This window comes from Amblyraja radiata, chromosome 6, assembly GCF_010909765.2.
Source record: "Amblyraja radiata isolate CabotCenter1 chromosome 6, sAmbRad1.1.pri, whole genome shotgun sequence".
NCBI lineage: Eukaryota > Metazoa > Chordata > Chondrichthyes > Rajiformes > Rajidae > Amblyraja > Amblyraja radiata.
Window position 1 is genome coordinate 40,601,466 of NC_045961.1, and position 69,703 is coordinate 40,671,168.

General features: G+C 43.1%; 1 protein-coding gene across 1 annotated transcript; it reads left to right on the plus strand.

Annotated features, from left to right (window-relative positions):
- The first annotated feature begins 12,184 nt into the window (after positions 1 to 12,184).
- On the plus strand, positions 12,185 to 48,496 carry LOC116974284 (transmembrane protein 182-like). The gene is made up of 6 exons (XM_033022602.1): positions 12,185 to 12,486; positions 27,110 to 27,295; positions 31,635 to 31,728; positions 35,252 to 35,347; positions 41,941 to 42,078; positions 47,616 to 48,496. Exons 1-6 carry the CDS (start codon positions 12,334 to 12,336, stop codon positions 47,885 to 47,887), a joined length of 939 nt encoding a protein of 312 aa, XP_032878493.1. The 5' UTR covers positions 12,185 to 12,333; the 3' UTR covers positions 47,888 to 48,496.
- The last annotated feature ends 21,207 nt before the right edge of the window (positions 48,497 to 69,703 follow it).

Here is a 69,703-nt window from a genome sequence, read left to right on the forward strand (position 1 = left end):
AAAAAATGTTGAGAATCTCTCTCCTGTCAATCACGCTCTGAAAGCCACACCTTTTCCGGTGGGAGTGGGAGGGGTTATAAAACCCGGAAGTGTGGGTGTGGCTCAGTCTCTGCATGATGGTGGAGGGAGAGGTCACGACTCTGTCTGAGCTGTGAATCAACTGAACACACTGAATGTCTACTGAACTGTGAGTTTGGTGTTTTGTGTCGTTTTATGGTGGTTTCACCCTGCATGAAATGGTATGAAGCTGCATTTGAATTTGGTGGCCTTGCACCCTGCTTGAAGTGGAATGAAACTGCACTTGAATTTGGCGGCCTTACACCCTGCTTGAAGTGGTATGAAACTGCACTGAATTTGGTGGCCTTGCACCCTGCTGTAAGTGGTATGAAACTGCACTTGAATTTGGTGGCCTTGGATCCAGCTTGAAGTGGTATGAAACTCCACTTGAATTTGGTGGCCTTGCACCCTGCTTGAAGTGGTAAGAAACTGCACTTGAATTTGGTGCCCTTGCACCCTGCTCATAGTGGTAAGAAACTGCACTTGAATTTGGTGGCCTTGCACTCTGCTTGAAATGGTAGGAACATGGATTTGAATTTGGTGGCCTTGCACCCTGCTTGAAATGGAATTTCTAGGAATAGTCATGAGTCAACTGCCAGCTCACCTGCCGTGAGTAAGCTGCCAGCTGATCAGGCTTGAGGGACTGAGCTGCCACCCCAAGAACCCATACCAGCACTCCAGAAACCCCCTGTCACTGGCCACCAATATTGGAATTGGTGGAGAGGTGGAATATTGCGTCGGGGGACCTGCCCTCCCGTGTGAACATGGGACCCAACGGGTCCCACTTAGTCTAGTATATTACTAAAAGTCTGATCTTGACCGCTTTTGGCCCACTGTGCTCCGATTTCCGAGAGAACGCCGCCACCTACAGCCGTCATCTTTGGCCTCCTCACTCAGAGCCCCCCTCCACCTTCCGGGACCGGAGGATTTTTCCCATCGATGAAAAATCATAGAGATATTAATGTTTAAAAAAAAATTGCCATTCTCTCTGCTGCCCCCGCTGGCGGCTGGGGGGAGGGACTATAAAACCTGGAAGTGTAGTCCCTCACTCAGTCTCTGCCAGACCCAGGAAGCGAAAGGGTGACGGCTCTCTGAACTGCAAATAACACTCCACGGTGAGTCCCCTCGATGCGGCTGTAAAGTGCCTGCTGCCCAATTGTCTGCCTCACCTTTTTTAAAGGTTTGTGTTCACAAAATGAATTTTGGTTGTCAGGTGGCTGCAGCCCAATTGTTTGCCTCGCCTTTTTAAAAGGTTTGTGTTAACAAAATGAATTTTGGTTGTCAGGTGGCTGCAGCCCAATTATTTGCCTTGCCTTTTTAACAAGTTTGTGTTCACAAAATGAATTTTCGTTGTCAGGTGGCTGCAGCCCGATTGTTTGCCTCGCCTTTTTAACAAGTTTGTGTTCACAAAATGAATTTTGGTTGTCAGGTGGCTGCAGCCCAATTGTTTGCCTTGGCTTGGCTTTTAAAATCGTTGCAACAGTTGGATGTCAGCCCAATAATCCATTCGGCCCACAATGTCTATACTTGCCCCCTGGAAACCAGTACCTTCGGCCCGCAACACCCATACTAGCGCAACAGACAGCCCCCCCCCACTGGCGAGCAATATTGGAATTGGTGGAGAGGTGGAATATTGTGTTGGTGACCAGCCCTCCCGTGTGATGCTGGGACCCAACGGGTCCCACTTAGTCTAGTATCTTTATAGAAGTTCAGTTAGACTTTATTTTGGATATTGTATATAGTTCTGATCACCCAGGAAGTGTGTGGAGGCTGTGGATGCAGAGAGGTTTACCAGAATGCTGCCTGGATTAGGAGGTATTAGCAATAAGAGGAGGTTGGAAAAACGTAGATTCTTTACCCAGGAGCATCGAAGGTTGAGGGGAGACCTGATAGAAGTATTTAAAATTAAATGAGGCATAGATAGGGTAGACAGTCAGAACATCTTTCCCAGGGTGGAAATGTTAAAGACTTGAGGGCATAGATTTAAGATTAGCGAGGGAAAGTTTAAAGGAATGAGCTGGGCACTTTTTTAGACAGAGATTTAACGTGGCCTGGAACGTATTGCCTGGAGTGGCAGTGGAAGCACTGAATAAAAGCAACATATATGCAACTTCACATATTACTTATCACTCACTTCCTGTATGCATTGGGCCAAACCATGATAGGTTAATAGTTCCACAATGAATTGTTGGTTATTAGTCGCTATTATTTCAGGAAGTCTTGGAGTTTCTGTGCACACATTGCCAAAGATGGAAGTTTAAATATCCTGAAGGTCAGATGGAGTTCATCTGACTATCTGCTCCATCTGTAGACCCACCATTGGTTTAGGTTAGGCTTCTTAGTGTCATGTGTACCAAGGTACAGTGAAAAGCTTTATTTTGCATGCTATCTGATAAAATCAGATAATATTTGAACATGCATAGGGATGACGTTTTGGGTTGGGACCCTTCTTCAGATCATCTATTATCTATGATTATTGTGTTTACAGGTCAGTAATGCTGCTGCAAATAAGAATTTCATTGTTCTGTTATCGGTACATATGTTAATTAAACACTCATGACTCTTGCAGCCACAGCTACCGGATATTTAGTACTATTATTCTAGTTTTATACCATATCGTTTTCCCGTTTTTTTGAACAAACACCAGATGGTTTGTTTATTAGATCAGATCTTAAAGTTCATTCCAGCATTCCACACATTTTACATTCATTGGTTTGTACATAAAAGCTTATGTACAAACCAATATATGTACATAAAAGCAAAAAAGCCCCCCAAAATGTATTAGCCTATTTTCTATCACCAAATGCCCTAGTACCTTTACGGGTGTGGTAAAAAAAAAAGGTTTCCATAACTTTTTAATGTACCAACAAACCTAATTTTTCCATGACCGTTGATGAGAGAACAGAAAATAATATTTTCACGACAGAATAATATCGACAGAAGTAATAATATTTTCTCACCTTTCTTTGTTCTTGGGGAACCTGAAGAAAGACAGGTCGGGTCGTTTACTTCAGCGATTTGAGCAATTTACATCAGAACAGTGAGCTGAGCTGGTAGAAGTACATGTAGACGACATGACGATTCTCGCAAGTCTGCTTACCAAAATGGTGCTAAAATCTACCCATGACATACTACGACTTTTTCACTGAGTGGTCTATCATGCTCTATGATTATTGCTCACAACCTTCAGCATATTTTTGCAACATTGTTCCATGCTGGTCAGATGACTAGTCAACCTTCTGCCTTCTTCAGTTAAATTAGTACCTCTGTAACAATGTTTAACCAGAATATATTCCACTTTCCAGCAATATTTTGAGAGATTGTTTTCTCTGGAACGTCGAAGGTGGAGGGGAGACCTGATAGGAGCATATTAACTATGATAGGAATAGTCAGGGCAGACAGTGAGAATCAATTTCCCAGGGTGGAAATGTCAAAGACTAGGGGGCAAAGTTTAAAGGAGATTTGCAGGGCAAGTTTTATACACAGAGGATGGTGAGTGGCTGGAGTGTTGGTGGAGGTAGATAAAATAGTGGCATTTAAGAGGCATTTGGATAGGCAGATGGATATGCAGGGAATGGAGGGATATCAATCATTATACTCGGCATGGACATTATGGGCTGAAGGGCCTGTTCCTGTGCTGTACTTTTCTATGTTATGTGTTATTTCAGAGTACTACTGCAATCCCTGGGACATTCTAGCACAGAGTTAAACTTCACTAAAACGTAATTTGAAGTTTAACTTTTAAACAACTAGACCTTACCAAGATATTCACTAAAATGGAATAATAGACCGTCAGCCCAGAGACATTAGGTTAGACGAACTAGGTACCAATGTCTGACTTTAGTAATGTGTAGGGGTCACCTGAAACAAATGGAATTGGTAGTCTGCCGGGTACCACCCGCTGCGTGTTTGTATGTAAGTATGAAATTTGGAACATAAGCAATATTTACTTATCATATATCACAGTGGAACATTTGCAATATTTACTTATCATATATCACAGTGGAACATTTGCAATATTTACTTACCTTATATCACAGTGGAACATTTGCAATATTTACTTATCATATATCACAGTGGAACATTTGCAATATTTACATCATATATCACAGTGGAACATTTGCAATATTTACTTACCTTATATCACAGATCAAGAAGATAATTGCTACAATAATGTTAATTTTTTAGTGATTCATAAACTGATAATTTGTTATTTATGTTTGTTAAGTTTACCACCCTGAACCAAACTATTAGCAAAAATACTTTGATGACCTAGGTTTTTAAAGTTTTCTACATTCAAAAAGAGGAACAAGCTTTGAAGGAGAGTATTTTTAGTTCACATTGTTCTCCCATTAAAAGCTTTTTAGTATAGTTCAGGCTAATATTATCCTGGGCAAATTACCAAACCTAGCTAGTACTAGTAGCATAGAAATCATAGCACGCAATGAGCTAGAAATAAATGCAAAAATTAGCATTTTGGGGCATATTTGTGATTTTTCTTCACATCTCGATGCGCAACCCACTAAATTTCCACATGGTTGTGAAGATCATATCATCTGTTTGTTTTGAAATGGCCATATCTAAGAACTGAGTAACGGTAGACCCAGTTTTCTTTTCAGAATTATTCTCAGGTAAACATATTGAAGTACAGAATATGTTAACTGGAAGAAAAGTTATTGAGCGCAAACTTTGTAATGTCCTAGCCACCTTAAGAAAGTAATGTAATTTAATTTCATTAAGCATTTTTTGATCATTTTGTAAATCAAGATTTAGTGTAAACCGGGTAAATGACCTGGTTAAGCTGTTTTTGGACGCATCCTAAAATGCCAGTGACCTTTACTCTAATGATGATTTTAGCAATATATACTCCCTTTGAAAGACCAAAATACAAAATACCAACAGCTGCATATCTAGTGTTAGGTCATCATATCACTTCCATTTTTATTTGTAAATGAGGTGAGGTTTTGTTTGAAAAAATTACCAAAGCAACTTGCACAACTTGGTACAGTAATCATTTACATTTTCTTTCAAAAGATGAAATCATTTACTATTTTTGCCAAAAGAAACTTTTCATTTTGTCCTCTAACCTCAAATACAGTTATCATGGTGACCTCGAGATTTTGATTATTTCAGTAATGTTAGGAAACTGAAATGATTATTGTAGTTTAACAGCGTTTCACACAAATAAGTTTAGAGAACATCTTATTGGGCATCTTCCAACTATTGTTACACAATTTGGAGTTAATATCTTTCGAATTTAGGTTCAAAGGTTCAAAGGTTATTTATTAGTCACATATACCAATTGGTGTAGTGAAATGCGTATTGCCATTGCAGCAGATAAAAAAAGAATACAAACAAAACAATAATAAAGACATTTAATCATAAAAACATCCCCCCACAATGGTTCCCACTGTGAGGGAAGGCATTGTCTGCTGCCTTGTGCCAATCAGACCACACCCCCCCCCCCCAAATTGGGCAATTAAGGGACTATTTAGGGAGTCTGGTAGGACCAAGGCAATGGATTATTATTCTGGCATGGGTGATTTTGTATTTCGTAGGCTGTGATTCATCATCTAAACCTGGTTTTAGATGGTACCTTTAATATCTAGGCTAGCCTAGATGGGCCCAAGGACCCATTTAGGGGGTCTGATAGGCCCAATGCAGCAGGTAATTGTTCTATCATAAGTCAATATATATTTCCCAAGCTGTGGTAGATCATTTAAACTTGGTGTCAACTGGTACCCACAATATTTTGGCTAGCTTAGTTGGACAGCAGGGTCTAGGGTGTCCATTTTTGGGGTGTCTGGTACCTGTAGTGCAGCGGACTATTTGTAACCCATTTAGTACACTATGAACTCAACTTGTTCATTTGGCATTATTTTTGAGTGGTACCTTGCTCGTCTATATGCTAGCCCATTTTTTTAGGCCCTTTGTGTGGGGGGTCTGGTGGGCCTTTTGCAGTGGGAAAATGTCTGCCGTTTGTGTTGTTGATATAGGCGTGGCAGTGAGCACACTATGGTAGTGGATTTAAGTGGTACCTCACTCATCTATTTCGCACCGATTTTTTAGCCCCTTGCGGGGTCCCCCAGGTCTACATGCAGTGGGTGGTACCCGGCAGACTCCCAATTCCGTTCATTTCAGGTGACCCCTGCACCATTGTCAAACATTGGTACCTAGTTCGTCTAACCTAATGTCTCTGGGCTGATGGTCTATAAGGTTTGCTTTAAATAATTACCTTTACCTGCTGGTAACTTTATGCAATACCTGTTTATTCACCATTGCTACAGCTTGTCAGAAAAATATATAATCTATTACTTAAAGTGAAGTAAAGAAACTGCATAAAATTCGGCAGAAATGCACGTCCATTTTCTTTGCTGCCTCATGAGAATAGATAGAAGATGTCTTTGCAACAATGAAAAGTAATGAGTGCCAGTGAGACCCAGCAATCAAGCTGGTACCCGTATTGGCTCCCGTTCTCCAATCAACATGAGGCACTTGTGAAATGACTGAATCTTTAGACTTTTTTTAAAGAGATACAGCATGGAAACAGGCCCTTCGCCACCGAGTTCGCGCCGACCTGCAATCCCTATATACTAGCACTATCCTACACTCTAGGCACAATTTTAGAATTTTACTGGCCAATTAACCTGCAAACCTGTATGTTTTTGGACTGTGAGAGAAAACCAGAGCGCCCAGAGAAAACCCACATGTTCACAGGGAGAATGTGCAAACTCCATACATCACCCGTTGCCAGGATCGAACCCGGGTCTCTGGCGCTGTAAGGCAGCAACTCTACCGCTGCGCCTCCATGCCGCCCTTTAGAACAAGTCACGCATTTAACTGGATTTTTCAAAATAATTGTGGTAATATGGCAGGTTCGTTGGTATCATTTAAAAATAAATTGGATAGGCATATGGATGAGAAGGGAATGGAGGGTTATGGTATGAGTGCAGGCAGGTGGGACTAAGGGAAAATGTTGTTCGGCACGGACTTGTAGGGCCGAGATGGCCTGTTTCCATGCTGTAATTGTTATATGGTTAATATGCTTACAAATATAGGGTTAACTGGATGAGGGAATGGACTAAAGTTACAGTTCTCACAGTCTCTTCCCAGGCTGGATAACCCCCGTCAATGTTACCTTTGATTTCTCCATTGTCACCTACATTCATAAAAACAAGTTCCTGCTTTCAAACTTCTTTCTTTCTAATAACTGAAGCGTACATTGAGTTTTATCTGTGCAATATTGTGGCTGCCTCACCAATTTCCAGCCAGTTACCCCTTGCGCACTCCAGCATTTGTTTCAGTTTCTCACCCTCTAGTGCCAGTCTTTGTAATCTTCTGGTAGAGACAAAGAACTGCAGATGCTGATTAATACACAAAAGGCCACAAAGTGCTGGAGCAACTCAACGGGACAGGCAGCATCTCTGGAGAACATGGGTGGTGGTTCGGGTTGGGAAGCCTCATGTAGGTTGTTTCAATTGTGGGGAGGGCTGTACCCATGATGCACCAAGCTGGGTCTCTGCAGCCTCTTACTTCTGTGTGTATAGGAATAGCAGTACCATGCCATGATGCATATCAGTTGTGGTTAATTAAAAGCTGCGGTAATAAAACTATGGAGACACAAGGAACTATAGATTCTTGAACCTTGAGCAAAACATAAATTCTGAAGAAGGGACCTGACTCAAAACGTTGGCTGTCAATTTCCTACACCTGACCTCCAGCACTTTGTGTTTTTATCATTACAGTATTCCAAACTTGCTCACTGACATCTGATCTCTTCTGATATCAGTGAACAATTCTGTTATTAATTTAGTCAACGATTCCTTGTTGCATTTTGTAACAAATGCTATGTATCCTCTGCCTTTTACAACACACCCTTCTTCATCAACTCTTTTCTTCATCCAGTCCTATCCAACACCAGGGGACACAATATTCACACTTTTCCACTGACATTTAAACAGGATGTCAGACTTTATTATTAAGAATAGTCCCAAATATAATTCATATAGAAATGGCATTGCTGCTGTTTTACCTTTCTGAGGGTTCACCCTGGTTGACTTTCCACATTTATTCATTCACTTTCAATACCATAAATCAAGAAGGGGTTAGCATTGTAAGATTCTGCATGTATCAGGATTTGACTGCCAATACCTTTGTGGTTAAGAGTAAACTTAATTCAATCAAAAGCAAGCCTACAATGCCATACGAAATATTAGACAAGCACATGTGGAGCATGAGTTTTAGCAGACCATATATATATATCCAAACAGTACTTAGGCATAAGTTCAGCAGCCACCAGAGATATTGGATCCCTTTCAAACGTGCTTTCTCTGTAACAGCAGAGGTTGAAGGGAGTATATTAATTCAGATTCAGATTCAGATTCAATTTTAATTGTCATTGTCAGTGTACAGTACAGAGACAACGAAATGCATTTAGCATCTCCCTGGAAGAGCGACATAGCAAATGATTTAAATAAATAATAATAAGTGATAATAAGTGTCCGGGGGGTGGGGGGGTGATTGGCAGTCACCGAGGTACGTTGTTGAGTAGAGTGACAGCCGCCGGGAAGAAGCTGTTCCTGGACCTGCTGGTTCGGCAACGGAGAGACCTGTAGCGCCTCCCGGATGGTAGGAGGGTAAACAGTCCATGGTTGGGGTGAGAGCAGTCCTTGGCGATGCTGAGCGCCCTCCGCAGATAACGCTTGCTTTGGACAGACTCAATGGAGGGGAGCGAGGAACCGGTGATGCGTTGGGCAATTTTCACCACCCTCTGCAATGCCTTCCGGTCGGAGACAGAGCAGTTGCCATACCATACTGTGATGCAGTTGGTAAGGATGCTCTCGATGGTGCAGCGGTAGAAGTTCACCAGGATCTGAGGAGACAGATGGACCTTCTTCAGTCTCCTCAGGAAGAAGAGACGCTGGTGAGCCTTCTTGATCAGAGTTGAGGTATTGTGGGTCCAAGAGAGGTCATCGGAGATGTTGACTCCCAGGAACCTGAAGCTAGAAACACGTTCCACCTCCGTCCCGTTAATGTGGATGGGGGTGTGCGTGCCGCCCCTGGACTTCCTGAAGTCTACAATGAGCTCCTTGGTCTTCTTGGAGTTAAGGGCCAGGTTGTTGTCAGCGCACCATGCTGCTAAGTGCTGGACCTCCTCCCTGTAGGCCGACTCATCGTTGTTGCTGATGAGGCCAATCACCGTTGTATCATCTGCATACTTGATGATGGTGTTAGTACCATGTACATGTGTGCAGTCATAGGTGAAGAGGGTTTAAGAGACGTTGAAGAAGTATATAAATCATGAGAGGCATAGACAGGGTAGACAGTCAGAAGTTTTTTTCCAGGGTGGATATTGCAAATATTGGAGGCAGATACAATAGTGATTTTAAGAGACTTTTAGATAGGCACATGGCATGCAGGGAATGGAAAGATGTGGATCATGTGGGCAGATGAGTTTAGTTAGTCTTGGCATCACGTTCGCCACAGACATTGTGGGCCGAAGGGCCTGTTCCTGTACTGTACTGTTCTCTGTACAGTTGTGGAATGATTCAAATTGTTTTAGAATGTAGGAAAAGTGCAGCAGAGGAACAAGCCCTTCAGCTCACAATATCTATGCTGAATATAATGTCAAAATAATCTAATCTCATTTACCCTCATATGATCTTTACTCCCTCTATTTCCTGCATTCATATCCAAAAGTCCTTAAAACGCCGCTTTTATGTTGGCCTCCACCACCACCCCTAGCAGTGCATTCCAGATGTTACGTAAAAAATTTGCCCCAAACATCTCCTTTAAACTTTGCCCCTCTTAGCTTATAGTTATGCACTCTTGTCTTGGACATTTCTGCCCTGAGAAAAAGGTCTGCCTGCCTACCCTATCTTTACCTCTCATAATTTTATATACTTCTCAGATCTCCCCTCAGTCTCTGGGTCCCAGAGAAAGCAATCTAAGTGTCCAATTTCCCCTTATCGCTAATATCCTCTAATACAGGCACCATTCTGGTAAACCCCTTCTGCGCATTCTCCAAAGCCTTCACACCCTTCCTCTAATGGGGCCACCAGAAAAATACACCAAATGCAGCATATCCAAACTCCAAGAAAGCTTCACGATGACTTCCTGACTCTTATACTCAATGCCCCAACTAATGAAGGCAAGCATACATCATGGATTATTTAGCATTTTACCTACTTGTGTTGTCACCTTCATAAGGTCATAAGTGATATGAGCAGAATTAGGCCATTCGGCCCATCGTCTACTCTGCCATTCAATCATGGCTCTATCTCGCCCTCCTAACCCCATTCCTGTCTTCTCCCCATAACCCCCGTCACTTTCAGGGAGCTATGGACTTGGACCCCAAGACCCCTCTGTACGTTATTGCTGTTAAGGGTTCTGCCATGAACAGTGTACTTTCCCCTGTCATTCGACCTCCCTAAATGCCACAACACATTTGCTCTCATTGAACTACCCTTTTCTCTCTTACCCTCTATGTTTCCCCTCTCAGTCGTTTTCCCCTCCAAATGAATTACTTCTGTGAAAATATCTTAAGGGTATGGCCACGTGCGAAAGCATTATGTGAAGATATAAATCTCCTTTTCAAATTATCAAAGAGCTGAACTGATGATGTTCTTGACTTAAATATACATGGAGGGACATAATAAAATGAATATGGCAGACACAAAATGGAGCGAAGGAATGGGCGACGTTTCAGGTCGAGACCCTTCTTCAGACTGATTAATTGATATTATTATAATAAAATTAATATGTATGTGTATAGAATGATTTCAGTTTCCATAATTGGTGAACACAAAGGGTGGGTTTGGTCAAATTAGTCATAGTTATATTTTACACCAACATATTTTCATGCATTGAGGTAGAAATGATGGACCTAGTGATTCATCTAGACCAGGCCCCATTATTTTCCCCAATGTCGTGCCCAAATAAAATGCTGCTTGATCTGCTGGGTATTTCCAACATCTTCTGCTTTTTAAAATTGTTTCAGATTTCAAGCATCAGCAGTTTTGTGCTCCGATTTAATGAACAGCCATGGGTAAATCAACATTAGCAGCTGTTTAAAGGCTCTGGAATCTGCAGGGGCCTCCAGCCAATATGTTCAACATTAGAGAGAGTGAGGACAGGTCTGCGGAAGGCAATGGAGTGGTGCACCTCTCCCATTGCAGGGCAGCAACAGGTAGAGTGAAATATATTATCAAGGGAAGCAACAGGTAGAGTTAAATAAATTATAGAGGGCAGAAACAGGTATAATGAAAGAAATTATGGAGGGCAAAAACAGGTAAAGTTAAAGAAATTAAGATGGGCAGTAACAGATACCGTGAAAGAAATTATAGGCAGAAACAGGTGCAGTGAAAGAAATTAAGGCGAGCAGGAATAAGTGCAATGAGAGAAATTAAGAACGCTGGGACACATACTGAAAAAGATTAAGGAGAGAAAAGACAGGCACAATGAAATAAAGTAAGGAGGCTTGAAACAGTACAATTACATAAGTGATTGGAGCAGAATTAGGCCATTCGGCCCATCAAGTCTACTCCGCCATTCAATCATGGCTGATCTATCTCACCCCATTCTCCTGCCATCGCACATAACCCATAAATTACATAAATTAGGAAGGGCAGGAATTGTGAAAACGAAAGAGAGCATGAAAAGATACGGTGAAAAAGATTAAAGAAAGCAGGAGCAGGAACAATGAAATAAATTAAGAACGGCAGGAACAGGTACAGTGAATAGAATTAAGGAGAGAATGAACAGGTAGAATGAAAGTAATTAAGAAGGGTGGCCGCAGGTATAATGGTGTGAATTAAGAAGGACAGGAAGAATGAAAGAGACTACAGGGCAGGGACATGTACATTAATATATTCATGAGAATCGCAACAGGTAAGTGAAGGAGAGCAGGAAAGAGATGCTGAAAATAGTCCAAATTCTGCATCATCTTCCAAAGGTGAACAAAAGGCAATGTTTCTGCATGTTGTCGCTGCATGATTCCGCCCCCCCTCTCCCTCCCTCTCCCCTCCCTCCCTCCCATTCTTGCAAAACAGAAATAACCTTTAAGATCATCCAAAGTAAACTCAGCACTTTGTATTCACAATTATTAATAGACTGAGACACCAAAAACGACCCCACCCCCCTCCCTCTCTCCAGCGCCCCATCAATCTTCAGACTTATTATTGATCGCAGCGCCGGGCGAAGACCCAGCCAGCGCCGGCCACTCTGCACTGCGCTGAAGACGGATCGGATGCTGGCCTCCTCTCTCCTCGGGAAGTCATGTCAAGCTCAAATGTTGTGACCGCTGTCGCCAGGTTGCTGAGTGTTCTGGCCATTATTGTTTCCCTGTTGACTTTCTGCACCAACTGCTGGCTGCTCGCTACCGAAATCTGCGCGCTGCCACAAAATGACACAGAACCGGAGTTGAGTCAGGTCTGTGAGTTACAGCTCGATTTGTAATCTAAGCACGCAGTTTGAGCGCAAGGAGAGTTATATCGAAGATATGCATTAAGCATGAGCGTTTAGAATAGATTCGGAACTTAAAAAGTCTTAAAATTAAAAAACAGAAAAGTTGGGTATGTGTTTACCATAACTTAACCTGGAGCATGTGTAACTTTATTGGGGGCCTGTAAATCAGAGTTAATCCATTGCTGAGCTTAAGTTTGCAAACCATTCCCTCCTGAAGGCTATACGAAGGCGCAGGTTATTGCGGGTGGCCTGTCTTTACTTTATTATCCAGAGACTCTGGCAGCAAGCGTTGATTTTCGTTAATGATCCGTTAATCCACACTTAACAACCGAGTTAAGATATGGGAGCGACACTGGAAGGGACTGTCTCCGAAAGACCTTGGGAATGTGAGAATGTTAGTGGTGAAACAGAGAACTGCAGATGCTGATTTATTTAAAGAAAGGCACAACGTGCTGGGGTAACCGAGCAGGGGGCCAGGCATCGTCTCTCGAGAACATGGATTGGGTTACTTCAACATTTAGTGTACTTTTTTTCCAATAATGAAATGGTGGTGAGTGAAGTGATTTGGAAATGGAAGGATGAGCTCCCATTGTTGGCCATGCAGGTAGGAGTGAACAAAGATCTTAGAGCTGCTCTAAGATCTTTGGGGGTGAACATGTAAACAGGTACACAACGGAGCTCAGTGTCTTCCCTATCAACATAGAGCTCACCCCCTGCCACAAGACTAAGTTGGTTTGTCCCGTATTTGACTGCTACTACTCGGGTCGAGGGGACTGTCGGGTCAGAGCGCCGTGTGCGGCCCCGCCTCACCCGTCCCGACGTAGTGCAGCCCATGGAGTGCAGCAGCAGGGCCTCGCCCTTGCCCCGTCGGTCGGCAGCCCAGCCAACTGTCTGACCTTCGGATCTTCGCTTACCGCCGACACCACCACCCCTCCTTCTCATGGCCGATCATCAGTTCATGACTTGGATGACTTTGCGTGCGACATCGCGCGACCCGGGCCAACACTCCTCAGCTGGCCCACTGGCTGGGCTTTGTGTGCAGTTCAGCACCTGGGCCAACTCATCATTCATCCAGCTACGGCCGAGTCGGTCAATGAATTGCCTTCGGGAATTTGTTCCTTATTTTGACCTTTTGTTCCATATTTGGGAATGAGAAAGTTGGCACCCCTAGACTGAACAAGGGTCTCGACCCGAAACGTCACCTATTCCTATTTTCCAGAGATGCTGCCTGACCCGCTGAGTTACTCCAGCATTTTGTGTCTATCTTCGGTGTAAACCAGCATCTGCCGTTCCTTCCTACAATAAGATATTGTGTATATATAGAACTGTTCAACACAGGAAGACGCCCTTCGCCCCACAATGCCCGTGTTGAACATGCCAAATTAAACTGATCACTTCTGCCTGCATATGGTACATATCCCTTCATTTACCTGCATTTCAATGAAAAGCCTCTTAAACACCACCATTTTATCTGCCACCACTGCCATCCCTGGCTGCCTGTTCCAGGCAGCCACCACTCTTTGTGTCTAAATTGTGCCTTCTACATCTCGTTTAAACTTTGCCCCTCTCACCTTAAAGCTACACCCTCTTGTCTTTGGAAGTTCAACCCTGGGAAAAATGTTCTGATGGTCAATTCCTTCAATCCCTGCATATCCACGTACCCATCGAAAAGCCTCAGACCCCACTATTGGATGTGCTCACACCATCATCACCCCTGGTATTGAGTTCCACGCACCTCCCACTCTCTGTGTGTAAAGAAAATTGCTCTGCACATCTTCTTTAAAATTTCCCCCTCTCACTTTAAAGATATGCCCTCTTGCATTTGTCACTTCCATCCTAGGGAAAGGTCCTGACTGTCCACCCTTATCTGTGCCTCACATTATTTTTGAAATTTCTATCAGGTCTCCCCGTAGCCTCTGATGCTTCAGAGAAAACAATCCAAGTTTCAGGTTTTCTGTTTAAGAATAGTTAATGAATAACACTCGGACAACATAATTATCAAATAAACTTGGGGACATGACTGCTTGCATTCAGAGTAGGCTGAAGTGGTCTTATCTCGAGTAATAAAAAAGACTTTTCCAATTAGATATAATTTCTCTTGATAAAATCATAGCACTATTTGCCATATCCAGATCTTGAGATTCTGATTCCTACTTATTATTAGGGAATGATGGAATTTGCAAACATCTTAAAATTTAATGCCATGTTATTTGCAAACAAAATATGGACCCAAATTATCTTGAGTAGCCCATGCCCATTTCAGTGTTAAATTACTTGATTGGCCAAGATAAAGATAACTTGAGCCTATAGTTTAAAACTTGATATGTTTCTGTTTCAAAACCTCAGCCTTCAAAGGAAGTAATTTTTCCAATGCGGTAACTATATACTGTTAGAATGAATGGATACAATGCTGGTATTTCAGAGGGTTCTGGCCAAGAGGCTTGGTATCGAGTGTGTGTATGCATGCACATGAGCACGTACACACTCATGCATCCATTCACACACGTGTGTTTCTGAGACCATGTCTGCTAGATCGGCATGGTGGCGCAAAAGTTGAGTTGCTGCCTTACAGCACTAGAGATGGTTCGATCCAGACTTTGGCTGCTGTCTGTATGGAGTTTGTATGTGTCCCCAGTGACCTGCATGGGTTTTCTACAGGATCCCCGGTTTCCTCCCACACCCCAACGACCTAGAGGTCTGTAGGCTAATTGGCTTGGTATAATTATAAATTTACCCGAGAGGGTGTAGGATAGTGTAAGTGTGTGGGGATCACTGGTCGGTGTGGAATTGGTGGGCCGAAGAGCCTGCTTCTGGTTCCGCCCTGTATTTCTAAACTAAACTTAAAAAGTTCTGTGTTGAAGACTAAAGGGGCTGTCCCACTGCGGCGACCTAATCTGCGAGTTTAGATGAGTTTGCCCTCGACTCAAACTCGCAGCATGGTCGACACGTGGTCCTAGGAGGTCACCGGAACTATCCTTCATGCTCGAGGGAAGTTCCCGAATACTCACGGCCTCAGCTAGGTCGCGGAAAATCTTTCAGCATGTTGAAAAATTTTCCACGAGTAAAATTTGGTCGGCATGGTTCTTTTTAACTCGTAGTGCAGAGGAGTGGGGTCACTATTTAGTTACAGGCAGTCGAGGGCAGTCGTATGCAATCCCCTTCACTGACCGGGTATTTTGATTGGTTCATCTGAGTTTTCAGGACCAAAGAAAACCGATCGGTAAGTAAAATGCCTGCTAAACTTTATTAAACTTCTTAAAAGTGTTTCCACTCCTTCTACCCCCCTTCTGCCCCCTAGTCTACCCCCCTTCTCTCCCCCTTCTACCCCCTTCTCCCCCCCTTCTTCCCCCCCTTTTTCCCCCTCTTTCTCCCCCCTTTCTCCCCCCTTTCTCCCCCCTTTCTCCCCCTCTCTCCCCCCCTCTACCCCCCTCTCTCCTCTTCTCTCCCCTTCTCTCCCCCCCCCCCTCTGTGCTCTCTAAAGGACTTACCGTACACTGTGCAGCCGTCTTTTACCTTCCTCTTCATCGCGGGTCTGAATTTCAGACAGCGCTCCCCCGCTTTCCCAGGCCCCCACCTTTGCGATGTGTGTGTGTGTGTGTGTGTGTGTGCGATCGGTTGCTCCAGCTCACGGTTTCAATGCTGACGGTCAAAGACACTCTTCTTAACTCGCGGATTAGGTCGTCGCAGTGGGAAAGCCCCCTTTAAGGGCCTGTCCCACTGCAGCGACCTAATTGGCGAGTTTAGAAAAGTTTGCCCTCGACTCATACTCGCAGCATAGTCGACACGAGGTCCTAGGAGGTCCTTGTAACTCTCTTTCAATCTTGAAAGTAGTCCCCGCGTACTCTAGGCCTTAGCTAGGTCGCGGCGTATTTTTCAACATGCTGAAAAATGCCCACGAGTAAAAAAAGGTCGCCATGGAAAAAATTGTTTTATTTTTACTCGTAGGTTTAGTCGAAGTAGGTCGTAGTAGGTCGGCATGTTATTCGTAGGTAATCAAGGGTAGTCTAAGGTAATCAATGGTAGTCGTAGATAGTCTTCAACATAGCCGAAGGGAGGTCGAAGGAGATCGAAGGAGGTCATCTTCACTCTCCATTATTTGGTGTCCAATTTTCCCGAAGCTAATCGAAGCTAGTCTTCAACATAGTCGAAGGAGGTCAAACTCTTCTAACTCGCCAATTAGGTCGCCGTAGTGGGACAGGCCTTTTACGTGTGTTAGGCACTCTGGGGCAAGATTTTGTAAGGGCAATCTACAAAATTGATCTTTCCCTCTTCTAAGCTTTTATCTATAAATTTTAAGATGTTGGCAAATTTCATCATTCCCTAATATCTTTACATGTAGGAATCAAATGATTTGGATTGATTTAGAATAAACTTTTTGATTTTACTTACGTTACATTTAGATTACATTTACGATACATTAAGTTTACATTAAATTTTAGATTAAAAAGGGGACTTTTGTTTGTTGGATATGTTCATTTAAACAATAGTCAGGAAGATAATGAACAAGTGGTCTCCTCCAGAAAGAGCCACGGCAGTATAATATCAAATCACTTGATACTGAAGTAGATAAGACAGCACAAAGTTGGGATAGTTACTTGATGAAAAGTTAATAACCTCACCAAAAAACTTAGGGCTTGTCTATTGTAGTTTAAATTAAATTTTATTGGCTTGTTATATCTTCTCTTAATGGACTCTTATATCGCTCTTAATTGACTTTTACAATTTTGGTGTTGACTTCTTTCAGATATTTATTATTATTTTAGCTTTGAAAGTGTTGCTTTTTCTACCTGTGTTATTTTCCTTCTAATATGTTTCTTTCCTTACATCTTTCCTGCCCTCTCTTTCCTTCTTGCCCTCTCTTATTCCTTCTCATTCTTTCTTTCCTGCGCTATCTATCTTTTGCTCTCTCTCCACCTTTTCTCACTGTATGGAAGTGAGCTCAACAATTGTACAATAGTTTTCACTCCAATTGTTTTGTGTCTCTATTAACCAGGATGCCCTATCACCTCCCAAACCATAAGTGTACCTGTTCATTTGGCTGAGAAACTGCGCCACATAGAACCACATACTAATACTTCCCCATACTTCTGTGTGACTGAGTAACACCCATTTGAAGCAGCCGTTTTCATAATCCCTCTCTAATCTCTGCTCAATAGTGGAATTCTCTCTCTCAACTGGAGATCAGCCAAAGTCATGGGGCCCATGCAAGCTTTTCCAATACACTGGAGCCCCTGGAGAAAATCCAGTTTCCTGGTTCAAAAGAGTGCCTGGTCTGTTAAGATTCAATGCACAAGCTGTTAAATGTAGCTTTGTTAAGAAAAAGAAGGAAGTCCCTGCTTCTTCTTAGCACCACGACAGGCTGGACCTATAACATGAACAAAAGTAATGGGACATTTGTTCAGCTTGAGAATACCAAGTGACGCACAAGTAATGGAGTACAGAGTACTTGATTGTAAAATGTAGAAGCTTTTTTATTCAGCATCAGCTTTATATTGAATCGGCTTTATAATTAAACTGAAATATATTTCAAAAAGAATCCTGGGAATGAAAATTAAATTGTATTAAGTAATCATAATTACTTTGTAAATAATGACATGGATCTTACTTAGTTTAGTTTAGGGATACAGCACAGAAACAGTTCCTTCAGCCCACCGAGTCTGCGCCGATCAGCGCTCCCTGCACATTAACACTATCCTACACACACTAGGGACAATTTACCAAGCCAATTAACCTACAAACCTGTACATCTGGAGTGTGAGAGGAAACCAGAACTTTCCTCCCACACTCCTGGAGAAAATCCACACAGGTCATGGGGAGAATGAACAAACTCCATACAGACATCATCCGTATTCAGGATCGAACCTGGGTCTCTGGCGCTGTAAGGCAGTAACTCTACCACCGTGCCATCTTGCTGCTCCTTACTGTTCACATTGTTATATTCAGCTCAATGTGAGTTTTATTATGAATTCATTACTAATCTGCAAGTGCTCAAATTGTGTACAATAGCTAGAAACCTGAAAGATTCATGTGCTTACATTTATTACACATTATTCACGTGCATCTTTTTCACAAATTATATCATGGGATCAGTTTGCATTACTGTAGCGAAATCTTACAGAAAGGTGTAGAGGGATATGGACCAAATGCGGGCAAATGGGACAAGTTTGGATGGGCATCTTGGTTGACTATGACTCCTGAGTCATAGTCCTACAGTGTGAAAACAGGTCCTTCGGCGAAACTTGCCCACACCAACCAATATGTCCCATCTACACTAGTCCATGGCCCATATTCCTCTAAACCTGTCCTATCCAAGTACCTGTCTTATTGTTTCTTAAACGTTGCACTACCTTCTCTGGCAGCTGTTCCCTACACCCACTACCTTTAGTGTGAAAAGGTTACTCCTCATATTCCTATGAAATATTTCCCCCTTCACTTTAAACTTATGTCCTCTGGTTCTCAATTCCCCTACTCTGGGCCGAGTACTCAACAGGTCAAACAGCATCTCTGGAGAATATGGATGGGTGACGTATTGGTTTAGGACCCTATTGCAGGGGTGAGATGGGTCGTTTCCACAGTTCTCTATGCATCGGCCTTGTCCAAATTTGCATGCGTTCCCTCCCCCCCCCCCCCCCATTATCCCCCCAAAATCTCCAACATTGTTTTGAATTATTCATAGGTCATGATGTTATCAAAACTGCTTCTAGTTCTGATGTAAGGTCATCAGCTTGGAAGAACTGCTCTTGGCGTCACCTAACCTACTGGTGACTTCCAGTTTTTCTGTTGGTATCATAATATTTATTGAACATCACTAGTTTCACTCAGAGCATCAATAATTAACCAGACAGTGTGTCGGGAATTGCATGTAAACCATGTGGTGAGAGAGCGGATGGAAGGGGGTGATTTCCTTCCTGATTTCCAATGGCTTTCACAATCCATTAAGCAATCAGATTAAACTTTGACCAGCGATCCCCACACACTAACACTATCCGACACACTAGGGACAATTTACAATTGTACCTAAGCCAATTATCCTACAAACCTGTGCTTCTTTGGAGTCTGGAAGAAACCGGAGCACTTGGAGAAAACCCGCGCGGTCATAAGGAATAGGTGTAGAATTAGGCCATTCAGCCCATCAAGTCTACTCTGCCATTCAATCATGGCTGATCTATCTGTCCCTCCTAACCCCATTCTCCTGCCTTTTTCGCATAATCTCTGAGACCTATACTAATTAAGGGAGAACGTACAAGCTCTGTACAGACAGAACTCGTTGACAGGTTCCAACACAGATCTCTGGCACTGTAAGGCAGCAGCTCTACCGCTTCCTAAATTGCCAGATATAGTATTCGTGCATTGTTATGGTTTAATTCTATGTTCAAAAGTCTGGACAATTGGGGGCATTTCGGTATTAACTTCACTACTCGGCTGAGTCTACTGCAATGTAGTCACTACCATGTAAATCTGTTTAAGAAAGAACTGCGGATGCTGGAAAAACCGAAGGTAGACAAAAATGCTGGAGAAACTCAGCAGGTGAGGCAGCATCTATGGAGCGAAGGAATAGGTGACGTTTCGGGTCGAGACCCTTCTTCAGTCAGACTATAAACCTCATTCAACAAATAGACATAACTCTTGCACAATTCATTGCATGACTGAGTCTAGCAAAGCAAGTTATGTGGAAAATATCTTCACATTTTTGTGCAAATCAAAATCTTTTTTTGTTTAGTTTATTGCCACATGTACCGCGCTGCAGTGAAAAGCTTTTGTTTGCATGCTATCCAGTCAAATAAAAGATTATGCATGAATGTAATCAAGCCGTCCACAGTGCTCAGATAAAAGGTACAACCTTTAGTGCAAAATATAACATTGAAATCTGATAAAGTCCAATTAAAGTCTCCAAAGAGGTAGATGGGTCAGGACCACACTCTAGCTGATGAGAGGACTCTTCAGTTGCCTGATAACAGCAGGAAACTGTTCCTGAATCTGGAGGTATCAAACTTCTGTACCTGTTGTCTGATGGGAGAGGTGTAGAAGTGGAAGTGACAGGGATGAGACTGGTCCTTGATTATGCTGACAGCCCTGCCGAGGCAGCAGAAGACTTGGAGTGTATTGGACCTGCACATCCATGCAAGAAGATTATTAAACTCACGTTTTACCAGGGGTCTTCAGATTATTTCCAGCAGCACAACTGTGTCCTGACTTGAGATAAACTGGCAAAAATGTGTAAACACCATGAGCAATTTTCCTTAAGTATTTATACTAGGTATCCTTGTTCCAGTGGAGCAAAGTATTTGTGATTATGGGAAGAAGGCATGAGATGGGATTGAGAGGGAAAAATATATGAGAAGGACGGTGTTATTGCGAACCGAGCGGAGGTGTTGGGCGAAGCGATCGCCAAGCCTACGCTTGGTCGCACCGATGTAGATCAGCTGACACCTAGAGCAGCGGATGCAATAGATGAGGTTGGAGGAGGTGCAGGTGAACCTCTGCCGCACCTGGAAAGACTACTTGGGTCCTTGAATGCAGTCAAGGGGGGAGGTAAAGCGACAAATGTAGCATTTCCTGCGGTTGCAAAGGAAAGTGCCAGGAGAGGGGGTGGTTTGGGTGGGAAGGGACGAATTGACCAGGGAGGTATAGAGGGAGCGGTCTCTGCAGAAAGCAGACAGGACAGGAGATGGGAAGATGTCGCCAGTGGTGTGATCCTGTTGGAGGTGGCGAAAATGTTGGAGGATTATTTGTTGTATGTGACGGCTGGTAGGGTGGAAGGTGAGGATAAGGGGGACTCTGCTCTTGTTATGAGTGGGGAGATGGGGAGTGAGAGCAGAGTTACGGGGTATAGAAGAGACGCTGGTGAGAGCTTCATCTATAATAGAAAAGGGAAACCCCGTACCCTGAAGAATGAGGACATCTCCGATGCCCTGGTGTGGAACACCTCATCCTAGGTGCAGATGTGGCATAGACGGAGGAATTGGGAGTAGGGGATGGAGTCCTTACAGGAAGCAGGGTGGGAAGAAGTGTAGTCCGATAATCGGACATTATCGGTCTTCAATGTTAATTCTTACACTAAAGGGTGTACTCTTTAGCCTTTATCTATACACTCTGGATGGCTTGATTATATTCATGTATAGTTTGTTCTTTGACTAGATAGCACGCAAACAAAAGTTTTCCATTTTACCTCGGTACACATGTCAATAATAAACTAAACTAAACAAAACTAAACTAAACTAAACACTGTGGACTGCTTGATTGTATTCACATATAGTCTTTGATAAATAGCTTTTCACAGTGCCTCGGTATACATGACAAAATAAACTAAACTAAACTAAACTGCTTCCAGTGGTGAGAGTAGGGGTGGAGATAACTACTGGGTCTTATCAAGGTGGCTCTCTCCCTTCTAGTGGTAGACCATGTGAAGACTCATTAATCTTTTGCTTCATGCACGGCATCAGAGACCATTCAGTTTCGCTTCAAGATAGACACAAAAAGTTGGAGTAACTCAGCGGGACAGGCATCATCTCTGGAGAGAAGGAATGGGTGATGTTTCAGTTCAACACCCTTCATCAGACTATCTTTGGTTTTAACCAACATCTGCAGTTCCTTCCTACACATTCAGTTTCGCTCTGACAGAAGAGGATGCTTTAGGAGACACTGAGATTCTACTGTTGGGAAATCTTACTTGTGGTCAGCTGACATCGCAAGATGAAATGTCTTTGTGCACTTAGAAACACTTGTTAAAAGTAGGCTAAAACATGTCAAAATCGTGGTGGACACAAAATGCTGGAGTAACTCAGCGGGTCAGGCAGCATACCTGGAGAAAAGGAATAGGAGGTGTTTCGGGTTGAGACCCTCCTTCAGATAGAGAGTTGTGCCCCTGTCCCACTTAGGAAACCTGAACGGAAACCTCTGGAGACTTTGCGCCCCACCCAAGGTTTCCGTGCGGTTCCCGGAGGTTCCCGGAGGTTTTTGTCAGTCTCCATAATGTTCGAAAGTGGTTTCCGCTTCTTCTATGTTCCGGCGATTATTTCAAAAAATTCAAAACCGGTCTCAACAAAAAATAGGTTGGCGTTTTAAAAATCGGTAATTTTTTATTCAAAGCCGGTTGCGATGCTAGTTGAAGGTGGTTGCCGGAGGTTGCAGGTGGTTGCCGGAGGTTGCAGTAGTGGAAGGTAAGACCTCCCACTACCTGCAACCTCCGGCAACCACCTTCAACTAGCATCGCAACCGGCTTTGACTAAAAAATTATCGATTTTTATAACGCCAACCTATTTTTAGTCGCGGCCAGTTTTGAATTTTTTGGCACAATACGGCACAATGGCTCAGCTGGTAGAGTCGCTGTCTCAAAGCACCAGAGGCCCAGTTTCCATCCTGACCTTGGGAGCTGTCAGTGTGGAGTTTGAACGTTCTCCCTGTGACCACATGTTTCCTCCGAGTGCGCCGGTTTCCTCCCACATCCCAAAGACATGCGAGTTTGCGGGCTAACTGACTTCTGTAAATTGCCCTTAGTATGTTGTCTATCCAAGTCTATCCAACCTCTCCCTGCAGCTGAAAACCTCAAATCCAGGCAGCATTCTGGTAAAGTTGCCCTGCCCCCTCTCCAAAGCCTTCACATCTCTCTTGTAATGGGGCATCCAGAACTGCACGCAATACTGCACAAATTCAGCCGAACCAAAGTCCTATAGAGCATCACATTAACCAGAAGTATTTCAACTAAATAATTGGCCAATGCTGTTAATTTGTCAGCTTTCTGGAGATATAACATTAAGTACATCAATTTAGAAAAGTCTAAACATAGATTTAAACAATAAATTTACTGGTCCATGACTCAGTTAATGGCGAACTATAGTTAAACACTCAGATGCTTTTAAAATCTCTGTTAGTCGATTTGTTTTCTGTTAATCATTTGTAATTGAATCTGCTGCATTCTATAAACACAACCTTTTTTTATCACAAAAGAAGAGGCTGGAAATACTCAGCAGGTCAGCCAGTGTCCACAGAGAAATGAAAAACAGTTACTGCTTCAGATCTTGTAAAACGTTGGTGATTAAAAACTTTAAGCATTAAGTTGTAGGGAAAGGGGGAAGGGGCAGGGAGAACAAAAAGTCAGCTGGACAATGGAATAAAGACTATGAGATGCTGAATTATGTCAATTGTAGAGTTGCTGAATGTAACAAGGTGTTCAAGGTTATGGATAACAAAAGGCACTTCTGAGAAAGATGCAGATGCGAAGAGACAAACAAAACTGTTTTTTTTCGAGAAGAGCAAATAGGATAAATTGAATTCTGGAACAATGAGATCCACGACTGGACTAGAATGGTTGATATTTTGAGACTGTTGAATTCAGTGTTCACCCCCCAAAGGCAGTAATGTAGCAGCTGGAAGATGACCTGGGGCAGCACAGTGGCACAGCGGTAGAGTTGTTGCCTTACACTGCCAGAAACCCGGGTTCGATCCTGACTCAGGTGCTGTCTGTACAGAGTTTGCACGTTCTCCCTGAGACTGCGTGGACTTCCTCCGGGTTTCCCTCTGGTTTCCTCTCATGTTCTAAAAACGTGCAAGTTTGTAGGTTAATTGGCTTCTGTAAGTTGCCCTTAGTGAGTAGGATGCGAAACAGGGATAACATTGAACTAGTGTATAGGTGATCATTGGACAGCATGAAGTCAGTGGGCCGAAGTCAGTGGGTCAGTGGGCACACTGTATCTCTAAACTAAACAATGTTTAGGACTGGATGGTTTGAAGGGAAAAGATTAAAGGGAAGATGTTACATTTTTCAAGTAGGTGCTTTGGGAGAACAAACAGGTACTGATGGAAACATTGAACAATAGGTGCAGGAGTAGGCCATTCAGCCCTTCAAGCCAGCACCGCCATTCATGGCTGATCATCTAAAAACAGTACCCCATTCCTGCTTTTTCCCCATATCCCTTGATTCCACTAGCCCTAACTGAAAACATCCAGTGAATTGGCCTCCACTGCCCGTGGCAGAAAATTCCACAGATTCACAACTCGCTAGGTGAAGAAATTTTACTTCATCTCAGTGCTAAATGGCTTACCCCTTATTCTTAAACTGTGACCCCTGGTTCTGGACTCCCCCAACATGGGGAACATTTTTCCCACATCTAGCCTGTCCAATCCTTTATAATTTTATATGTTTCTATAAGATCACCTCTCATCCTTCTAAATTCCAGTGAATTCAAGCCCAGTCAACCCATTCTATCATCATATGTCAGTCCCGCCTCCCGGGAATTAACCTGGTGAATCTACGCTGCACTCGCTCAATAGCAATATTGTCTTTCCCCAAATTAGGACACCAAAATTGCACACTATACTCCAGGTGTGGTCTCACCAGAGCCCTGTATAACAGCAGTAGGACTTCTTTGCTGCTAAACACAAATCCTCTCGCAATGAAGGCCAACATGCCATTAGCTTTCTTCAATGGCTGCTGTTACCTGCATGCTTACTATCAGTGACTGATGTGCAAGCACACCCAGGTCTCGTTGCATCTACCCTTTTCCTAACCTGACACCATTCAGATAATAATCTGCCTTCCTGTTTTCGCCACCAAAGTGGATAACCTCACATTCACCCACATTATACTGCATCTGCCCACTCACCCAACCTATCCAAGTTACCCTGCAAACCTCATAGCATCCTCATCGCAGCTCACACTGCCACCCAGGTTTGTGTCATCCGCAAACTCGGAGATGTCACATTTAATTCCCTCGTCTAAATCGTTAATATATATGGTAAATAACTGGCGTCCCAGCACCGAGCCTGCCATTCTAAAGAGGACCCAGTAATTCCCACTCTTTGCTTCCTGTCTGCCAACCAGTTCTCTATCCATGTCAATACCCTACCCCCATACCACGTGCTATAATTTTGCACACTAATCTCTTGTGATCAGAAATGGAAGATTGAAGAGAGGAGGGTGACTCATCATAAGTTATAGGAGCAGAATTAGGCCATTTGGCCCATCAAGTATACCATGCCATTCAATCATGGCTGATCTATCTTTCCCTCTCAACTCCATTTTTCTGCCTTCTCCCCATAACCACACTCGAAAGACTTAAGAAATTCCTCCTCATCTCCTTTCTAAAGGTACGTCATTTTATTCTGTGGCTATGGTCTCTCGTCCTAGACTCTCCCACCAGACTCTCCACATCACTTCAGGAAGAGGTATAGACAGGAAAACAGGAAGAATAGAGTAGAGCTCTCACAGAATACAGTGTGGGAACAAGTGTAGTTAAGGTGTTGGTGGGTCTTAGTGGGCTTATAATGGACAATGGCTGCTGATTGTTCTGAGAAGTAGGGGCATTAGGGAAATGAAAGAATAGTAAAAAATGGACTGTGTTGAAGTAACGGTGGAAACTGGCAGCAAAGGTAATAATACATAAGTTCTGTAGAAGGGCACTAAACAGCATTAAAACTATCATCAATGTGCCACGAAAGGTGGTGAGAGAGAAATCACAATGATGGCAAGGCAAAGCATGGACCCAGGATGGTGAATACTACAAAACATTTGTTATGCAACCCAGCCTTGCAAAAATACCCTCACAAAAGGGAACTGACACCTTCAGTAAATAACTTGCATTGTATGAGGTTTAGTTTAATTTGGAGACACAGTAAGCCCTTCAGCTCACCGAGTCTGTGCCACCCAAAGACCACTAACACTATCCTGCACACACTAAGGACAATTTACAATTTTATCAAGCCAATTAGCCTAAAAACCAGTACATCTTTGGAGTGTGGGAGGAAACTGGAGATCCCGGAGAAAACACATGCAGGTCACGGGGGTAATGTACAAACTCTGTACAGACAAGCATCCATAGTCAGGATTGAACCTAGATCTCTGACGCTGTAAGGCAGCAACTTTACTGCTGCGCTACCTTGCACCATCTTGGCAATTAAGCATTTTTTCGATTGCTGTGGGATAATTCAATATTCCTAAATGTAAAACTTTTGAACTGTATGTTGCAGTATGGATTCATATCGTTCAAGGAAACAAACTCAATGAAACAAATTCATTGCACTTTTCAGACAACTTTTAATTGACTTGATGAATTACCTAAGTTAATTATATAATGGGCTTTGCACTGCCCAGGGCTGCAACAAATTGCAGAGAGTTGGAAATATAGCTCGGTCCATAACACAGACCAAAAGTCCCATCATTGACTCCATCCTGGTCATTCCTTTTTCTCCCTGCTCCTATCGGGCAGAAGGTACAGAAGCTTGAAAGTGCGCACTGCCGGACTCATGAATAGCCTCTACCCTTCTGTTATCAGGCTTCTGAACAGTCCTTCCATAGACTGGGGTACTGTTTGATTTGCATCTACCCCATTTTGGACATTGGACTTTGTCTATGAAACTGACTTGCTACAATTGCAAAAACCAATTCTGCACTCGTTTTCTTCCTCTTTGCTCTATAAATTGTACTTGAGTTTAAATTAATGTTTTTCATGTGTGGCATATCTGATCTGTTTGGATGGCATGCAAATCAAAGTTTTTCCTCTGTATCTCAGTGCATGTGACAATAATAAATCTAAACCTAAACCTTTTCTCAATGGGAAAAAATCCTTGAAAATTGATGTATCCTTTACAGGAGTTTCAAGTTGGCAACGAATTGAAGCCAACTCAAATATTAGATGAAGTAAATCAGCTGTCAAAGAACTCGTGGAATCAAAGTGGATATGGAGACCAGGTTGAACGACACATTCAACGACGAAGTATTGCTGAAACATTGAAGAATGTCGAGCACTTTTCTGAAATATCTAGTTTCCACAGCAAAGTAAGAACCAATCTGCATTGTATAAACTGTTACAATGCACGGTGAAATTTTTTTGGCTAAGACTTCAAATTACTATATACAATGAATGATACCCCATGATAATGAGCTGTGTTTTTGGCAGGCGTGTTGGCCCAACAGGTCACTGCTCTTTAGAAGTGCTTAAATTACACAATGTGTATATCAGGAAAAGATACATTTATTGTGAACTTTATTGTGGCAAAACAAATAGTTTTCATCTTTATGTCATAGTCAGAGTCATACAGCATGGAATCAGGCCCTTTGCCCACAACGACCAACATGTCCCATCTACACCAATTTCACCTGCCTGCATTTGGCCAATATCCCTCTAAACCTATCCTATCCATGTACCTGTCCAAATGGTTCTTAAACATTGCAATCGTACGTGCATCCCATATACCCACGGCTCATTCCATACACCCACCGTGTGAAAAAGTTACCCCTTGGGTTCCTATTAAATCTTCCCCTCCCCCACCTTAAACCCGTATCCTTTGGTTCACGATTCCCTTAATATGAAGAATAATGATAGGGGAATTAAATACACCTTGTACTCATCAAAAGTGCAAATACACCATAAAATGAAAGTCCTGGGCTCTGACATTTCACAGGTTCAGTAACACCTACCAGCTCTGCAACAGAGGTCATGTACAAAAGATTGTCTAGTAGTTATCTGAAGACAATCCTGAATGTTTCATGTGCTAGACCACATTTCACTGAGGTTCCACCACAGTTAAAAGGTGTAAAATCCCCACGTTGGGAATTTATTGGCCTGGACTCATGATGTTTTCAAGTTAAATGAATTTGGCATATAGGTTATTTGAGTAGCGGAAGTCTTGGGTGAGAGGGGTGTCGGCTGGGCTCCATGCTTCTCGCCTTAAGCAACGTTGGGAAGAAATAAAATGATGAAATAGGGGCAGTGAATGACCTACGCCGAGCTTGCAATGATAACATCATAAATGATAGGTGTAGAGTTAAGCCATTCAGCTCATCAAGTCTACTCTGCCATTCAATCAAGGTTGATCTATCTCTCCTTCCTAACCACATTTCCCTGTCTTCTCCCCATAACCTCTGACAATCAAACAAAAAGGTCAGCCAAATAGCAAAGCACATATTGTCTTATCCCCCAATCTTTCTTCTCAGTTGCGATCAAATACTTATAGTTGGCCAAATGACTCTATATTTATATGATACTTTTACTGTGGTAAACCACTGTGAGAATATGCACAATAGACACAAAGTGCTGTTGTAACTCAGTGTCAGCATGTCTGGAGAAAAAGAATGGGTGACATTTCGGATCGGGACTCTGAAGAAGGGTTCTGAAACAAAACATCACCCATCCTTTTTCACCAGAGTTGCTGCCCCGTTGAGTTATACGAGCACTTTGTGTCTATATTTGGTATAAACCACTATCTGCAGTTCTTTGTTCCCACATTGTGAGAATATGTATAATGAGTTAATAGACAAGTTAACTATGTTAAGAGTTAGAACCCTTCGGCCCACTGTCTCTGCACCGCCCCATGATACCAATCTGCTTACATCCCTTCTGCCCATACATGGTGCTTTTTCCTCTATTTCTTCCCTGTCTGAATGCTCTTATACATTGCATTGTATCAGCTTCTATCATCTCCTCTGGCAGCACATTGCAGGCACTTACCATTCTCTTTGTAAAACAAATCTCCTTTAAATGTTAAGACACAAAATGATGGAGTACCTCAGTGGGTCAGGCAGCATCTCTAGAGGAAAGGAATGGGTGATCTTTTGGGTCGAAACCCTTCTTCAGACTGGAAGATGCTAACTGACCCGCTGAGTTACTTTAGCACTTTGCGTCAATCCTCACTGTAAACCAGCATCTGCAGTTCCTTCCAACACACTACTCCTTTAGATGTTACCTCTCTCAACTTAAAGCTATGATTTCAATTACTTGACATTCCCATTGTGGGACTCTGACTGTCCACTTTATCTATATCTCTCACAACTTTATGTTCTTTCATTAGGGCGAGATTTAACCTCCGATGCTACAGAGAAAACAATTTAACTTTGTCCAGCCTCTTCTTCTAGCTAATATTCACCGGTCCAGGTAACTTCCTGATGAACCTCTTCTGCATTCACCCTAAAGCCTCCCAATCCTTCCTGCAGTGTGTTAACTAAAACTGTAGATAGGCTTTTTATGCAGCTACAAAATTGGGAGTGATGAGATATTATACAGATGCCCTAAAGGAGGAGAGTAAAGAGCAGAGAGGTTTAATGATGGAATTTCAGAATCTGGGACCCAGACTGAGGAAGGTTAATTTGCTTCGCCAACTTCGCTGAGTGAGGTTTATTGCTGATTAATTAGCTATGGTTGTTAAAGGAGGGCTTAAAACAGAGAGCAGATAGAGGAATGCAGCCTCCTTCTTTCATCTCCGCAACATCGCCAAACTCAGACACTCTCTCACACCGCCCGCTGCTGAAAGACTCATCCATGCCTTCATCTCCTCCCGACTGGACTATTGCAACTCACTTCTCCTTGGCATCAGCTCCACCTACATCAACCGACTCCAACTGGTCCAGAACGCAGCCGCCCGACTCATCACCCATACCAAATCCTGGCATCACATCACTCCAGTCCTCAAACAACTTCACTGGCTTCCCATCTCCCACCGGATCACCTACAAAATCCTGATCCTCACCTACAAAGCCCTCCACCATCTGGCCCCCACATATCTCATTGACCTCCTCTCCCCCTACCAACCCTCACGGTCCCTCAGATCCACATCAGCCGGTCTCCTCTCCATCCACAAATCCAACCTCCGCAATTTTGGGGACAGAGCCTTCTCCAGGGCAGCTCCCAGGATCTGGAACTCCCTCCCCCAACTGATCCGCAATTCCGTGTCCCTCACCATCTTCCAGTCCCGCCTCAAGACCCATCTCTTCACCTCTGCCTATCCTTAGCCCCACGTCCCCGTCCCTTTTCATCTGTGCATTAATTGTCTCATACTGTGTTTTGTATTACTTTGTGTACTAGGCATGTCTCTACTATTTATTTCATTCCCCTTACATGTTTTTCCTCTACTCAATTTTTGTAAGGTGTCCTTGAGACTCTTGAAAGGCGCCCATAAATAAAATTTATTATTATTATTATTATTACAAAGGACTCGAGGAGGCTACAAAAATAGTTTGAGCAAGGCTATGTTGAGATTTGAATACAGGGAGGAGAATTTCTATCAGGGAATCATCGCTATCCCAAGAATCAATCTAGATCTGGACTACAAGAGTGATTACAAGACTGATGGTAGAAGTAGACTTCTAACAGTCAGGGCAGCAGAAGTTTGAATGAATTCCGCATGATATAGAAACCAAGGAAGATGTAATTGGTTTCTCTTCTTTTTTGAATATTGAGTTTTAGTTTAAGATGGGAGGCTCTTATTGCACTGTCCCCTCCAAATGACTCCTTTTGTGGAGATGTGAAAGTTCTATGTGGAGGCAATTTCTTCCAGCCATTCACTGGATTTCTGGTGCCAGAGTTAGCTCATGTCTCCACTAGGATCCTACCGATCACTATAACTTCAGCAGGAACTGAAAAGCTGGCATGAAATGTTGGTCATGGAGTCATAGAGTCACACAGCACAGAAACAGGCCCTTTGGCACACCATGTGTACGCTATCCGTCAAGTTATTCTATATTAATTTCCCAGCACCAGATCCATAGCTTCTGTGATGACAATTCAAGCATTTAATTTAGTTTATTCTAGAGATACAGCGCGGAAACAGCCCTTCACCCCACTGAGTACACGCTGACCAGTGATCTCCATACACTAATATTATCCCACACACTAGGGACAATTTTACAATTTTTTGCCAAAGCCAATTTTGTATGTCTTCGTAATGTAGGAGGAAACCGGAGCTCCAGGAGAAAATCCTGGCAGGTCATGGGGAGAACGTACAAATTCCATACAGACAGCACTAAAAAACTGAACACCACTGTATCTGCCTCCATCCCAGATATCTCTGTATAAAAAACATGCCTTGCGCATCTCCTTTAAACCTTCCTCTTTAAAGCTATGCTACATTTTTTTCTTTTTTCAATCTTTTCCAAACTGCATATTTGCAATGCTTGGTGATGAATTGTCAAGACAGAGAAAACACTCACATCTTATTTCACTTTTAACTCAGAATTGTTTTGTGTGAATTTTAAAACAATGAAACTTTTCATTTTAATACAAAAGTAATTAAGTAGATTGTTTAATGCTAAATGAAGGATGAAAAAGTAATGCAGGACATTTTGACCAATTGCAGAGTGTATATTTTTATTGTCTTATGAAGTTGTCGTTGTTTTTCCCCAGGCATCTGCGAAGATATTTCACTATGAGGGTTTCTTCTGGAGTTGTGCAATGAAAGTACCACATATTGACGACAGTTTTTCAACATACATGTTTTGTGAGTGAATTTTACATTACATTACATTGGGTTTTAACAGTCTCATCCACATAGTAAACAGTTCAAACCTCTAAAATCCAGTAGATAATAACCCTTTCAGAAAGCTTTATGATGATAAATTCTTATGGGCATAGTAACTAACATCAAAGTTTTGACAGGCATGACAATGCCGTAAGGCAGTCCTGGCTACATTTGTAGTACCACAATTGTTCAAGTGTTCATGTAAGACTGTGGCTCTTGTTTTTGTCTACAAAACAGGTAACTATTACTTTTGCAGTGTCCTGAAAACATGAAATGCAATGTTCTTCCTTTATCTAGCAGAATACCCTGATGATTTTTTTTTTGCAATGGGTATTAGGCAAACTATGGTTAGCCTGTGGTTATCAGGTTTAACCTGTTTTAAATAGTGGAACTAAATTAGCCTGTGGTTATCAGGTTTAACCTGTTTTAAATAGTGGAACTAAATTTGCTGTTCCATGCTTTTCGGGGATTGCTCCAGTCTTTATGGACATCTTGTGTTGGCTGCTAACGTTCAGTTTACTGAATTTGACCTTTAATTTCTTGAGATTCCAGAATAGTTCATCCTTTCAGTTTATCAGTTACACATTCTTTACCGATATCTGCATGTGTCATTGACCAGTGAGCCTGATTAATCTTGATTTGAATGTGTCCACTCAGCAGACGCATCTGAAGAATCAGTCCACGTGCCTGCTGTAGTCCAGTCTTTCAGTTTAGTTTTACTCCATTTACCTTTTAACTGACTCAGTTGTTAACTGACTTTATTCATAAAATTAACAAAGCCCTAAAACAGTTTTGGGTCTCCTTGATGACCTCTGAAATTTGGCATTACTCTTTTATTTAGTATGAATTCAGTCTCATCAGTCCGACACCAGCAGTTGCTATAGGAGAGAAACACAATGCAACCCTCCATGTTTTACACATTTCATATAAAACCTTGTATTGAAACGCCTTGGATAAATAACAGCAAGAAGCACAAAGACAGATGTTCTACAATGCTGAGATTCTTTGTCATCTGTAGCTTGAACCATGCTGTATGTACTAATGTTGCCATGGGTTACGCTGGTTGGAAACCTCTTGGGGGCTTGGGATGAAATGTAGTCTCTTTGCCAAAGATAGACACAAAAAGCTGGAGTAACTCAGCGGGACATCAGCATCTCTGGAGAGAAGGAATGGGTGGCATTTCGGATCGAGACTCTTCTTTGCCAGTTGGGTTTTGTGTTGGTGGTTGCGAAGTTAGGGTGAAGTGCAGGGTGGATGTAGAGTTTCAGGGGGAGGAGGATGCATTTGGACACACTTTTAGCACATTTGAGAAAAGACGTGTTTCAACATATTTATCTTGGCTTGCATAAACTGCGTGGAATCCAAACTGTGCAAGCCAATTCTTACTTTTGTTCTTTTGCGCATTTTCATCACACACTGAACCTTTTCTTTGCTTGGGTTTGTACCAATTCCACCAACAGACTTGTTACTTCGTGCTCTGAAGTTAAGTTAGTCTTTTTGTGATGGGTTAGACATAAACCACATGAATTATAAAGATGGACATTGGTTTGTATTCTAGCTTCTCCCTTCTGTCATGACAAATATTTTTGTAATGATCACATGAACTATCAACTATAAGAAGGCCATTTGTACTGGGAACTGATTTTAGATGATCAGCCATGATCATATTAAATGGCCGTACTGGCTCGGAGGTTCGAATGGCCTACTCATACACCTATTTTCTATATTTCTATGTTCCCTTGTAATTTCTCTCCATTCCCATGGCAAACATCTCCATAATCTGCTGAGTGAAGTGATAATTGTTGAAAGATTGACTTAAAAAAAACAGGATTTTAAACTGCATTGGTCAGATGATACATTGAAGCCAAAAGTCTCCTGTTTTCCTTCATAGCAATACAGAGGAATTAAAAATATATATATATTTGCCATTCATCGACCAGTGTTGTTTGATTGCATTCAAAAGTTGAAAAATAATTTTTGATGGCCATCTAAATTTGGATAATCTGAGCTGGTGTTATTGGAAGGAATACTAATGAATGAATGAATGAATGAATGTATACGTTTATGGGCCAAGTATTCACATACAAGGAATTTGCCTTGGTGCTCCGCCCGCAAGTGACAACATGACGTACCGTTATTGATTAAACATGTGAATTAAATAAAATACCAGAGCAAAAGGAGGCTACAGATTTTTGGTTATTGAGTAGAGCTAATACTGGTGGAAAAAAGCAGTTTTTATATCTGGCTGTGGCAGCTTTGACAGTCTGGAGTTGCCTTCCAGAGGGAAGTGATTCAAAGAGTTTGTGGCTAGGGTGTGAGGGGTCAGAGATGATCTTACCCGCTTGCTTCCTGGCCCTTGCAGTGTACTGTTGTGCCTTTTTGACAGCTAGATAGCTCTTTTACACTCCTGATTTATTTTAGTAACAACCCAGCCTGCGATAATTTCATTTGTTTGTATCGATTCCCTCATATATAAACCAAGCCAATGAAGTATGGGGACACTTTTATCTTGCAAGGAGATGATCACTTCACTTCTTGCTGTCTATTGGTGGGGGTAGACGATGATAGCATTGTTGTGCACTATCATGTCTTGTGGGATTGTGGGTCACAAATCCGATGCAAAAACCACACGCAGTGGGGGCACATGAGGGCCGCTGTGGGAGGATTTAGGGCTGCAGCCTTCCTCCTGTCTCTGACACGAGTTGCCTTTGGCGATTATCTTCGAAACTGCTGACTGCCTTCCTAGTGGTTGTACACCAACCTGTCCTGCCACTGTCACGGGTTTCCAGTCTTTTGGGGCTAGGCCTGTGTGCTGGAAGTCATCCTTGATGCAGTCTTTGAACCATTTCTTTGGGCGTCCTGGGTTCCTTTGACCCTGTGACAGAACTCCGTACAAGAGTTGACCAGGCATATGGGATTTATCCGGATCGCATGGCCTGTCCATTGAAGTTGGGCCTTTATCATCATTGCTTCGATGCCAGCACTTCCACGTTGGTCACCCTGACTTGTCAGCGTATGCCCATGATGAACCGCAGAGAGCGCATGTGGAATATCTCAAGCTGGCGGATGTGTTTCCTGTACAAGGTCCATGTTTCACATCCATACAGCAAGCTGGAGAGTACTACAGCTTTGTAGACTTTCAGCCTAGTTGGCAGCTTGATGTTGTGGTGGTTTAACTTGTTGTCAACTACCTGCATTTCCACTGGGCTTCAAAGGCCAGTGATGAGCAACACTCATCTTTGCAGACACCATTGTCTATGGTTCCTCCACCATTGCCTGTACTGCAGTTGGGAATGTTCCTTCATATTCGGATAGAGTCTGGTACCACATCTCGTGGTGCATTTGTCCACTGTGCCACTCATGGGAGGGCTTCAGAATTAATAGCATATGAAACTTTAAAATATACAGTGGATATTATTATCAACTCCATTTAAAGTTTATATTTTTGCAAAAGTATGTGTTCGATCTGAGTAAATGTGTTTCCAACTTCTGTCTTATTTAGCTGAGCACGAAGTATGGAAAAGCTGTATCGGAGCTTACCACCTTCCTTTCCCAACAAGACTGACCCAGAACAGCTCTGTTTATGATCCTGCCATTGGTAAGTGCAGTAATGGACTTTATATACTGGACCTGAAAAATTATTTGTTCAAATTACAGGTATGAATGTGGGACATGGATATGGAAAGCATAATAAACTTTTTATTCCAATCTCAAGGTCCAGATAAAAGACGACATTACATAGAATACATTGCATATAAAAACACCATAAAATACATATAAAAGCTTAGTAAATTACTTAAAAGAGCATCATAAATTATATACCAAAATACAATACATGATTTAAAATCCAGAATAAAAAGAAAGATCAGTGTCCTACAATGAGACAACTATACCAATGTCTCCACAGCGGGGATTGGTAGCGTGTAGTGCTAAACCTTATGTTTGATAAGACCAAGATAATTTCATTTTCAGAGTCATTAATCCTGCAAATATATTTATATATATGATTTCTTAGTGTCTAACATAAGCAGTTATTGATGTTGATATCACAAACTGCAGATGTTAGTTTACTTAAAAAGACACAAAGTGCTGGAGTGACTCAACAGTTCAGGCAGTATCTCTGGAGAACTTGGATAGAGGACATTTGGATCTGGACCCTTCTTCAGACTGATTGTGGTGGGGTAAGAAAGCTGGAGAGAGATGGGGGGCTGGATGACACCTGGCAAGAAACAGGGTTGCCCCTCTCACCCGTATCAATGTATTACTTGCCAGGCTTTGTCCTGCTCCTCCCCTCTTACAGTTTTCTTCCCCCTCCCCATTATCAGTCTGGTGGGTAGCACAGTGGTGCAGAAGTAGGAATCCTGGCTCACAGTGCCAGAGACTCTGGTTCAATCCTGACTAAGGGTGCTGTCTGTGTGGAATTTGTACATTCTCCCTGTGACCACATGAGTTTTTTCCGGGTACTCTGGTTTCCTCCCACATTTCAGTATACAAGTATATCAAGTCTACAAACACAAGCCAATTAACCTACAAGTTGTGACTTGCTCTGGTGCCTAACAGCCATTATTAATATATTTGTGTATCTCATTTTAATCCCTTTTCAGCCTTGGAACATGGTGTGTGGGGTGTCCAAATCCAACTACTTCCATCTTTGTGCTCCAAGTGCTACATCTCACAGTGTTATGTTCTAATATGTTATGAATTCCACACAGCAAAGTCAAAAATGGGACAGTCAGGTAATGAATGAGAAAGGCAGATTAATCCTAACCCTCACTCTGAGTCTAGGTGTGTAATTGGACACCTTGCTGTAAAATTAAGCTATGCAAACAGATATAATTTCCTGCTTTAGCTACCCAGTTTCAAATTCAATAATCTACGTTTCTCCCTATGACTGTGGAGTAGACTCGATGGGCCAAATTCATATGACTTCTGAATTTAATCCTGTGCCTGTATTTACAGGTCTATAACCTAATTTAATCCACCAAATCATCTGCAATTATATATATATTTTTAAATTCCCAGTGTTTTCTCCCAAGTGTTTGGTCATATATTTTCTATCTTTTGCATCTTGATTGTGGGGGAGATGCTCTTCCATCATTGGTAAATAATCATAAAAGGTCAATGTTCAGTGCTTCTAAGAGGGGACCGTGATCATTTCAGCCAAGCATCAGTTTCATTTGCAACAATCCAGGATTCAACAATTCAGCACGTGATCCAGGTTGTGGTTTACACACCAGTCACCAGTCACAACGCAATGCCACCCAACACTCAGGTTTGTCCCTCTGCACCCTTGCCTCCCTCTGCTAGCATTTCCCTACAGCTGCATGCACTGCATTCACTGTTTGCGAATCTGTGGCTCTAACCAAGCTCAAGCTTTCCCCTTTGATTCCTGGTACCATTAACTTACACATAATAGCCAATTTAGACTTTAAACTTTGGAAATACAGCGCAGAAACAGGCCCTTCTGCCCACCGTGTCCGTACCGTAAACTAGCATTATCCTACACACTAAGGGACAAATTTGCAACTTTACCAAAGCCTATTAACCTACAAACCTGCAAGTCTTTGGTGTGTGGGAGGAAACAGGAGCACACGGGGAAAACCAACGCGGTCACAGGGAAAGCATACAGGGATCACCCAGGATCAAACCTGGGTCTATCATGCTGTAAGGCAGTGACTCTACTGCCGAGCCACTGTACCGCCATTAAATCATAGCATGTTAACCCATAGCATGTACCTGGCCTTTGATCGGATACCTTGTGGTGACCCAGGCAATCATGGAAAGTGGCAACTCTTTCTCAATAATAGCATGTCATGATTGAATCTGGGACCCTGGAGCTGTAGGAGTTAAAGAAAGAAACAATTAACTCTAAATCTGAGAGGTTTTTGTCCCATTACCTTTGTTCTATCCAAACTCTCATCTGTTCCATATAATGTGGTCCTGAGCTGTAGCTTCAAAAGATTGACACCTCATTTTAAGGTACCTACCTACATTGTTATACCTAGTGGGCTTCAACATTCCTAAATGAAATTGGATTGTTATTTTAGTTTAGTTTAATTTAGAGATTCAGCATGGAAACAGGCCCGTCGGCCCACCGAGTCCTCACCAGCCAGCAATCACCGATGCATCAGTTCTATCCTACACACTCGGGAACATTTACAGAAGCCAATTAATCTACAAATGTCTTTGGAATGTGGGAGGAAACTGGAGCATCCGCAATAAACTCATGCGGTTACAGGGAGAACGTACTAACTCCATACAGACAACACTCGTAGTGAGGATCGAACCCGGGTCTCTGACTCTGTCAGGCAGCAACTCTACCGCTGCGCTACTGTGCTACCCATTCTGTCCGATTGTTTGATGATAGTGAGAGGGATGGGTATTTGCTGGATCTTGTGATGACAGGGTGGGATGGTGTATGATTCTGTAACTATTAATTGCCCACTTTATACATATTCCGTTTTGTGTTGCCTGTTTCACAATGAAAGACACAACTATGAATCAATCAATATTGTAATGGACAAAAAGCATTTAGCGCAGATATATTGGTGAGGGTAAGTTTACGGAGCCTTTCAACCATACAACATGGAAACAGGTTATTTGGCCCTTGATGCACATGGACCATCAAACAAAAGTTTACCTTAATCCCTTATTAATGCCATGTTTAGGTGTAAGGACCTTGAGGTTAATGAGCCATTAGGAGGAAGTGACCATAACATGGTCAGGTTTAATCTACAATTGGAGAGGGAGAAGAGTAGATCGGAGGTGTCAGTTTTGCAGTTGAATAAAGGGGACTATGGGGCCATGAGGGAGGAGCTGGCCAAAGTTGATTGGAAAGATACACTAGCAGAGATGACAGTGGAACAAAAATGGCAGGTGTTTCTAGGAATAATACAGAAGGTGCAGGATCAGTTCATTCCTAGGAGGAAGAAAGATTCCAAGGGGAGAAAGGGATGACCATGGCTGACAAGGGACGTCAGGGACAGTATAAAAATTAAAGCGAAGAAGCAACGTAGCAAAGATGAGCGGGAAGAAAGAAGATTGGGTAATGTTTAAAGAACAACAGAAGATAACCAAAAAGACAATATAGGGAGAAAAGATGAGGTATGAAGGTAAGCTAGCCAAGAATATAAAGCAGGATAGTAAAAGCTTCTTTAGGTATGTGAAGAGGAAAAAATTAGTTAAGACCAAAGTTGGACCCTTGAAGACCGAAAAAGGTGAATTTATTATGGGGAACAAGGAAATGGCAGATGAGTTGAACAGGTACTTTGGATCTGTCTTCACTAAGGAGGACACAAACAATCTTCCTGATATAGTAGTGGCCAGAGGATCTGGGGTGACAGAGGAACTGAAGGAAATCCACATTAGGCAGGAAATGGTGTTGGATAGACTGATGGGACTGAAGGCTGATGAATCCCCAGGGCCTGATGGTCTACATCCCAGGGTACTTAAGGAAGTGGCTCTGCAAATCGTGGATGCATTGGTGATAATTTTCCAATGTCCTGTGGATTGGAGGGTAGCTAATGTTATCCCACATTTTAAGAATGGCGGGAGAGAGAAAACAGGGAATTATAGACCAGTTAGCCTGAAATTGGTGGTGGGGAAGATGCTGGAGTCAATTATAAAAGATAGCCAAACATTTGGATAGCAGTAACAGGATCGGTCCGTCAGCATGGATTTACGAAGGGGGAAATCATGCTTGACTAATCTTCTGGAATTTTTTGAGGATGTAACTAGGAAAATGGACAAGGGAGAGCAAGTGGATGTAGTGTACCAGGACTTTCAGAAAGCATTTGATAAGGTCCCACATAGGAGATTAGTGGGCAAAATTAGGGCACATGGTATTGGGGGTAGAGTGCTGACATGGATAGAGAAGTGGTTGACAGACAGGAAACAAAGAGTAGGGATTAATGGGTCCCTTTCAGAATGGCAGGCAGTGACTAGTTGGGTATCGCAAGGCTCGGTGCAGGGACTGCAGTTATTTACAATATACTCATCAATGCTTTGGATGAAGGAATTCAAAGAAACATTAGCAAATTTGCAGATGACACAAAGCTGGGTGGCAGTGTGAACTGTGAGAAGGATGCTATAAGAATGCAGGGTGACTTGGACAGGTAGGGGGAGTGGGCAGATGCATGGCAGATGAAGTTTAATGCGGATAAATGTGAGGTTACCCACTTTGGTAGCAAGAACAGGAAGGCAGATTACTATCTAAATGGCGTCATGTTGGGAAAAGGGGAAGTACAACGGGATCTGGGGGTCCTTGTACATCAGTTTATGAAAGTAAGTATGCAGGTGCAACAGGCAGTGAAGAAAGCGAATGGTTGGCCTTTCTAACAAGAGGAATCGAATATAGGAGCAAAGAGGTCCTTCTGCAGTTGTACAGAGCCCTAGTGAGACCACACCTGGAGTATTGTGTGCAGTTTTGGTCCCTAATTTGAGGAAGGGCATTCTTGCTATTGAGGGAGTGCAGCATAGGTTTACAAGGTTAATTTCCGGGATGGCGGGACTGTCATATGCTGAGAGAATGGAGCAGCTGGGCGTACACTCTGGAGTTTAGAAGGAAGAGAGGGTATCTCATTGAAACATATAAGATTGTTAAGGGCTTTGTCACGCTAGAGGCAGGAAACATGTTCATGATGTTGGGGGAGTCCAGGACCAGGGGCCACAGTTTAAGAAAAAGGAGTAAGCCATTTAGAACGGAGACGAGGAAACACTTTTTCTCACAAAGAGTGGTGAGTCTGTGGAATTCTCTGCCTCAGAGGGTGGTGGAGGCAGGTTCTCGGGATGCTTTCAAGAGAGAGCTAGATAGGGCTCTCAAAAATAGCGGAGTCAGGGGATATGGGGAGAAGGCAGGAACGGGGTACTGATTGGGGATGATCAGCCATGATCACATTGAATGGCGGTGCTGGCTCGAAGGGCCGAATGGCCTACTCCTGCACCTATTGTCTATTGTCTATTGTCTATTTAATTCTCCCCACTTTAACATCAATATGCCCAGATTCTACCACGTGCCTGCAGGCTCAAAGCAATTTACAGTGGCCAAATAACTTATCAACCCGCACGTTTTTGGTAAATGGGCAGAAACCAGAGATCCCAGACGATTACATTGTCATAGGCAGAATGTGCAGACTCCACACGACCAGTGGCTGAGGATTGAATCTGGGCCTCTGGCTCTGTGAGGGTGCACTGGGCCACCTCTCAAACTAATGCTAATTGACAGTTTTCCTCACGTTAATTATCTCACCATTCTTCCATTTGGTATGCAACATGGAGAAGCAACATTAACGAGAATGATCCCAGGAATGATTGGGTTAACATATGATGAGCTTTTGACGGCACTGGGTGGAGTTTAGGAGGATGAGTGGAGCTCTCATTGAAACTTACCGAATAGCCTCAGAATAAAAGGACATACTTTTTGAAAGATGAGGAGGAATTTCTTTAGTCAGAGTGTGGTGAATCTGTGGAATTTATTGCCACACAAGGCCATGGAGGCCAAGACAATTATTATTTTTAAGATGAAGATTGATAGATTCTTGATTATGAAGGGTGTCAGATTATGGGGAGTAGGTAGGAGAATGGGGTTGAGAGGGAAAGATAGATCAGCCATGATTGATAGTCTGGTGGGACAAATGGCCTAATTCTGCTTCAACAGCTGAGGAGGTAGAAATCAGATGGTTACTTCTCATGTTTGACTTAATTCCTTAATAATTAATTGGGGTCTATAGTATAGAGATCTGCCCTACTTGTGCCCTACTTGTACCCTACTAGTCTTTAGTAAGGTATAAGGTGAGAGGGGGAAGATTTAAAGAAGATGGGCAAGATTTCTTACACAAAGAGCAGTGAGGGCCAGGAGCGCATTGCCAAGAATGGTGGTGGTAGACATGATAGTGGCATTTCAGAGGAAACTCAGCGGGTCAGGCAGCATCTCTGGAAGTGCTGGATGTATGAGTGATATCTCTGGATGTATAGACGATGTTCTGGGTTGGGATCCTTCTTCAGACCCAGCGTAAGCATATTCTCGAGAGATGCTGCCTGACCCGCTGAGTTACTCCAGCACTTTTGTGTCTTTTGCTCAAGATTCTAGCATCTGCAGTTTCTTCTGACTACTTTCACACTATTACATAGTTGGTAACTTACAGCTTCTGTTATAATCGGCATGAAACCAATGTTGTTATTTGCCTTTTCTAGGTTATCGCCATTCCTGGAGCGTGCTGATCGTATTGTCTGTACTCACCGTTGGAATTGGTTTTGGGCTCATTGTTTATGAAACTCTCCAAGCGCACGACTCCATGTACATACTGGGAGGTGGATTCTTCATTTTGGCTGGTAAATAAACTTGGGTTTAGTGCATTAAACACTAGGGGAACGTACATGAAAACTCTTGTGTGTGAAATGGCACCTTGTTTTGGAAAGGAGTTGAGCTGTTTTTTTGGTGGTACTGTTCATTTCAATGTTATTATTCAACATAATGTCCTTCTCCGGTTCTTGACAACCACATCAATTGGCAGAAGACATTTGATGGAGCAGTATGCAGTACAAACTTTATTGATATACAGCAGTGTTATAGGTCTAATGGTTATACAGAGTAAGTAGCTTTTCAGCTTCCGTTTGTTCAAATTACATTTTCATAACATGTCAATTTGTGTGCTGTATGATTGAATTTTATCAAAAGCCTGTTCACTAAATTACTATAGATACAGCTGGTTGTGTACATTTTGCAATTTAACACACTTTGGTAAACTTGGCCAGGATTCTTCATGCACATTTATAGGTCTCTGGATATGTGCAGCTATGGAGTACAGCACACAATGTGTATTTTGTATGAATGGTGAAGAATATATTTGTATGTATTTGTATGTACAAAGTCCACAACTGGATGGAGATCTTTGGTGTTACACGATCCACAGGCTTGGAGTTTGAAGTGTTGTGGTCCCTTCATCTGCTTCTGTGCCTGACCTAACCGTCCATCAATCTGAACCTCATCAGACTATATGACTGTCTCCTCTGTCCCCTGTCTGACCATTGATGCTGCTCTTCTGCCATTTCGGCGATCCCCTTGACCACTGCAAACATCCGTGTTCCTATATCCACCCTCTACAAATCCACCTGCTTACTTGACATCCTTCAACAGTCCATGGAAAAGCTAAGGAAGAAAAGACCATTGCTAAGGAAGGAGAGACCATTGTGCAAGATCTGTTCTCATGCATATATGCATTGAAGCTCTTGTGTGATAGATTCTTTCTGTTAGAGGTCGTTTCTTAACAATGCGGCTTTAACAGGTTTTCTGTAGATATACATTGAAAACCATGTTCCTTGCCATGTATTTTGCCTTTGCAATGCAGACTGCATAGTATACGCATCAGGGAAAAGAGCTTGAGATTCCAAAATCCTTTTTAGACACTCTACTCATGGAAACAATGGCACGTGCTTGCACCAAAGCTACTACATTTAGACAAGACGTCCTGACTTGGCTGTTCTAAACTTCCTTGAAGAGCAGTCTTTATTTTTAATTATCTTCCTATGTAAAGAATCTCTTAATATGTGCAGTAAAGAATCTCTTAAGCACCTTTTATCCATGCCCATAACGTTAAACCTCAATCACTTATGCTTGGCATTGTTACCATCAGGGCATTCTCCTACAGAATCTTGCACTTTGAACACTGAAAGCAAAATACAAGGCATCAATTCATCTAAAAAACGTATCCTGTTTATCTTGGAAAGCCTATTGCTTCGCACTGTAAGCTATTTTGAGCGTTAATCTTTGTCTTCTTATTCATTCATTTACAGGATGAGGGTATTGCTGATAAGGCTAGGATTTACTGTCCACCCTAACTTGCTCGTGAGAAGCTGGTCCTGAATTGTCCCCTTAAATGATGGCAAAATGGGTGGTGAAGCGTTGTGTACCAACAAAACTGTTGGGAAGGGAGTTCCAGGATTTAGAGCCAACGGCATTGATGAAACCATGATACACATCCAACACAGAAAGATTTCTGACTTGGATGGAAATCTGCAAGTGGTCTTTTCTTTTACCCGCTGCCTTTGACCTTCTTGTTGGCGGAGGTAGTAGGTTTGGGGAGTGTGGTCGGAGTAGCCTTGGTGAGTAACTCCAGTGCATTTTGTTGATGGTGCACCATACTGCAGCCGATGATGGAAGAATTGGATGTTTTCAGGAGTGTGGAGGGATCAGTCAAGTGGGCTGTTTCATCTTGTATAGTGTGTTGTATCGCCTCTTAAATATTCATATGTTTATAAGCTCATAAGTTATTGGAGCAGAATTACGCCATCCGGCCCATCAAGTCTACTCTGCCATTCATCATGGCTGATCTATCTTTCCCTTTCATCCCCATTCTCCTGCCTTCTCCCCATAACCCCTGACTCTCCTATTTATCAAGATTCTATCAATCTCTGCCTTAAAAATATCCATTGACATGGCCTCCACAGCTTTCTATGGCAATGAATTCCACAGATTCACCACCCTCTGATGAACTATTGCTGGAGAGTACATCAACACATTCTTAATTCCAAGTGAATAATATTACGCTGCAGACCGGCCTTATAGATGGTGCAACAGTGTCAGAGAATCAGGAGGTGAGTTGCTTACCACAGCATATACAATGCCTAACTCATAATCAATGTATTTAATGTGGCTGTTCCAGTGAAATATTTACTCATTGGGGCCCCTTGGTTGCTGATTATTTGCCACCCAGTGATGATAATGCCATTCACTGTCAATGGTCATATTGAGGTGGTCAATGTCTGACACTTGTGTGAATCAAATATCATTTGCTGCATTCAGCCCGTGTCTGAATATTACTTGGGTCTTTCTGCGTGCAGGCATTTCCTGGGGAGTTGTAATTGAAACTGAACCTTGTGCATTTATTTCTAAACATCCCTCCTTTGCTCTGAAGATGGTTGGGCATAAAGCACTGCCCAGTCTGGCCATTGATGCTGCTCTATTCCCTGATGCCATTCCAATGATACCCCTGATCTCAGCATACTTCAGTGGACCTATATCCACCCTCTACCAATCTAACAGTCTCTTGATGTGACATCCTTGGGCTGGTGACTTACCAACAACCGCTACCATCTTCCTTTCTGCAAGATATGCAGAACCTTTTCCCTTGAAGCCCATTGATTCCAGGATTCATTATCAATATGCAACAATTATTGGCAACAACACTTCCATAAGTTCATAAGTTATAGGAGCAGAATTGGGCCATCCAACCCATCAAGTCTACTCCATCATTCAATCTTGACTGATCTCACTTTCCCTCTCAACCCCATTCTCCTGCCTTCTCCCCATAATCCCTGACTCCCATACTAATCAACCGTACTCCCTCCTTGTTAACTATTAGCACACGGGACTTTAAGGCAACATGCTCGGTCCCATCTTCTACTCCCTGCATATCTTTAAATGTGTAGCCAGACACTGCTTCAATGCCATCTCTAAATTCATTGATGACACCATTGTTCAATGAATAATGATGGGTAATGAAGAATCAGAGTGCAGGAGGGAGATCGATAATCGGGTTGAGTGGTGTCATAGCACAATCTTGCTTTCAATGTTAGCAAGACCAAAGAACTGATTGCTGACTTCACGAGCGGCAAGCTGATGGTCCATGAACCTGTCTTCATTGGCAGCAAGGCAGTGGAGAGAGTCAACGGTTTCATGTTCCTGGGCATTTGAGGTTCTGTCCTAGGAACAGCACATTGATGTAAACACAAAGAAAGCTCACCAATGCCTCTACTTCTTCAGAGGTTTGAAGAGATTTGGCAAGTCACCAAATACTTTCTCATGTTCGTCCAGGTTTATGGTGGAGAGCATACTGACTGGCTCCCTCACGGCCTGGTTTGATGACTCAGGTACCCAAGAACGAAGCAGATTGCAGAACATAGACCTGTACAGCACAGGAACGACCCCTTTGGCACACAGTGTTTGTGCAGAAGATGATGCCAAGTTAAATTGATCTCATCTGCCTGTACATATCCCTCTAATTCCTGTGCTTCCACATGCCTATCTAAAAGAAAATGAAGGGCATCGGGAATATTGACCTCTTACCATTGAAGGGATTCACAGAATGCACTGCCTGAAGAAGGAAGTAATATCTCCAAAGACCAAACACTGCCCTAGCTGCACTCTCATCTCACTGCTAACATCGAGAAGAAAGGACAGAAGTCTGAGAGTCGTTACCTCCAGGTTCAAGAACAGCTTCATCCCATCAACCGTTAGGCTCTGCACAATCCTAAACACAACCATACCTCAGCCCTGAACTACTATGTACATTATATGAGGTTGCACTACATATGTAGGCTTGCACTATTATGGTCTAGTTAACTAGTATAACTAATAATTTATTTATTATTGATTATAGTATATTTATTTGTTGTGTTAATGAGCCTGTAAAGCTGCAGCAAGTAAGAATATCATTGTTCAGTTCCCGGTACATATCACAATTAAACACCCTTGACGCTCTTGACTTGATACTTAATATAACTGTAAATTTATTGTATTATTGTTTATTGTATATTTACTTGTTGTATTGTTTATTGTATATTTACTTGTTGTATTGTTTATTGTATATTTACTTGTTGTATTGTTTATTGTATATTTACTTGTTGTATTGTCGTGTTAATGTGCTTGTAACACTGTAGCAAGCAACAATTTCAATGTTTAAGACCCAGTGCCAATGACAATTAAACTCTCTTGACACTTAACTCTTGGCTTGACCAGATTTGACAATAAAAAAGTTGGACTAAATTGGTTATGGTATTAGATTTGGAGTTTTATCAACATTTCTTGGGTTCCTGCTGGTCTGCACTTTTATGATCTTTCTTTTGGCTTAAATCTAAGATGAGGATGTAGTAGTGTATATATTATATTCGGGTGCCACATTCATTCATTTGGTAATATGTTCATGAGGATTGAAGGAAGATGTTTTTAAAAAGAAGAGGTGCTTGTAAGGTCACAGCTTCTGGAAACAGGTGCCCACAGAAAGCAGAGAGAAACTTTAAATAACATATGCATGTTCTCTGCATGAGACCCTGATTATTGTGTGGTTAACATCCTGGTAAAAATTGCTGTGACGACTGAAGTGAACAGAAGTTATAAGTGAAAATTTATATATTTATAATTGATTGTACAAAACCCATCTCTCTTGTATCTAAAATAGAGATACAAGTGTCTGCAGTCCAGATTAAACGTCAACATCAACATCAATGGTCCATTTTCCTCCACAAATGCTTCATGACCCTCTGGGTTCCACCAGAAGTTTATTTTGTGCTCTATTGTGTCAAGATAATCTTATTAACCTTGCAAAACCAGATTGTCATCCTCATAACCAGCGAATGTTTCAAGAGTGGTAAAGTCAGTAAAACTTTGCGTGGGCACATGGTCTATCAAAAATATAAAACAAAATGGCAATGTAATCTTCTTGGTAAAAATGATAGCTTTCACTTTGAATAACAAGGAACTGCAGATGCTGGTTTACCAAGGAAAGACACAAAATGTTGGAGTAACTCAGTGGGTCTGGTAGCATTCCTGGAGAATATGGATAGGTGACATTTCAGGCTGAGATCCTTGTTCTTCACTTGAAGCTTTGTCATAAAATATTGCATTGCCAGTTGCTGCTGGATAGCATGTGTAAGAAGGAACTGCAGATGCTAGTTTTAAGCAAGGATAGACACAACATGCTGGAGTAACTCAACGGGTCAGGCAGCATCTCTGGAGAATAGGCTATTTTTAGGAATAGCCCCAGAGATGTTGCCTGATCCACTGAGTTACTCCAGCATTTTGTGTCTAGCTGCTAGATAGTTTGTGTACCTTCCAACAGTATTGATGACACATCTTTTTTTTTTTTTTTCAGGTATTTTGTCCACATTTTCCATTATTATGTACATCTTTTGGATTCAAGCTCTCAATGCTGTAATGAGTCAGATCATTGAACCAAATAAATCATGTCTACACCCAATGGTTAAAGTTCAGTTTGGTTGGTCTTTCATGATGGCTCCTGTTGGCACACTCTTTTCCATACTTGCAGGTTTGCTTTTCTTTCAGGTTGGATGGATGGTCCAAAAGCAAAAAAGGGACATAATGTATTCTGTGCCATTTGAAAAAGTTGGTGATGATGACCTCTGATTGTATTTCCACGCTGTGATTTCCTACTTCTTCCATTTTCTCCTAGTTTCCCCAGTAATCACATACATTGAGTATCTGCAGTCCTCTTGTTCCTAATCCCACTAAACAAGTGTGGGAAATGATTGTTGATGAGCTACTTGTCCACTGCATCCATAAAGGTGCTGCTCAGCACCATCTATACTGGGCAGTAATCAGGTTGGAGTAACTTCCATGGAAGTAAATTGGATTGTTTGTAGAGTCCCATAGCTTACTTAGTGTAGACCGTGTCAAAACATAGGTTTTCATGTTCTAGGTGCATAATGAGGCCATTTGGACCATCAAGTCTACTCCACCATTCAATCATGGCAGATCTATCTTCCCCCCTCAGCCCCATTCTCCTGCCCTATGTCCATAACCTCTGACACCTGTAATAATCATTTTTTCTTAGACTGCATCATTCATGGTTATGTATTTCCTCACGGAACACAAGGAAGCCAGCTTTTTACTACTTTCAGACCTTTTGTGAAAGCTGTGCCTCAATTTGAAATGCATTTTGCTCTGTAAACAAGTTAAGCAATCCTTCTTCCAACAAGTGCCCCGATCGCATAAAGCTTTGTAGCTTAAGCACTGAAGTGCTCAAAAAGGAACTGCAGATGCTGGAAGATCGAAGGTACACAAAATTGCTGGAGAAACTCAGCGGGTGCAGCAGCATCTATGGAGCGAAGGAAATAGACGACGTTTCGGGCCGAAACCCTTCTTCAGGACGTCTGAAGAAGGGTTTCGGCCCGAAACGTCACCTATTTCCTTCGCTCCATAGATACTGCTGCACCCGCTGAGTTTCTCCAGCAATTTTGTGTACCTTGGATGAAGTGCTCAGCAGTTTATAGCAATAAACCTTATTCTGCATTTAATTATGCACTATCTAACATGGAGTGTTTTACATTTACAAGAGACATTCAGAACAGTAATGCTTTCCACATAGTTTTAGTGACTTTCTGCACTCTAGTGTCTCCAAAATGAAAAATTATGAGCTGTTTCAATTGTTGGGGCAAATTATGATAACAAAGCTTAGTTTCAGTTAATATACCTGTATATAGTTTCCACCATCTATCTTCTTTCCTCTTATTTACTTTTAAAGCTCCCATTCAGTTTATTTTTTATCTGCATGCATTTCCTCTTGGCAGTTATGCAGATGCTTCGCCTTATTTTGATAAATATTCATGTGAATAGCATTGTACTATCCTGAGATTTTTTTTTGCACTTTCCTGAAAAATGTGAATTAATCCATTGAGAGAAATGCAGAATTTAATTCAATCACTTATGTCACCAGGGCTAGTGAAGCCAAGAATAACGCAAATCTTTTATATCCTGTGTGATTTTCTAGCTAAGTACTAAAATTAAAATCTATTTTCTATGTTTCTATGTTAAAGAAACAATAGCATCAAGTAACCAATATAATTCCAAAATACTTTTGGTATTCTTAAACTGGTGTAGTTTTGCCTTTGTGTATGTAAGAATCACTTCACCAAACCTGTTATCTCAGTGAAAAACTGCTGTGAAGAGAGTTGGAAGCTTGGCTGTGATTTTATCTCATGTTGTTATCTCCATAATGAATGGCTCAAATACACTATTAGTAAGCAATGTTTTGTTATGATATCCGCATACACTTTGGATCGATCCAGCCTTGATTTATAATCATACTTTTATCGAATTACACAGCACAGAAACAGGCTATTTTGAGCCACCTTATCCATGGCGACCATAATGCCTGTCGACGCATATTCCATTTGCCTGCATTTCGCCCTCTATTCTCAAAACCTTTCTTATCTAAGATGCCTTCAAAATGCCTTTTGAATATTGTGATAGTATCAGCTTCCACCACCTTTTCTGGAAACTGATTCCACACCATCATCATTCACTGTGCGAGAAACCTACCCCTCAGATCTCAATGAATCATTGAATCTTTCATGGTGTGTTGAAGGGGGAGGAAATTAACAATTCAGTCATTGGATGAGGCACCAATTAAGTGACTGTTTTTCCTCAATGGTATAGAGCAGTTTGATTGTTTGAGTGCAGTTATCCAGACACGTGGAGGGTATTCCACCCTATTCCTGACTTGTGCCTTGCCAGTGGTGACGAGGTTTTGGATAAAACAAAGTTATGAACAAAGTTACCACAGAGTATCAGTCTTGGGCCTGTTGTTGCTGCCACTGTGTTTGTGGTTTAGTTTAGTTTGTTTTTTAGCTTAGAGGTACAGCGTGGAAACAGGCCATCAACCCACCGTGTCCGCGCTGACCAGCTATCACTGCACACTAACACTATCCTGCACACACTAGGGACAATTTGCAATTATATTAAGCCAATTAATCTACAAACCTGTATGTCTTTGGAGTGTGGGAGGAAACCGGTGATCCCAGAGAAAACCCAAGTAGGTCATGGGGAGAACATACAAACTCCATATAGACAAACACCCGCAGTCAGGATCAAACCCAGGTCTCTGGCATTGTAAGGCAGCAACTATACTGCTACGCCACCATGCTGCCCATGGTTGGTCCAGTTAAATTTCTGATTCATTTTCTGATTCCCATCCCCTCCCCCCTACTCTTACAAAATAATCATTGTCTCTTGTGTTCACTCTGTGGGCCTACTGCTAAAACAATAAGGCTCCCCTATCCATCAGCAGGACAATAGTAAAGGATTTTAGACACTCATCTTTTTTAATATGAACTACTTGTTAGTAAGACTCTGACTGGAGAAGTGCTTGGGCGAGTTCCAGGCTGGCTAAATGTCCTTGATGCCATTGCACCTGGTCAACTTGGCTGGAGAAGTGTCATCATTGGAGCTAGGATGTTGTTTGGCCCCATAGTGTTACTGTTCACAACTTGCTCAGAGGTTGCTTGACATCACGAGGAATGAATCGAACATGTCAAAGATTTGCATCTGTGATAGTGGAGTTTGTCCTTCAGACTGATTGGCCAGACCAATGTTAAAAGGATCCCAATCCAAAACATCATCTATACGTTCCCTCCATAGATGCTGCCTGACTCACTAAGATACTCCAGCACTTAAAATTTTTACTCAAGGTACAACCATTTGGAGTTCCTTGTGTCTCCATGGTTCATCCTTGGTAGTCCTTGCTGGAGATTATTTCTTATGCTTCTGTTGTATTTTGCACTCCGGGGTAGGACCCTGCCTTCAGTAAGAACAATTCTGTTGTTGCATCTCCTACTTCCTTTGCCATTCTTTGGATATTGCAGGACTGCAGTTTTGATCTGCGGTGTTGTTTGAAGATTCCTTTACTTTGCTAAAGCAGCTTGTTTCTACAGTTTGGCAAGCACCTAGTTATTTGTGTTATCAATAGTTGGTGGCTTTCTTATCTATAGGGACCAAGAAGAGCAAGAGCACTCCTTGCCCTTATCTCTCTTCAGGCTGACTCTTCAGGCATGGAAACTCCATCATCATTCCCACCAAGACTGTAGTCAAGTTCCAGTTACATGCACATGCAAAAATTAGCCTCTCAGCTTGCCCGTCCTGTCCTTGCTTTCCACCCAGTGGAACAAGCTGAAATAAAGAACAACGCATTCCTGATTTCCAAAAATCAGCAAACCTGCTGTTTTAATTGGCGGTCTGCCCAGCTTCCTGAAAGGATCCTGGCCCGAATCATTTCACGTCTTTCCTTGTGTTTAGAATAAATTGTTCCCTTTAGTTTCATTCTCACCATTCCATTTCTTGTAAACCTGATTTCAATCAAAGATTCAATAAACTCACTCCTAACTCTATTTTACTGTAATTATTAAGGTATTGAATTACAGGCAGCATTGAAAGCAGTTGAATGCAGATGTAATTAAAACACAGGGGTAAAAGCATTTATAAGAAAATCTTCCATCAATGCCACCAAACTGTGATAGCTTCTCCACCTATATGAATAGAGTTTCTGCCCCATCCAAATCTCTTATAAGATGAAGATAGACACAAAATGCTCGAATAACCCAGCGGGTCAGGCAGCATCTCCTGAGAAAAGTAATTGGTGATCTTTTGGATTGAGACCCTTCTTCAGACACCTCCCTTCCTACACCTCCAAATATATAACGATAAAGTTGGATAAAAATAACCAGTTGGGAGGGGAAAACAAGCCTCATTAGGTCTGAAGAAGGGCTTCGACCCGAAACGTTGCCTATTTCCTTCGCTCCATATATGCTGCCTCACCCGCTGAGTTTCTCCAGCATTTTTGTCTACCCTCATTAGGACTGATGGACTCCACAATGGAATGAAATGGGTTCCAACACAAGCATAAGGTGACTCCTGGTTCACTCATCATCACTTAATTAACACACGATTAAATTTAATGCTTGAAAAAGAAAGGGAATTCAAAGGTAATTTGCAGACACAGATTTGAGAGAAATATATATTGTAAATTAAAAACTGTAGCTTATTTGAAAGATTAAATTAATTTCACACAATTTTGGAGATTAAGACAGAATTTTCGAGGTATTTGAGACATTCATTATGCAATGCTACAAGATGTGATGACTAAGAATACTTTGTGGTTTTGGCAATAGGACATCAACACTAAAGGCACAAAGCAAAATAACTTCTCTGTAATATGTGGAATAGAATTAAATAAATATTTTATGTATTAATATGCAGATTGCCGATCCAAAAAGAGAACAGAAAGACTGTAACTCCTGTAAAAAAAGATGCAATTCTTCTACTCATACAATGTAATGATAGGAACCTGTTTGGGATTGTCAATAAATACAACTTTGCAATAACATAAGTTGATTAATTTGTATTATTATTTCTTGCATCTGTGTTAGGTTAATAAAGGTGGAAATTCATGGAATGATTACACTGCAACCAATGAAATTAGGCATGCTTTCAAAAGGTAATTTTATAAGATGTATAAGATAAGAGACCCCGGTTCGATCCTGACTACGGGTGCTGTCTGTACAGAGTTTCTACGTTCTCACCATGACCGCGTGGGTTTTCTCCGGGTGCTCCAGTTTCCTCCCACACTCCAAAGATGTACAGGTTTGTAGGTTCATTGCTTTGGTAAAAATTGTAAATTGTCCCTAGCCAACAATGAAACGTTCCACATTTCCTTGATCATCATCGGCTTTGTTCTGTCGTTTTCACTCCATAACCTTCCATGTCTCCAGTTTCCCTCTCCCCTAAATCTGAATATGGGCCTCGACAACGAAACATCGCCCATTCCTGCTCTCCAGAGATGTTGCCTGACCCGCTGAGTTATTCCAAGATTTTGTGTCTATCTTTGGTGTAAACCAGCCTCTGCAGTTCCTTCCTACACCAGATCAGATGTAATTAGATGCTTATGATTATTGAAAATCAATCCTCCCAACCTTAATATATTGCCCTTTTTCAGACTGCTTTACTGAAGATAGACACAAAAGGCTGGAGTAACTCAACCGGTCAGGCACCAGCTCTGGGGAAAAAGGAATAGGTGATGTTTTGTGTTGGAACCCAAAGTCAGAAGAAGGATCTTGACCCGTAATGTCTCCTATTCCTTGTCTCCAGAGTTGTTGCCTGACCCGCTGAGTTACTCCAGCATTTTGTGTCTATGGAGGATATGCTGAAAATTATCATTGCCTGGAACTGTTTGGGATTCCCATTTTATCAGCTCGTGCCTGAATGTTGCCTTGTTCTCCTTGATGGTGCGGCCCGGTCCAGTCGCCGTCGTGGTAGCTCCGAGGAGACTGCGTACGTTTAACGTATGTTCATTTAAAATTTATTTCTAAGTACTAACAGTCTAGCATTAACAACGTACGACCGGGAAACTCTCGTAAAACTAAACTTTAGCGTAACCGGAGACTTTTTAAACACTGTACTCGCCGATCCAGCGTGGCCGGCAGAGATCAACAGAGCACGTCGCAGAAACAACAATGGGAGCGCGGCTCCGAGAAGAAGCCGGAGAAAACATCGGGGTAAGCGGGGGGGGGGGGGGGGGGGGGGGGGGGATTCAGAATAAGCTGAGAGCCCAAGCATTCTTCTGGCGAACGTCCAGTCCCTGGAGAACAAGCTGGATGTCCTGAGGGCGAGGATCAGATTCCAGCAGGACATAAGAGACTGCAACATTCTCTGTCTGACCAAGACATGGCTGACCTTGTTGGTGCCAGATCAGGTAATCTGCCCAACCGAGTCCTTCACTGACAGAACGGAAGAATCCGGGAAATCCAAGGATGGAGGAGTCTGCTTCATGACATGACTGGAAATATTAAAACGCTTTCTCGTACCTGCTCGCCGGACCTGGAGCATCTGACGATCTCATGCCGTCCATTCTACCTTCCCCGTGAGTTCAGCTCAGTGATCGTCACAGCCGTCTACATTGCACCGCATGCGGACACCGACGTGGCAGTATCGGCCCTACACGATGTGCTATGTTGACACCGAAACAAAAACCCTGATGCGGCTGTGGTGGTGAATGGAGATTTTAATAAATCAAATCTCAAAAAGGTCATGCCTAACTTCTGCCAACACATCACGTGTGTCACCAAGGGGGAAAGAACATTGGACCACTGTTACACGCCGTTCAGGAAAGGCTACAAGGCTGGTTCACTCCCTCCTTTTGGAAAATCTGACCACGCTGCCATTTTCCTGCTGCCGTAGTATAAACAACCAATAGTACGGGAAGCGGCCGTGACGAGGGACGTAAAGCGGTGGACTGACCAGTTAGAGGCCGTGCTACAGGATGCACTGACCGATGTCGACTGGAATATGTTTCAAGCAAGTTCCAGTGATGTCAGTGAGTTTGCGGAAGCGGTCACGGTCACGGTAAGGTAAGGGTCAGCATCTTTCCTAATCAAAAACCCTGGGTGGACAGGTCCATTTGTGTTGCCTTGAATGCTCGCACCGGAAATATGGACGGCATCCGGAAATATGGACGACTACAAAGTAGAGTCCTACCGACTGCAAAGGGCAGTGAAGGACGCAAAAAGGAGGTACAGGGACAAGATGGAGTCGCAGTTGGAGCGGCAGGACACTAGACGCCTCTGGCAGGGGCTACGGACTGTAACTAACTACTGGAGCAGCCCCCCCTCATCCGGAAGTGCCGGCACCTCCCTAGCTGATGACCTGAACTCTTTCTACGCGCGATTCGAGACGAGCAACATCACCCCTAGCTCGATGGCTAACGACAACAACGCCAGCGTGCTGGCTAGTGAGGCTGGAGGGAGGTCCTCCGCTGGGAATGAGCACACATTTTTGTTGTCCGTGCACGACGTGAGGAGGGCTCTGACACGTGTGAACACGAGGAAAGCTGTAGGTCCAGATGGTATATCTGGGCGAGTACTTAAGTCTTGTGCTACTCAGCTAGGTCCAGTGCTAACCACAATATGCCACCTCTCCCTGGCCAAGTCCGTGGTCCCTGCCTGCTTCAAAAGATCCATCATTGTACCTGTACTAAAGAATGCCTCTCCAGCTTGTTTGAATGACTACCGACCGATGCCCCTCACCTCGGTAGTCATGAAATGCTTCGAGAAGCTAGTCAAGAACCACATCTGCGTCTTCCTCCCTCGCAACATGGACCCGCTACAGTTTGCATACCGGCCAAACAGATCCACGGACGATGCGGTCTCCCAGGTTCTGCACACCGCTCTCATCTTGACAGCCAGAAGGGGGGCTATGTGAGGATGCTGTTCATTGACTTCAGTACGATAGCCCCCACCAGACTTGCTGAGAAGCTGCTGGAATTGGGGCTCAACACTCCCCTGTGTGCCTGGGTCCTGGACTTTCTCACCGCCAGGCCCCAGGTAGTCAAGATGGGAAGAAATACATCGAACACCCTCACCCTGAACACAGGATCCCCCCAGAGTTGCGTCCTCAGCCCCCTACTGTACTCCCTGTACACACATGACTGTGTGGCTAGGTTCAGCTCCAACTTGATAATCAAGTTTGCTGATGACACTGTGGTGGTGGGCCTGATCTCCGATAACAATGCGAAGGCCTACCGGGAGGACGTGGCTGATCTGGCACTCTGGTGTCAGGACAACAGCCTCCTCTTGAATGTCATAAAAACTAAGGAGCTGATTGTGGACTTTAGAAGGGCACAACATCCGAGGACGTACACGCCACTGGAGATAAATGGGGCTACTGTGGACAGGGTGAGCTGCTTTAAATACCTGGGAGTCCACAGCACAGAAGATCTGACATGGACATCACACGCTGCCGCACTGGTGAGTAAGGCAAGGCAGCGCCTTTACCACCACAGGCAGCTGAGGAAATTCAGAGTCTCTCTGAGGATCCTTCAGTGCTTCTACTCAGGGGCTGTAGAAAGCATCTTGTCCGGCAACATCACAATCTGGTTTGGCAACTGCTCTGCCCATGGCGTCAAGTTCGGAAAAGGGGAAGTGCTACGGGATCTGGGGGTCCTTGTACATCAGTCTATGAAAGTAAGCATGCAGGTACAGCAGGCAGTGAAGAAAGCGAATGGCATGTTGGCCTTTATAACAAGAGGAATCGAATATATGAGCAAATAGGTCCTTCTGCAGTTGTACAGAGCCCTAGTGAGACCACACCTGGAGTATTGTGTTCAGTTTTGGTCGCCTAATTTGAGGAAGGACATTCTTGCTATTGAGGGAGTGCAGCGTAGGTTTACAAGGTTAATTCCCGGGATGGCGGGACTGTCATACGCTGAGAGAATGGAGCAGCTGGGCTTGTACACTCTGGAGTTTAGAAGGATGAGAGGGTATCTCATTGAACCATATAAGATTGTTAGGGGCTTGGACACGCTAGAGGCAGGAAACATGTTCCCGATGTTGGGGGAGACCAGAACCAGGGGCCACAGTTTAAGAATAAGGAGTAAGCCATTTAGAAAAGAGACGAGGAAACACTTTTTCTCACCGAGAATGGTGAGTCTGTGGAATTCTCTGCCTCAGAGGGCGGTGGAGGCAGGTTCTCTGGATGCTTTCAAGAGAGAGCTAGATAGGACTCTTAAAATTAGCGGAGTCAGGGGATATGGGAAGAAGGCAGGAACGGGATACTGATTGGGAATGATCAGCCATGATCACTTTGAATGGCGGTGCTGGCTCGAAGGGCCGAATGGCCTACTCCTGCACCTATTGTCTATTGTCTATTGACAAGAAGGCTCTGCAAAGAGTAGTGCATTCGGCCGAACGCACTATGGGAACTACACTCGCCCCCCTGCTGGAACTATACATCAGAAGATGCAGATCCAGAGCCAGCAACATTAAGGGGGACCCCTACCACCCCAGCAACGGACTGTTCCAGCTGCTATGGTCAGGCAAACGCCTCCGCTGTCATGCTGTGAAAACAGAGCGGATGAGACGGCGTTTCTTCCCACAGGCCATTAGGACTGTAAAATCTTATCTCACCAGGGACTAATTTCCTGTTCCAATTTACTGTTGTGTTGTGTATTTTTAAAATTGCTGTTTTTTTTCCTAATATGTAAAAACTGATTCTGTTCTATTTTGTTCTGTTGTTTTTTGCACAATCTGCAGGCATTGCCACTTTCATTTTACTGCACATCTTGTATGTGTATGTGACAAATAAAGTTGACTTGACTTGCAAGCAGCCATGGGCAGCTTAATTTCCTTCGAACTTGCTTTTTATCAAACTTTGGTCCTTAATCAATGACATGAGAAAGCAAACACACGATTTACAACATATATTCAAAGATCTGCAGACAGACAGCACTTGCAACCTGCCTCAATATGTTCTGCCAAGTCTGGCCACTGGTGGAAAGAGAAACAGAGCTTACAGTTTAGGTCAAAGATCGTTTAGTTCAGTTTAGAGATACAGCGTGGAAACAGGCCTGTCGGCCCACCGAGTCCGAGCCAACCAATAATCACCCTGAGCACTAGTTCTATCCGACACTCCAGGGACAATTTACAGAAGCCAATTAGCCTACAAGTCTACACGTCTTTGGAGTGTGGGAGGAAAGGGGAGCACCCGGAGGAAACCCACGCGGTCACCGGGAGGATGTGCAAATTCCGTACAAACACCCGTAATTAGGAACAAACCTGAGTCTCCGGCGCTGTAAGACAGCAGTTCTACTGCTGCGCCACCGTGCCGCCTACTTGTGGCCATTTGTCAGGACTGGGACCGAGATGAAAGAATCTTGTAAAGCTGCAGGGAGGGTGGGTGAGGGCAGATGTTTCGGACAGTCAAACACAATCACCACTGCATTTTGCAACCCCTACAGTCCTGAGCTACTGTTCTTTGCCTATGTTCTCACTCTCCAAATGCTCCCGTTCATTCACTAACTCAAACTTCGTTAACAGCTTAACCCCGTGGTCACCTTGGTTTTACCGCATCAGACACATCTGCCTCCCCCATCCACCTTCTAGCTTTCCAGATCTGACAACGGGACCCTGCCCTGAAATATGAGCTCACTTTCTCTTCTCACTGCTGGGATCTGCCCTGCTGAGTATTTCCGGCATCTTCTGTTTTTATTTTTAGATTCCTAGTATTTGCAACATTCTTGTTGTTTCCACTTAACTGTTCTGGGCATCAGTCAGAGTCATGGAGACATGAAGTCATCCATACAACAGAACCGGGCCCTTTGGCCCCAACAGCATGACAACTAAGCTGTTCCTTCTAAGCCAGCCCCATATGGAGATCAGTTGATCAGCCGGAGCTAGCAACTTGCTCTCAAATTCAGGGTCCGTCCTTTCTCTTGCATGTTGGTGCTAGGTTTGTGTGACCAAACCAGCTCAAAACCCCTTTTTACTTATTTATTCAAACATGATGGTAGCCTCACATACTTACACTTGGGTCCACTCTGGGAAGGGTTCCGACCTGAAATGTCACCGTCCTTTTCTGCAGAGATGCTGCCTGACCAGCTGGGTTACTCCAGCACTTACTACCTACTCTGGGACTGATCTTTATACTTTGTTCTGTTGTCTCTTACTGTCTCTGGCTAATTATTAATGTAGTGCTTCTTTGCCCTCTACATGAGCTGCGCCCCAGGTTCGTAAACTTTAATTCCCTTATAGGTGTTAGTTAACCCTTAATTTAAATATTTATGCACTCTCTTAATTTGGACAATAGGGCACCTTTAATTTCAATATTAAATGGTATACCCTACTGTAGAAACAGTTAAAATAAATCAACTGACAACTATGTTCCAATGAATTACCTTCACATTTATTCTATTAATTAAAATAAATGATATGTTGGTCAGGGAAATACAAAATAAAATATCAATAACCAAAAATATGGTGTTTTACTGGTGTTTCTCACACAGATATTCAAAAAAAAAACAACACTCAATAAATCAATATTTTATAGTACCTTTAAGTATTAATTACTATGTGGGCCCACACACTCACTCACACAAGCCGGCAACATTAAAAACAAAACAAGAATAACCCCACGTTGCAGGCCTGGTCGAAGCTGGAGAGCGTCGCGGCCAAATACAGTGGAAGCCGACAAGTGCACAGTGCAGAAGCTCACAAGATGGCGGGGAGTTGGCTGACCAGAGAGGACCCCATGTGGCAGAAATCTTCCTTCTCCCTCGTTGTCTCCAGGGCTCAGCTAACCGCTGCTCTCACTCTCCTCGTAATCACAAAGTCCACACAGTGACGGTCTTTAATCCACCCCTCCGAGCTGAAGGGGTAGCAGTTAGCCTAGGCTTCTTCTGTCTTCTTCTGGACTTCTTCTCTCTCTCTCCTGGACTTCGATTACCCACAATCCCCAGCTCCCGCCCCCAAACCAACCACCACACAGGAAAAATGATCTAACTCATTAACAACAAATCAAATGCAGAACACATATTCACAGCAAAACGTATATAAATCTCTTAATAAGAAAAACTAATATGAAGTTACACAGGGCTACATTAATAACATTGACTAATAGTGTTTACACGCAGTCCAAGATAATATATACAGAACAGGAACATGACAGTACATAATTTGCAGTTCAACCAGGGCTTGGTATAGTTGCAACATAACCTCCTGGCCTTCTAATTACCTCTTGTTGCTTCATTGAAGGATCTATGAACTTGGACCCCAAAGTCCCTCTGTTCATCGTTTCCTTAAAGTGTACCATTTACTGGAGATGTCCTACTCCAGTTGATCTGAAAAGCACCTCTTGCACTTTCCACCTTATACCTTCTCATGTGCTTAGGCAAATTCCTAAAATTGTGAGATAGACACAAAAGGCTGGAGCAACTCCGTGGGTCAGTCAGCATCTATGGAGAAAAGGAATAGGTGATGTTTTGGGATGAGACCCTGCGCCTCCTGAAATGGTATGCCTTGCACACAGCAAACAGAATGAAACATTGCGGATTCCACAAACAGTCTCACATCTGATCTTTGTTATGGAAACAGATTTGTGTGGAAGTTTTCTGGCATTGCGATTGTGATTAGACAATAGACAATAGACAATAGGTGCAGTAGGCCATTCGGCCCTTCGAGCCAGCACCGCCATTCAATGTGATCATGGCTGATCATCCCCAATCAGTACCCCGTTCCTGCCTTCTCCCCATATCCCCTGACTCCGCTATTTCTAAGAGCTCTATCTAACTCTCTCTTGAAAGCATCCAGAGAACCCGCCTCCACCGCCCTCTGAGGCAGAGAATTCCACAGACTCACCACTCTCTGTGAGAAAAAGTGTTTCCTCGTCTCCGTTTTAAATGGCTTACTCCTTATTCTTAAACCATGGCCCCTGGTCCTGGACTCCTCCAACATCGGGAACATGTTTCCTGCCTCTAGCGTGTCCAAACCCGTAGCAGTCTTATATGCTTCAATGAGATATCCTCTCATCCTTCTAAACTCCGGAGTGTACAAGCCCAGCTGCTCCATTCTCTCAGCATATGACAGTCCCGCCATCCCGGGAACTATGCTGCATTCCCTCAATAGCAAGAATGTCCTTCCTGAAATTGGACCAAAGGGGACCAAACTGTACACAATACTCTTCTTCTTCTGTTGTATGTCTTTTAGAACTGCAGCTCCGTTGAGGTGAGCCAGGCCCACGTGTCATCGTCCAGGTCAATCAGACCTCGTTCACCATTCGGTGGCCGGTGTTTGGGTCAACTGGTGACTATGTGCTCCACTGTCTGTGTTGGGTCCCCACACTCGCAGGAGGCGCTGTCCACGAGGCCCCACTTCCATAGCGTCCGATGCCTGTCCTCAAGAGGTTGAGGGTTGTCCACTGCTTTTGGGGCAAGTCTTGGCCAGGGATGTCCATGGAGTCATCGATGTAATGGTGTAGCATAGATGGTTCCGCTGACTTCCACTGGTTTCTCCATCTCGTCTTGACCCAGGCAGCCTTAGAAGCGTCAGCCGGTGTTGTGCAGAGCAGGTCTTGGGCTTGCGTGTCAAAGGGGTGCCGTGACTTAAGGCGCACTCGTTTTGGTGTCTCTGTGATGATCTGATGGAGGAGGTGGGATTCACTGGTCTGTGCCTTTCGAGAGAGGGGCAGCGTGGCTGCTTCTCGTCTGATGTTGGCTGGGGAGATGCCAGCGAGGACGGGCAGTTGGTTTACTGGGGTGGCTCGTAGGCATCCGGAGACAGTCCGCAGGGCGCTGTTGAGGAGACAAGGACAGCCTCTACACGGCCTCCTCCACGAGTAGCTTACAGGCTCATAAGCCCATAAAGCAAAACCAATGTCTTCATCACGTCTGCAGACCGCTAAAAGCCATGCCTCCCCAGGCCAGACGGCACCGTTAAATGCCACCAACTGTCGAGGTTTAGCGCTACTGCAACTCAATGTTGAAGACCTTACCACCACCAAGCACAACGTCATCGAACAGATTGCCATAAAAAAACACAATACTCCAGGTGTGGTCTCACTAGGGCTCTGTACAACTGCAGAAGGACCTCTTTGCTATATTCGATTCCTCTTGTTATAAAGGCCAACATGCCATTAGGACACCAATGAGCACCATTGTCCGTCCTCAGGGGCTTTATTTAGTAAAGGGATATATTTGCACGAACAAGAGTTTAGCATGAAAATTGCTGAAATCCCCCGATTTTACTGAAGTTCATGGAATCTGTTTAACATTTGTTTATTAACTCATAATCAACAACAGTTAATGAAACAAGAAATAGTTGGGCATGAGTTCCTGGAATTAAAGCATGTTATGATTGGAATTAGATCATTAGATCATAGAGAATAACTACTTTGGTTCTGTCTTCACTAAGGAAGACATAAATAATCTGCCAGAAATAGCAAGGGACCGGGGATCTGAGTGAAATCCAGGTTAGCCGGGAAGTGGAGTTAGGTAAATTGAATGGATTAAAGGCCGATAAATCCCCAGGGCCAGATAAGTTGCATCCCAGAGTACTTAAGGATGTAGCTGCAGAAATAGTGGATGCATTAGTGATAATTTTTCAAAACTCTTTAGATTCTGGAGTAGTTCCTGAGGACTGGAGGGTAGCTAATGTAAACCCACTTTTTTTTTAAAAGGGAGGGAGAGAGAAAACGGGGAATTACAGACCAGTTAGTCTAACATCGGAGGTGGGCAAAATTCTGGAGTCAGTTATTAAAGATGGGATAGCAGCACATTTGGAAAGTGGTGAATTCATTGGACAAGGTCAGCATAGATTTAGGAAAGGTAAATCATGTCTGACGAATCTTATAGAATTTTTCGAGGATGTAACTAATAGAGTGGATAAGGGAGAACCAGTGGATGTGTTATATCTGGACTTTCAGAAGGCTTTCGACAAGGTCCCACATAAGAGATTAGTATACAAACTTAAGCACACGGTATTGGGGGTTCAGTATTGATGTGGATAGAGAACTGGCTGGCAGACAGGAAGCAAAGAGTAGGAGTAAACGGGTCCTTTTCAGAATGGCAGGCAGTGACTAGTGGGGTACCGCAAGGCTCAGTGCTAGGACCCCAGCTATTTACAATATATATTAATGATCTGGATAAGGGAATTGAATGCAACATCTCCAAGTTTGCGGATGACACGAAGCTGGGGGGCAGTGTTAGCTGTGAGGAGGATGCTAGGAGGCTGCAAGGTGACTTGGATAGGCTGGGTGAGTGGGCAAATGCATGGCAGATGCAGTATAATGTGGATAAATGTGAGGTTATCCACTTTGGTGGCAAAAACAGGAAAGTAGACTATTATCTGAATGATGGCCTATTAGGAAAAGGAGAGATGCAACAAGACCTGGGTGTCATGGTACACCAGTCATTGAAAGTAGGCATGCAGGTGCAGCACAGTGAAGAAAGCGAATGGTATGTTAGCATTCATAGCAAAAGGATTTGAGTATAAGAGCAGGGAGGTTCTACTGCAGTTGAACAGGGTCTTGGTGAGACCACACCTGGAGTATTGCGTACAGTTTTGGTCTCCTTATCTGAGGAAAGACATTCTTGCCCTAGAGGGAGTACAGAGAAGGTTCACCAGACTGATTCCTGGGATGGCAGGACTTTCATATGAAGAAAGACTGGATAGACTCGGCTTGTACACGCTAGAATTTAGAAGATTGAGGGGGGATTTTATAGAAACGTACAAAATTCTTAAGGGGTTGGACAGGCTAGATGCAGGAAGATTATTCCCGGTTGGAGAAGTCCAGAACTAGGGGTCACAGTTTAAGGATAAGAGGGAAGTCTTTTAGGACCGAGATGAGAAAATCATTTTTTACACAGAGAGTGGTGAATCTGTGGAATTCTCTGCCACAGAAGGTAGTTGAGGCCAGTTCATTGGCTATATTTAAGAGGGAGTTAGATGTGGCCCTTGTGGCTAAAGGGATCAGGGGGTATGGAGAGAAGACAGGGATGGGATACTGAGTTGGATGATCATCCATGATCATATCGAATGGCGGTGCAGGCTCGAAGGGCCGAATGGCCTACTCCTGCACCTATTTTCTATGTTTCTATTAAATAGGATGTTACTGCCTTCTTACTCTGGCAATGTTAAGCTCAGCACCAATGAATTGTTGGTAACCATTCAAACCATCAATGGTACATTTAATGCATTCAATCTACAAAGAATGCAAGGTTGGTTGCTGAGATTAGACAAACAATGCAAGCAGAAATATTGGTATTGGTTTATTAGTGTCACAGGTGCTGACATATAATGAAAAGTTTTTGTCAACATGCTATCCAATTGAACCAGATAACTTTAGGGTGTCGCAGTTGCACAGTGTATACACCTTTAGGGGTGCAACGGTAGAGTTGCTGCTGTACAGCACCAGAAACCCAGGTTCGAAACTGACTACAGGTGCTGTCTGTATGGAGTTTATATTTTCTCCCTGTGACCGTGTAGGTTTTCTTCAGGTGTTCTGGTTTTCTCCCACACTCCAAAGACCTGCAGGTTTATCGGTTAATTGGCTTCGGTAAAATTGTAAATTGTCCCTAGTGTGTTGGATGGTGCTAGTGTACGGGATGATCGCTGATAGCGGACTCGGTGTGCCAAACAGCCTGTTTCCTCACTGTATCTCTAAAGGGAGAGGTTGAACTCTTTTTCACCTTCCATCACAGTGAGGAATATGGAGGAGTCACTGTGGTTTATGTTCATGTTAAAATGTATTTTGTGTGTTCTGTTGCTTTTTCTTGGTACGACTGTATGGCAAATCAAATTCCTCGTATGTTGCAAAACATACTTGGCTAATGAAGTATGATTATGATGATTATGATAGTTTTACAACATTGTAAATTGTAGCCAGGAACAGTTCAAACTCCACCTTTCTTCAGACTGAAGGTCTGGTTAATTGGCTTAGTATAAGTGTAAATTGTCCCTAGTGTGTGTAGGATAGTGTTAATGTGCGGGGATCGCTGGTCGGTGCGGACTCGGTGGGCCGAAGGGCCTGTTTCCGCGCTGTATCTCTAAACTGAACCCTGTCCGGCTAGCAGGGCTGTGTAGGGCAGAGTGCCGGGACACGGTGACATCTGGCTCTGATCTCCACAAAGCCAATCACGTATCGAGCAGCGCCGCAGATCAATGGGCTTCTGGCGCTTGGAGTCGGTCCACAGACACGGAGAGGAAATTGGATGTTACTCAGGCTTTTTGTGTCTATCGGTGACTTGGAGAGTAGGCTGGACAACGAGTGACACAGCTGGTCACGGCTCCCGTAATCTATGCTATTCCCACACATTTATGGGCCTGTCCCACTGAAGCGACTCTTTAGGCGACTGTCAGGGACTAGTTTTACTAGCATTCACCTACAACACCTTGTGACAACCTATGACATTCTCCGATTGCAAAAACTGTTGCCACTGGCTCTTGTAGTCACCCAAAAGATGGCCTAATTGGGACAGGCCCTTCAGGCTGCGGCTCGGTGCATCCTGGAGGACAACCAGTGGCTGCTGGAAGTAGGTACCAAGCACTGGGTAGAAACGGTGGAAGATAGTGGCCTTCAAATGGGGGTGGTTGGAGAAAGCAACCTGCTTGCCTGCTAGATTTTCACTTACTGTAACTGCAGGAAAAATGTTCCCGATGGTGGGGGAGTACAGAACCAGGGGTCACAGTTTGAGAATAAAGGGTAGGCCAGTTAGGACTGAGATGAGGACAAACTTTCTTCACCCAGAGAGTTGTGAATCTGTGGAATTCTCTGCCACAGAAGGCAGTGGAAGCCAATTCACTGGATGTTTTCAAGAGAGTTACATTTAGCTCTTGGGCCTCGCGAAATCAAGGGATATGGGGGAAAAAAAGGAAAGAGGTACTGATTTTAGATGAACAGCCATGATCATATTGAATGGCAGCGCTGGCTCGAAGGGCCGAATGGCTTATTCATGCACCTATTTGCTATGTTTCTATGCTTGAGTATATGACAATAAAACTCGACCACGTGATTTTGAAGCATTCATGCATGGTGGAGGTATAATGTAGTCATAGAGTGATACAGTGTGAAAACAGGCCCTTCGGCGCAACTTGCCCACACCCGCCAACATGTACCAGCTACACTACCTGCTTTTAGTCCATATCCCTCCAAACCTGTCCTATCCATGTATCAGTCTAACTGTTTCTTATATGTTGGGATAGTCCCTGCATCAACTACCTCCTCTGGCAGCTTGTTCCATACACCCATCACCCTTTGTGTGGATAAAGTTACCTCTTAAAAATACTTCAAACAAAAAACATTGAAATCATACTTCTGCAATGCACTAAAACATGATTTTAATACATCAAATTTCAAAAAGTCCCTACCGTGGGAGGGGGGACACCTCCACTCCCTCGCCGGGTACCCCCAAGGCCAGTGATCAGTGATTGCTCAGCCCCCCTACTTTCAAAAACGCTCTGTGGCTCCTGGTTCAGACAGAAAGCACTGCCAGATGTGAGCGGGGAACTGTGGCCAGTTGTCCGTGATGTCTGGACCCCAATGCTGAGCGCTTCGTGTTTCGGAGTTGGCTAATGTTATTGATTTGTAATTAGCCTGATTTGTAATTAGTTGAAAAAACCTTAATTTATTAATCCGGAATATCCAGGGGGATGGGATAAGTGTAATATTAAAATGACATGCAAAGTGTCAGGCTGTCTGTCACAACATACAGCCCCGATAACCCATTATTTCCTTCAGGTAAATATTGGGAAGGTAGCCCTATTGTCATTTGCCACTCAACTATTATGTTTGTTTACCGCACTGACTATTTCTAACCCCCCCCCCCATATTCCTTTGACAGGTTGAATAGAAATATCCCCAATCTCAATGTTTTATTAATTGAACATGTAGATGAACATCCTCAAGGAGTGTAATCAGATGGAAACTGATGGGATATTTAAAAGATGCAATATTTAAGAGCTTGTTCAAAGAAGGGGTATATTTTACAGGAGTGACAGAGATACTTGCAGGGGAATGTGTGAGGAGGTTATTATTTGTCTTTAGTTTTAGCTTGAACCAGGACATCTGAAGATTCAAAGTTTAATATACTAATTGTGCTGATACTGACTCCAACCATCCACGTAATGAATATCATCTATTCCGGAGGTTTTATTTTTCTGATGCCATTTAAACTTCACTTAGATTTCAAACACTTCAATGTAAAGGTAATTGGGAATGGGGAGCATTGGAACAACATTTTTCCCTCAGTGCATATTAGCTGTAATATAATAATGTATTCACTTTCTTTTTATTATTTTATTCTGTTTGAAATAAAGAATTAAATTTAAAAAAAATAAAAAATGTATGCATGTTGGTAGGTCCAATCAAAAAATATATATTTTAAAATAATTATTGTGTTATGAATACCACAGAAAATATTATGTACTCTCAATATCACATTTAATAGAATAATATTGCTTAAATATATAGTTATTGGACTTTGCATTTCGGAAAAGTCCCAGCTGAGAGGAAGACAGCAAAATACTGAAAATATTGGAGGTGAAAATGACTTCAGAACAGTTTGTTAGGAAAATTAAGGAAATAGTAACAGAATACATACAGCTGAGTGAGTATAATTTTATGGATGAGAAATAGTGTTGAACCAATTGATGACTTCTTTGACAAAGTAACTAGCATGTTAGATAACAAGGAAGTCAATGGATGTAGCAAATTTTGTTATACAAAATTTGGTCCGTGATGTGCCCCATAAAAGATTACCGCATTAGATAAGCACCTATGGACTTGAATGTAATAGGTTAAGTCCAGGGGGTCAGATATGGGGCTTTATGTGTGGGCCAGATATATTGTCAGTGCAGAGGGGCTAGGAGCAAGGCCAAGCATGCATCCTGAGTCAAGGTCTGGAATAGTACTAGGTGTGCAGTCAAAGCTGGGACAATGGGAGTGTTCAGCACTGGGAACCTAAGCAGGTAAGCAGCTATGATCAAGCAAGAATAGGGGGTCAGGTGTAAGGCTGGACTCAGGGTCAGAAATGAGAGAAGGTATGCAATTGGAGTCAGGGTCAGGCGTAGTACCAGGTGTGCAGTGAGACCCACATTGGTCAACATGGGCCAAGTGTTTGATTATAATCTGATTTCCATACATGAATATACTAAGATCATTCATGTGCTGCACCTGTTGATCAGAGCCTGGCTCTACTGTGGAATCTAATTAGGAATGTAATTTAGCCTAACCTTATTCATAGCTAATCCAATTGAAAGCACAAATATTGCATTCAAGTGTAAGTTAGAAGACTCGCTACAATATGCTCCAGATTGCACAATTTCAAGCTGCAAAATGCAAAGGCTCCGTAACAACCCTCCACCCCCCCCCCACCTCAGACACTACGCACCCTCTGGCGTGGTCTCTCACAATTTCTCACTCCCAACTCTCACCCAATGTTGGCAGCCGTGAGAAGACCAAGGAACTCAGTGCGTACTTTGGAAGAGGAAGGACCAGGGTCTACAAATTTGTCTTCCTCGATGGGATGATGGTGGAGTCAAAAACTTGAAATTCCTGGGCATGCATATCTCAATAGACAATAGACAATAGGCGCAGGAGTAGGCCATTCGGCCCTTCAAGCCAGCACCGCCATTCAATGTGATCATGGTTGATCATCCCCATTCAGTACCCCGTTTCTGCCTTCTCCCCATATCCGCTGATTTTAAGAGCCCTATCTAGCTCTCTCTTGAAAGCATCCAAAGAACCTGCCTCCACCGCCCTCCGAGGCAGAGAATTCCACACTCACCACTCTCTGTGAGAAAAAGTGTTTCCTCATCTCCGTTCTAAATGGCTTACTCCTTATTCTTAAACTGTGGCCCCTGGTTCTGGGCTCCCCCAACATCGGGAACATGTTTCCTGCCTCTAGCGTGTCCAAACCCTTAACAATCTTATCTGTTTCAATGAGATACCCTCTCATCCTTCTAAACTCCAGAGTGTACAAGCCCAGCTGCTCCATTGTCTCAGCATATGACAGTCCCGCCATCCTGGGAATTAACCTTGTAAACTTACTCTGCAGTCTCTCAATAGCAAGAATGTCCTTCCTCAAATTAGGGGACCAAAACTGTACACAATACTCCAGGTGTGGTCTCACTAGGGCTCTGTGCAACTGCAGAAGGTCCTCTTTGCTCCTATATTCGATTCCTCTTGTTATAAAGGCCAACATGCCATTCGCTTTCTTCACTGCCTGCTGTACCTACATGCTTACTTTCATACTGATGAACAAGGAACCCCAGATCCCGCTGTACTTCCCCTTTTCCCAACTACACCATTTAGATAGCCATCTGCCTTCCTGTTTTTGCTACCAAAGTGGATAACCACACATTTATCCGCATTAAACTTCATCTGCCATGCATCTGCCCACTCACCCAACCTGTCCAAGTCACCCTGCATTCTCATAGCATCCTCCTCACAGTTCACACTTCCACCCAGCTTTGTGACATCTACAAATTTGCTAATGTTACTTTGAATCCCTTCATCTAAATCATTAATGTATATTGTAAATAGCTGCGGTCCCAGCACCGAGCCTTGCGGTAATCCACTAGTCACTGCCTGCCATTCTGAAAGGGACCAGTTAATCCCTACTCTTTGTTTCCTGTCTGCCAACCACTTCTCTATCCATGTCAGCACTCTACCCCCAATACCATGTGCCCTAATTTTGCCCACTAATCTCCTATGTGGGACCTTATCAAATGCTTTCTGAAAGTCCAGGTACACTACATCCACTGGCTCTCCCTTGTCCATTTTCCTAGTAACATCCTCACAAAATTCCAGAAGTTTAGTCAAGCATTATTCCCCGTTCGTAAATCCATGCTGACTCAGACCGATCCTGTTACTGCTATCCAAATGTTTGGTTATCTCATCTTTTATAATTAACTCCAGCAACTTCCCCACCACCGATGTCAGGATAACTGGTCTATAATTACCTGTTTTCTCTCTCCCGCCTTTCTTAAAAAGTGAGATAACATTAGCTACCCTCCAATCCCCAGGAACTGATCCTGAGTCTATAGAACATTGGAAAATTATCACCAATGCATCCACGATTCCTAGAGCCACTTCTTAAGTACTCTGTGATGCAGACCATCAGGCCCT

Coding starts and splice junctions, on each gene's coding strand:
- LOC116974284 (XM_033022602.1), top strand. CDS start 12,334: ATGTCAAGCTCAAATGTTGTGACCGCTGTCGCCAGGTTGCTGAGTGTT. Junction 35,348..41,940: donor TGTTTATGATCCTGCCATTG/GTAAGTGCAGTA, acceptor TGCCTTTTCTAG/GTTATCGCCATTCCTGGAGC. Junction 42,079..47,615: donor TGGATTCTTCATTTTGGCTG/GTAAATAAACTT, acceptor TTTTTTTTTCAG/GTATTTTGTCCACATTTTCC.